This window comes from Miniopterus natalensis, chromosome 12 (genome assembly GCF_054644295.1).
Source record: "Miniopterus natalensis isolate mMinNat1 chromosome 12, mMinNat1.hap1, whole genome shotgun sequence".
Taxonomy (NCBI): domain Eukaryota; kingdom Metazoa; phylum Chordata; class Mammalia; order Chiroptera; family Miniopteridae; genus Miniopterus; species Miniopterus natalensis.
In genome coordinates, this window is record NC_142092.1 from 14,455,864 (window position 1) to 14,527,952 (window position 72,089).

General features: G+C 42.0%; 1 pseudogene; it reads right to left on the reverse strand.

Annotated features, from left to right (window-relative positions):
- Positions 1-30,805: 30,805 nt before the first annotated feature.
- Positions 30,806-33,987, reverse strand: LOC148091773 (glycine cleavage system H protein, mitochondrial pseudogene; annotated as a pseudogene).
- Positions 33,988-72,089: the final 38,102 nt, after the last annotated feature.

Genomic DNA, 72,089 nt, shown 5'->3' on the forward strand with positions numbered 1-72,089 from the left:
TTTTAAAAAAATTATCTTTATTGTTGAAAGTATTACAGATGTCCCCTTTCTCCCCCCATTGATCCCCTCCATTCCTCATCCACCCCACTCCCAGGCCTTCCCCATAACAATGTCTGTATCTATGGGTTATGCTTATAGACATATAAGTTCTTTGATTAATCTCTCCTCACCCACTCCCACTCCCCCACCTCCCCTCTGAGATCCCTCAGTCTGTTCCATGCTTCTATGTCTCTGGATTTACTTTGTTAATCAGTTTATTTTGTTTATTACATTCAACATATGAGTGAGATCACGTGGTACTTGTCTTTCTCTGACTGGCTTATTTCGCTAAGCATAATACTCTTCAGTTCCCTCCATGCTGCCCCAAAGGATAAGTGATCTTTTTTACAGCTGCATAGTATTCCTTGGTGTAAATGTACCATAACTTTTTTATCCTCTCATCTACTGATGTGCACTTGAGAAGAATGTGTATTCTTCAGCTTTGGGGTGCAATGTTCTGTAAATGTCAATTAAATCTACCTTATCTAGTGTGTCATTTAGGGTCACTGTTTCCTGTTGATTTTTTGTCTGGAAGACCTATCCAGTGAAATCAGTGGGGTGTTAAAGTCCCCTACTATGACTGTATTGCTGTCGATCTCTCCCTTAAAGTCCTCTAGAAGCTTTTTTTATAAATTTAGCTGCTCCTATATTGGGTGCATATATGTTTATCAGGGTTATATCCTCTTGTTGGATTGATCCCTTTAGTATTATGTAATGACCTTTCTTGTCTCTTGTTATGGTCTTCATTTTGAAGTCTATTTTGTCTGATGTGAGTATTGCTACCCCAGCTTTTTTTTCCCCATTTCCATTTGCATGGAAAAAATTTTTCCATCCCTTCACTCTCATCCTGTGTGAGTCTTCTGAGGTGGGTCTCTTGTAGACAGCATATATTTGGGTTATGTTTTCTTATCCATTCAGCCACCCTATGTCTCTTTATTGGAACATTTAATCCATCTACATTTAAGGTTAGTGATAGATACTTATCTATTGCCATTTTAATTCTTTATGTCCATGTTTTTCTCTCTATATATTTCTACTTCTAATTACAACGGTTCCTGCAATGCTGATTTGGTGGTGATAAACTCCTTTAGACCTTTTTGGTCTGGGAAGCTCTTTATTTCACCATCTATCTTGAATGATAGCCTTGCTGGATAGAGTAGTCTTGGTTCCAGATCCTTGTTTTGCGTTACCTTGAATACTTCATGCCATTCCATTCTGGCCTATAGAGTTTCTGATGAGAAGTCAATTGACAGCTTTATGGGAGGTTCTTTGTAGGTAACAGATAGCTTTTCTCCTACTACCTTTAAGATTCTCTCTTTTTTGTCTTGAATTCTTGGCATTTTAATTATGATGTGTCTGGGTGTGGGCCTCTCTGGATTCTTCTTGCTTGGGACTCTCTATGATTCCTGAACTTGTGTGACTTTTTCCTTGACCAGATTAGGGAAATTTTCTGCCATTATTTCTTCAAACAGGTTCTCTAACCCTTGCTTACTTTTGGCCTTCTCTGGCAGTCCTATAATGTGAATATTGTTTTGTTTCATGTTGTCCCACAGCTCCCTTAGACTGTCCTTCTGTTTTTTAATTGTTTTTTCTTTTTGGATCTCTAATTGAGTGATTTTTTTCTACCCTGTCTTCTAATTCGCTGGTCCGATCCTCAGCTTCCTCTAATCTGCTGTTTATTCCTTCCAATGTATTCTTTATTTCTGCTACGTAATTCTTCATTTTCTTCATATTTTCCGTATCTTTTTTCATTCTGTTGAGCATCCTTACAATCAGTATTCTGAACTCTATTTCTGATAGATTGTTTTTCTCCAGTTCATTTAGCTCTTTTTCTGGAGACTTCTCTTGTTCTTTCATTTGGGGCTTGTTTTTTGGTATCCCCATTTTGGCTGCCGGTTTGGGTTTGTTTCTAAGTGTTAGGTAGGCCTGCTAGTCTTTTTGGAAGGCCTCTGGTGCAGGCCAATATCAGAGGCAGTTTGTGACTGGTCCTGAGTCCCCTGTTTGGAGTTATCAACAACCCTAAGCTTGAGATCCCTTCTGTTGGGGCTGGGTGCATTTGGACAGGACCAAGATGCACACCTAAGTCTGCTTTTCCAAGGCTCAGTTCCAAAAGGAAATTAGCCAAGACTCAAAGCACTCTGAGGTCTGCTTCTGCTTGGAGGCTGATTAATCTGATTTTCTAAATGAACCTCAGGGTGTAGAAACTCCTGGGTAGGGTGAGAGGTTTTCCAGCAGGGTGGGGCAATTGCCCCTCCTCCCCCCAGGCAAAAACAGCACATTTTCTGCCTGAGAAAGATGTCCTCTGCAGCATGGGGGAATGACTCAGCACAGGAATTCAAGACTGGTGCCTTCTGATTTCAATCTCCAGAGCCCACAACCCTAGATTCTCCTCACACAGGTCCAGTCCTCTCTGCCCTCCCTCTTCCGGAGCCCAAGGTGAGTGGCTGCAGAGGAAACTGTGTGTTGGGCCTTTAAGAGGGTGCTTGCATTTTCAGCTGTCTCTCCCTGGCAGACAGAAACCCGGCTGCTTTTCACAGCCAGCTGTTGTGTGGGCACCTTTCTCAGTGCTGGTGCTCTGGGCTGGGAAGCCCAGCCTGGGGTTTAGGCCCAGAGTCCTCAGTGGGAACCCCCACAGCTGAGATCTCCCTCCTGACCTTCAGCTGCTGCCTGTGGGAGCCCAGCCAGCCCCCTTGCACCTCCATACTTCCTACCAGTCTCTGTGTGGTCTCCACTTTACGTCCTTGGTTATGAGGGTGCTCTCCAGCTCGTCTTCAGTTGCAGTTGATTATTCAGGATGGTTTTTCTATATTTTAGTTGTAGTTCCAGTTTGGTCCTGGAGAGTGTCAGTGCAGCTTCCACTCAGCCCACCACCATCTTTTTTTCTGAGAGATTCACTTTAGACAGGTGCATAGAGACTACTGTATGCTCGCAGGTGGAAAACCACACTATATGGGGGCAGATTTTGCTTGGTAGATAGGTGCAGTGGTAGGAATCATGAAGGTTCTCTTCTGGTTGCTTCAATTATTTTCTTTTAATGAGGAAGAAGCAAGGTCATCAGGATGGAAAAGAGGTGGTGGAGAGGTTTTACCAGAAGTGAGGTGTGAAAGCCATCTATGAGAGTGGGGAGTAAATGTACTTAGAGAAATGTTAAAATGACTGCCAGGAACAGTAGGGCGTATTGAGGTTGGTGGTCATGAATTTAAAGTGAGACAAGTCCGTGTGATTGTACGCACTTTGGTGCCTGGGAGCCTGCTGAGTTTGGACATTCTTTCTGATGACAGCCAGTATCCCAACTCTTTGCTTCTCCCTGCATATTAGCTGTTATGTTCTGTCCAATCTCTGGTCAGTTGTTCCCTTTGCACTATCTGAAATGGTTACTCCTTTTGTTTATTTTATCCAGCTTCATTGGGATATAATTGGCATGTAACATTGTGTAGATTTAAGCTATACAATCTGTTGATTTGATACACCTATATATTATAATATGATTACCACCATAGCCTTAGCCAATATCTCCATAAAATCACACAATTACATGGTATGTTGTTGTTGTTGTTTTGTTTTTTTGTGTGCTGAGAACATTTGAGACCTACGCTCTTAACAACTTTCAAGTATATAATACAGTATTGTTAACTATACTCACAGTGATGTGTATTAGATACTCAAAACATATTCTTCAACTGGATATTTGTACCCTTTGATCAAAATCTACCCATTCCCCCAACCCTCTGTCCCTTATAACCACCATTTTACTGTTTCTATGAGTTCAGCTTTTAAAAAGTGATAGCATACAGTATGTATCTTTATTTGTCTGGCTTATTTCACTTAGCATGATGCCCATAAGATCTACCCATGTTTTAGCAAATGGCAGGATTTCCTTCTTTCTAGTGGCTGAATAATGCTCCATTGTATTTGGATACCACACCTTTTTTTATCTAGTCATCTGTTGATGGGAGCTTAGGTTGTTTCCATATCTTGGCTATTGTGAATAATGTTGTAATAATCATGGAAATGCAAGTATCTTTTCAATATCCTTTTTTCATTTTCTTTGGCTATATAAGGCGGGATTGCTGGATCATATGGTAGTTATATTTTTAAGTTTTTCAGGAACTGCCATACTGTGTTCCATAGTGGCTGCTCCAATTGACATTCTTACCAACGGAGCATAAGGGATCTTTTTCCTCCACATTCACACCAACATTTGCTTTCTCTTGAGTTTTTGATAATAGCCATTCTAATAGGTGTGAGGTGATATCTCATTATGGTTTTGACTTGCATTTCCCTGGTGCATAGTGATATTGAGTATTATTTTTTATGTATTTGTTGACCATTTGTATGTCTCCTTTGGAAAAATATTTAAGTCCTCTGACCATTTTTTAACTAGTTTCTTTTTTGTTTTGTTTTTTTGCTATTGAGTTGAATGAGTTCTTTATATATTTTTGTTATTAACCCTTTATCAGATATGTGGTTTGAAAGTATTTTCTCCCACTCTGTAGGTTGCCTTTTCATTTTGTTGATTTTTCTTTGGCTGTGCTAAAATTTTTTAGTTTTTTATAGTCCCATTTGTTGATTTTTTATTTTTTTGCTTGTGCTTTTTGTGTTATAGTAAAGAAAAAAAATTACCAAGGCCAATGTCACGGAGCTTTTTCCTTTTTTTTTTTTTTCTTTTCTTCTAGGAGTTCTATCTTTTCAGGTCTATGTTTAATTCTTTGATCTATTTTGAGTTAATTTTTGTGAGCGATGTAGGATAGGGGTCCAATTACATTTTTCTGCATGTGGTTATACAGTTTCCCCAACACCATTTATTGAAGAGACTATCCTTTATTACTTGTGTATCCTTGGCTTCCCTGTCAAATATTAGTTGACCGGTCACTCCTTTTGAATAATGCTTCATCTGCCTTGAGCTGGCTGTTGCAGCTGGCTTGGATCCCTTCACCTCTCTTTGGCCCTAGGGAGTGAGTGGGCATTGACCTGGCTTTTGGCTTACCTGACTTTTGAGGACTCACTGTACTTACCTCTAGAGACAGGACTGAAGGTGGTGAGCTCCTCTGCCAGACAAATGAGAGAGTGATAAATGGGTGTTCAGTGAGAAAGAAACTTATGCAAGAGAAGCTGCTTAGGGACTTCTTTTCCTGATTGGAATACAACTGTCATGGGACAACACTGTGGACTTTCCACTTCTCTTATTTAGACATTCAAATTGCATGATGCACATGAACAGTAAAGTCAAGCACCCGTGACTAGTGAGATTAGGGCAAGTAGATTTTGATCATCAACAAGTCACCTTAAGTGATGACTGATAAACTAGGTCATCTAAAGCAGTCAACTTTCAGGCCAAGTGAAACAAGAGGCCAACTTCAGGAAAACTCAGGCTCTGCAATGGCATTTTTCTGAGAGAGCACAAACAGAATAAGTGGAAATTTTACCTTATTCATTTTAGCCTCCGTTCAAAGGGGTCTGAAAACTAAGAGCCAGCAGGTGATCAAGTGGGAGTATTCAGGGAGAATAAAGTGGACTTTGTGCTCTTCTTGTTGAATAGGTTCTGCATAATATCTTCAGATTTTGGCATTGCAGAGTAGAAGGAAGGAGGCTCCACCATCAGTCTGGCAGATTTATCAAGCCGAGCTATGTCAATTGCATTGTGCTGTTTTCCAGAAGACAGTAGAGCTTGTGAAATTTAACAGTGTCTGTCACCACTTGACATATTGGCTAAAACAAAAGCAGATTGAGGAAATGACTCACAATAATTGTTTCAATAGTCAGTCTTTCCCATCTGCACAGTGTGTTGAATGTGATGACATCTGATGGGAATTTGTAGAAAATTAATGCACCAAATTGTTTCCAAGAATCAAACCCACTCTTTGCTTTTTTTAGTAGCTTCGTGTCAGTACCTAAAAAAAAAAATCTCCATTGTATCCTCTTTATAGCTTAAGTAAGGCTACAGACTATCTTTACTTTGGGAATAGGAAAAGAGAATCCTGGGCACTTATTAAAAAAAAAAAATAATAATTCAGTGAATAACAACTCAATCTGTTTCTTTACCTAAATAATAGATTAGCTATTTTGGTTTTGATAAACTCAAATGCAAAGGGAAAAATTGTTCAATATTTCACAAAGAGCCAAATTTAGAAAGATGTATGCAGAAAACATTAATATTCTATTATCACAACACATCTGGCATCAGAATCTATGATGCCACTCAATAAAATTTATCATCTTTTTTTAGGGAAACCATGAATTTACCACAGTTGCATTGAGTGTATACTCTGTAAATTAAGTTCACCTTTGCTAGATCTACGCCTTCTCACTGCCCTGAATTCCACTTAGAAATGCAACTCATGATTGCTAACCGGCTGACTGAGGTGGCCTAATGAATGACGACTTTACGTTCTGGAGGTGTGGCTGTCAAGTAAGGACAGGAAGTTTCCTTCTTGTAGATCTTCCAATGGGGATAAAACTTAGCTCCATGACAGTTGATTCTTTTGGAAAGTATTTCTAGCATTTGTTTTCTTGTTGGACATCTACAAATACATCTACATTTTTGCTGCACTGGAAACCAATATTTATAGAGGAGAAAGGATTGGGGTTTGCTGTCCCCTACAGATAGATTTCCTTGGTGCTATTCAAGATACCAATGCCATATTTTTGTAGTTATGCAGGGTTGTGATATTGTTGAATGGATTTGGTATAAGGAATGAAAGTGTCCTCTTTAACAAAGAACAAAATAAACCTAAGAGGAGACTTCAAGACTTTGAAAGGCTCTGACAAGAAAGAAATACACTTCTCTACAACTCAACAGGGCAACACCCAAACTGGTAGCCCAAATCATAAGCAGACTATGGCGCACAATAACAAAGGACATTTCAACTGAACATTCTAAGGAAATAGCTGCTCAGGAAGGAATTAAGCTCCGCATCTTTTCACTGGGAATTCTACTGGGTGTTGACACCTGGGAAAGTGTATCCATAATTTGAGGCAGCCTTTCACAGTCTAATAATATGCATTCCAACTCAAGGAAGATTACCATAGAATTAGAAGTGTGTTAAATTTTCTTAATTTTTTTAAAAGGTAGAATTGTAAAAGAAGGTGGGTGGAGACGTAGAGGACAGGCGTGGTGAGGTTAATGTCTAGCAGTTCTGTTGCAGGCCTCACTGGGACACATTTGTATCCCCTGAACTGAGAACTCAAAGAGCTAAAGCAGAGCGCTGTAAGGCACTCATCACAAAGAATCTGCACACTCCTCGCTTTCTTTGGAGAAATCTCTGAATATATTGGTTCCACCCCAATCTAAGAGGGCCATTGTTCAGGGACAAACTTGCAAACCCAGCAGTATCCCCTCTTTGGAGACGCCAGTGGCTCAGTCGTCATCCCTCTGCCCATATGAAGAGCAAATCCTTGTTCTCTCCTGCTACAAAAGTTTTTTGTGATCTCCATCTAAAGCTGTCACAAAGGAGAAACTGTGATTCTGAAAATACATTAGTGAAGTGATTTTGCCCATGTAGATCGATGAGAGTGGAACTTTTTTTCTTGCTGTATCTATGGATTTCAGTTCATATTTCCTCATAGAAAGTGGCTTTTGTGTGTGTGTGTGGATTTATGTTAAGCTGAGCAAGCAGTTCTGGTGGAATTAAGCCCGTGTATAAACAATAGGTTTGGACAGCTCAATTTTGGTCCTGAACTCCATTAGAATTTCCCCCTCTTCTACTTTATTACAATTTCTGATTCTTTGCTTATCGCCTACATTGGTATTGTTACCTACTGATTGCCTTGCTGGGAAAAGTGCTGAATGCAAGTTGGAAATGTTTGTGCTTGACCAAACTTTTGGGGGGAAAAACAAAACAAGAGAGTATTTAAAACTCAAAAACCATGATTGTGTTTCCTTGCTGCTTTTTGTAGTTTTTCTAGTAGGAAGTGAGCAAGAGTGACTCTTACACAGCATTTAGAATAGGTTCATAATCTGCATGAGATGCATAAATGAGATGAAATTAGGGGCAACAATACTTTCCAAGGAATTTCCAAAGAGTTACAGGAAACAAGAGTGGCTCAACTCCTGAAGTCTGTAGTCAGAAGAAACAATGATGTTTCATTAAGAACTTAATGGGGGCAAAAGAAGGGGAACTTATGAGATGCCTGGAAGTGCTCTAAAGTCTTTACAGGGATAATCTTACTGAATCTGCACAGCAGCACTGTGAAGTACTTATTGGAGCCCCCGTTTTACAGATGAGGACACTGAGGTTCAGAAAGGCTATTACTGTAGAACTATGATCTGAATCCAGAACTTTCAGGTCCTCAAACCATTTGCACTACTTCATGATCTGTAAAGGAAGGAGTTTGTCTGGTTTCTGTATATACTTTCTTCACAAGGAACTGCGAAGGAAGATTGAACGAAAGTCAGTATTGCCAACAGGGGAACAGAGAGACTGTCAGGAAGATGCTTAGGCAGGAGGCAGTTTCCTCTGCAGTTTTGGAAAAGATCTTGAAATGAGGGAAAAGTTGTAATTGGGCAAAGAATAAAAAAACTGGGAAACTGTTTAAGAAACTGTTAAAGAAACTGTTTTTAAAAAGTCAGGGCTCAAAGATGGTATAAAAGTTTGAAGTAATATGTGACATGGTTATTTTCCTCAGGGACAAAAAATAACACCAGTCGTGGGATTTTAAGTCACCTGGCTAAGAGGAAAACTAGACAGAGGTGTTTAGAAGGTGTGAGCTGCAACTTAAAGATGCAAAAGCCAACTGGGCACAGTGGGGCACGGCACCAGGGACCCAGGGGGAAGACATGAGTAGTTTTGGAGAAGGCTTGTGTATATATGTAATTTCTCAAGTGCTGTTAATTATATAACACCTTCAATTCATATATCTCAGTATTTATTCCATCTATATAATACTTCTGTTTTAGAGCGTAAGTGAAACACAAGGGAAAAGATGGATTTTTCCAGGTGAAAATCAGAATGTAATTAGAGTTTATAGCTTTCAGGCAAGAACCTTTGCAAACTATTACTCTAAATAACCCCTTTCCCTTTGCCAACACATTTACCCTTACTTTATTTTATTTTTAGAAATCATAAACTTAGTTGTCTCAATATGACATGATTTCCTCTCAAAATGCTTCATGACTTTAGCTATTTTAAAGAGAGGCTGTGGGTAACAGATCTAGATACGAGGAGGACTGCTGGTGAGAGCCAGGGAACATTGTAGGCGGGTGGGCTGTGCTTATTCTGTGTGCCAGGGAAGAGCTGGCCCATGAGGAACAAAGGAGCACATTTAAAATAATGCCTTTAATATATTATGAGCAGGGAACTTTTCCTTAGTGTATCTCTTATTGTTCCATTTCGTTTTCTGGCTCAATAAATACAAGGCAAAGAAAGCATTGCTTTTAGGTTTTAATTTCCCAGCAGCGCTCTGTATTGGAGACAGTAATTAATGAAAACTGTAGGCTAATATTTTAAAGTTTGCATTAAGTGCCTTAGCCATGTTTTATAATCTAACTAAATAAAGATATGTGAGTGGGTGAGTATATGTGTTTTGGGAAGGCGCACGTACTGGCTCTCTCTCTTAAAGTTGTCCTCGACCGACCCTATGTGGTGATGTCAAAAATAAGGGGCCCTACATCACACAGATTACATCTCCCTAGTCCTGCAACACAACTTTAAATGTAATATTCGCCTTCTAAAATGCCGTAGCTACCAGATCTATCTACAGTTCAAAAAGAAATAATCTAGACAATATGTTCTACTAACATAAGTAAATATTGTCAAGCTATTTTTTTTTTTTTTAATCTTGAAAACATGATTAGAACAATATGATGAACAGTATTTTGTAACCAGGCTCATGGGACAATGTTATATAATAAAATTAGTTTTTTTTCCAACTTCTCCACTTTATAATTGAGCGTAGCAACAAAGAATATTGAGTTGGGCTAGTTGACCTAGGAAAGTGAAGTTCTTACCATTTAGAAGTCAATACATTTTTTAAAGAGTAGAGAATATTCTGTCTAGAAAAGTTAAATGGGAACCATGGAATAAATACATAGTGACTTTTCAAACTTTCCCCGACTAATTCAAATCTTGAAGTCTTAGGTTGAGACAATGTAGAGATTTCATGATGACTGCCCCATAAAATAAACTATAATGTTATTTGCTGAAAGCTATTAAAATGAATGAAAAGACTTGTGATGCAAGAAAAATGAGAAGAGGCAGGTGGGAGAAGAGTGGATCATAAAATATACAATTATAATTACATAGCCATACTTTCTAGTAGATACTCAAATCATTAATTTTAAAATATACTGATCAATTTAATGCAGCAAAACATTTTAGGCCCCTGCTGGCAATAAGGGTGGCATCACAAGATGAATAAGGCAGTGTCTCCTCTAAGGGAAATTGTAGTCCGAGCTGTTTATGTTTGTATGTGTACATATAGTCGAACGTGGGCAGAGGACAGGGCAGAGTGGAGAGGGGGGAGATTAATACAAATCTACAAATAGCAGTGTTCCAAGATAGTAAAGTAACTTCTGTTAGAGGTCACATTAACTATTTCAGTAAGGAACATAGCAGAATCAGAGCTGAGAGAAGGAATTAAGGGCTGGGAGAGCAGGAGCAGTGTCGGGAGACAAGATCAGGTGTGTCAAGCTCGCTAGAGTTCCTGTGAATGAGGTACCATCCTGCCCAGGGGGCTTTAATGGATTGAATGTCTACATGCTGGCTTGTCCTTGGCAGTGTCCTCTATGCTATCATCATCCAAAATGCTATTTATTAAAATGAATTCAAAATGAGGACACACAGCACACACATATGTCACTGAGAGGCTGTGTGGCAGTGCTTAAACGCATATAGATGAGAAAAGTGTCTTAAAACTCAGTATCAAGACAAAATTATGGTATTATTAGGGTTATTGAACACTGAACACTGAATCACAAGTTAGAAAACTGAAGTTTTCATCTGAGAACCACCCCTTCCTAGCAGAAATACCTGGGTTAGTAACTTAGTTTCTCAACCTGTCATATGAGTTCTTACAAAGATCACATCAGGCTTTGGTGTGCAAGGCTTTGGTGAATCTTCACTTGCTATGCAATGAAAGGTGTGAAGGAGAGAGGTAAGTGTGCCTTTCAAAAGAGGGTGCTTTGGAGAGTACTTCCATCACCATGTCTAAGTTGTACTGCAAAGAAGAGAGGCACGTGGTGGTTCACAGTTCTGTTAAACAAGGAACAGCAAGATTTGGCTGACAAGTGGTCTTGCTGCAAAAATAGATTCCTACAAAGAACACTTGTTGGAAAGGCTACTCCCTTTCCTCATCTCTTACTGACAAAATTGGCTAACATTAGTCAAAAACTTTGGGGGATTCATTACAAGTAGTATTAATGAGACCTATTTAAGTGGTTGGATCAGCTACAGTTTTCTGCATGTGATGCATTATTACACACACATCACACATACACACACACACATATTACCCTTTCAGATTATTGTTGAGGCTATGTCAGATCACAAAAGCAAAGTTAATTTAAGCCAATGGGAAGAGATTTATTTCTAGTCTATTACCATCTAATCCCTAATTAATCCAAAGAATAAAATACTAAGCAATTCAGTCAGATCGTTTGTCTTTTGGTAAAAGTTAATTCAGTGAACATAAAGGAGAGAAATTATTGTGTCCAAATACTTAGTGGATTTCTGTGCTCATCACTGCCTGGGCCTGGAAGAATATAGGTTTTATCAAGAGAAGCTCTGAGCCTGAAAGAAAAGCTGAAAAGCTCTCAGGCATCTTGTGGTAAGAGGTAGAGACATTGATTATCTCAGGTTTTAAGCAAGAAAAAATATCCCATTAAGTGCTGAAGAAATAAACCCTTGATGGCATACATGCCATCCCTGCAAGTTTTCTCCCTCCGAGACATGGCCTAGTTCGTGGCACATTTCCCTTTGAGAATTTTTTTTCTGTTTACAAAATATTCCAAAGGTAGCTGGAGAATACAGAAAAGCACAAAGAAGAAAATAAAAATGATCTATAATTCCTCCACCTGGAGATAATAATTATAACCTCCCAGATTATTTTTTGTTGGTTATTTGTGTGTATGTATTTGATTATGTACAATGCATACATGTATGTATATATGTATGTGTATGGACATTACAAAGTAAATACATGCTTAATTTTTTTTTAATCTATATAAATTAGGGACTATTTAAGGCATCACTTTCTTAATCTGTAGTGAGCATGCTCAGTGTTGGGGAGGGGGCAGGGCCGGGCTTTCAGAGACGGCAGTTCCTGCTGGGCCTGGGTGGCAGTTACTGGCTCAGAATGTGGAAGCCCCAGCCTCCGACGGCAAGGGGCCCGGCTGCCTTGCTCTGCCTGGGCAGCCTCAGAGGACAGTTAGATATTTTTAGTCTTGGAGGAATGGTCAAGAGAAAATTGGGCTACCCTATGCTAAAGCTACTGTCTAGCAAACCTTGTCGATTGTTCAATTCGCCACTGAGCTTTCTAGAGATAAATCAGGAGGGACAAGGGTGGGGAGAGGAAGGGGCCAGGTGGGGCTGTGGAAGACGAAGCTGTTGGACTCTGAGACCCGCATTAGTCACCTGTGTGAGACACACACCTGTAGTCTGTACAGGGGACTCCCTCCCACACCCAAACCAACTCTTTCTGTTACCCCATTCCTAGCAGTGTTGCACCTGTCTCCTCGGCTAGACATTTGAGGCAAGATTCTTCATTTTCCGCTTACCTTCTTAAGTCTGAAATGAACCAAGGCCTATCATTTTACTCCACCTGGGCTCTCTCTCCAATCGCCACCTCCGTTCCTACCGCTGTCACTCTTTTCCAGCCTGTAGCACGTGTGTGCAATTCTGGATTTGCGCCAGACTCCGGTTTCTCCCCCAGTGTTTCCAGCTTACTGTTCTCCAAATGCCCTCTAACCATTGCTATAGCCTGAAGCTACGGGAAATAACTTATCTACAGCCTGAGCTCTTTCAAGATTGGGGCTTTGTGTTTCTCATCTTTGTAGCTCCTGCAGTTTAGAAAAGCAGCTGGCACAGGTCTGTGAAGTTTTTGAATGCGAAACTGGGTGGAAAAGTAATCTGCCTAAGGCGACATAGCTAGTAAGTGTCAGAGCAGGATTCAGTCCGAACAGGTCTGTTTTTCCCTAAACCACGTGAACTCAGCTGTACTGTGCCACCCCTGTTATCCTGCGATGTGAGACCTTCTTACTGAAGCTATCTTGTGTGCTTGTACCACTTTTCTGCATTGAGTGCTATGTCATAAGATACCAGCTCTATTGCAAAAGAGAGAGTTGAGCATATTTGAAGGTGGAGGGCAGAGGGGGCAGATTTATGAAGACCAAGAGAATTTGGGGGGAGAAGGTAAATCGTAAGGTTGAAAAAAATTTGATCAGCAAGAAACCAGGGCAGAGGGCATTCCATATCATAGGAGCAAATAGCAAAGGCCCTGAAACAGAAATGAATCAATAGTGCTATAAAGAAGAAGGACTTGATCTCTGGAAAGATTTCATGTGGTTTTTCTCATGGAAACAACCTCCCCTTAAAGTTGTGGTTTCGTTAGTGCCCTGGAAGTAAACCCCATGCTTTTGTGAATGGAGGTGCTAAGCATTGCAAAGAAACAGCCTTCCTTCTGCATGGGGAGAGCAGAGAGGAGAAAGCTCCTTTGGGTGTGGCACTCCTTCACTTCAGATTTTGAATTGAACCGGATCATGAGAACATTCTTGTGGCAAATCATTGAGCACAGGAGTCAGATTTGTGTCTTATCATGACTTTGGTTTTTATAACTTTGACTTTCAGAAAATGTTCATGCCTAAGTTTAGGAAACCAGAAACATAAAATAGATTGGGAGTAGGGTTTGAATGTATTTACAAAGAGAATATTTTTTACTGGCTAATAAATTCCTTTGTGGCCAGAAGCATGCTGTTGAAAGGGACCTGGCTGATGGCAAACAATAAAACAAGACACTTAGAATCATTACCCAGAAATGCTTCTCAATCATAAATCAGTGTCATAAAAATAAATGGTATCATTTCAAAAGGTATTAGACAAGTAAAAAAAACCTGCAAAGAACAGAAAATTACATTTTAGTAAATAATCATTAAAAATGTTTTGGTTCACTATTGCCTTTTTAAACTTATGAGTAAAGAACCAAAGAAAGGCTAGCAAATTAGCCTTTTATACTACACATATAGGTGCATACAAAGAAAACAAGTAGTTTTAGTTGACTGGAACATTATTTTGAATTTCTGCTTTTGTGAGGATGAGGGAGAATGTGGTATGTTCCTCTTCACCCCTATATCACCCTCAGTGCTCCCTTTCTTAGTATCACTGCTTTGGGATTCCAGGGATATGCTATAGAATTTACTACAGATGTTCAGCTCTGTTTTTCTCTGAATTTTCAACAGCCAAGTTGGGAGCATAATATGTGGGAAGTGTGTTTTTTCAGCCCTAAGCCTGCAGGAGGCCCAGTTGATCAGCTACCACATCACACAAGTCCCTAACACTCCCAGAGAACATAGATTCCCAACTCAGATATTGACAGTGAAGGCAGGTCTTTGCTGAGAAGGGCTCTTTCCTAAGGCTCCTTTACTACAGTCGGTTTAGAATTTTTAGGGCTAAAGAGGTTCCACGTGGGGAGGGAGGCCAACTGCCAAGACCTTGGTGGACCCTCCACACGGCTTTGCCTTTCTAAAGAAGCGGGTCTTGCTTTTTGCTCTGAACTCTCCTTGCCCTCCAGCCACCCTCCTTGAAGCCGTCCTTCTCAGGATGGTGATCACGTGGCTTACTCTGCCCCCTGGTCCTGGTCCGTCTTTTGTGCCTACTGTATCTTCATGTAGCAACCAGTTACTTTATACCCAACTGACTCCTGACAGCCTAGGCCCACCTTCCACCTGGGAGAACAGTTGGGTTGTGCCTCATCCTGATAAAGCATGAGATTGCCCCGAACAATAATGATGGAGACCAGGTGATGGTCGCCTTGCCTTTGGGGTTAGTTGTCACTCCCTTTTTTCTCAAAGGCACTATGCTAGAAAAGGAACTGAGATTAGGGCCTGGGATAAAGACTACTTTCCTCCTTCCAAAGGTACCATCAGGCCTAAAATGTCCCACCTCTCAAGTAGTGGGTACAGTAATGGGGGCTGGTGTTATGAAGGTCACACCAGAGACATAACAGGAACAAAGGAGTCAATACCTTGAGAGTCAGATTTGTGTCTTGTTCAGGATTGAATTTCTAGCACCAGCACAGTTTCTAGTACCTAGCAGGCCCTCAATATTTGTTGCATATAAAGATTATAGGGTGGATGGAGGTGAATGGAAGGATTAGCCTAGTTATTCTTATACTCTGGGCATTTTTCAGTGGACAGTGCTGTTAATTGTGCAGTTATTATTTTAGCACTCCTGCCATTGCCTTTCAGCCTTAGGGATTAAGCCTGGAGTTCAAGGTTAACAGCTCAGCCTCAGGTCAGCTGCTGCTCATAGTAGGTGGCTTGTTGTCTTCCTCCTGTTAACCCATGCCTCGTGTCCAGGATCTTCTCACACTCTTGGGGTATGGGAGCCTCGACCCTGGGCCTCAGTCCCCATCACTGAGTGCTTACCCGTGCTCGCCCTGGCTGCCAGCCTCTCATGATGCAGTGCTCTGCCCCTTACTGGCTTTTCCTGCACCTGACCACTGGGCCTTTGCTGTGGTTATGTCTCTGCCTATTTCCTACCACTGGGAGATTCCTCTATTGTGTTTTCCACCCCTGGCTGGTCTGACCCCCACATCCTAACTTTCCTGACATACCTGACTGACTTTCATGTCCGAGAGAGAACAGGTTTCCTATTCCCTTTTGCACACCTCGTTTTTGCAAGTTAGTTTTCCTCCTGGCTCTGGATCAGTAAGACATATTGCAAAGACTGATCCTAAATTTGGACAGGAATTCCAGTTTTGGGAGAAGTTTAAGGTTGTGTATGGGGCCCTGTGGTGCCTGTTTGTGGAGGTCACAAGTCCTTGTGTTTGAGCTCATATTGCGTGCACTGGGTGTGTGTGTGGTGTGTGAGAAAGAGAAGAATCTCCCTTTTATTTTATTTTTCAGAAAAGTCCGGAACTAAATAGAGCAAGGAGAAACAGGGTGGGTAGGGATAAGAGCAGCCTTTTACCCTCTAGTTACGTGATAAAACAATCACATAGCATGTTGTTTAGATGGTCCACCTTTCCCACGTGATATTTTTCTGGCCTTCATTCTTGGCCTCCTAATGAGCTTGAGGTCAGAATAAAAGTGATGGCCACAATGAATGTGTAACACTTCATAGCAACAGACAGACACGAATTTAGAAAGATAATGTACTATAGTATCTGCTGAAGAGACCTACAGAGTGATTCCATTGAGGTATTACATGCTGCATGTCTACAAAAAAAAAAAAAAAAAAAAATGGCACAGGCTTTTAAAAACTTGCCATCCTATAAAAGGGAGAACATTTTTCATATTACTGCACTTCATTCGCAGGTGGAAAAGAAGTGATTTAGTTTAATACAACATTTGGATACTCTCCCTAACCTTAAATTTGTGTTAAGTAATAGTTATATGAATATTACCTTGAAGCTGACCTTTTGGAATTGCTTTTCCTTAGTGAATATTTTTTTCTGACTCTCTTTATGTGCATTTTAAACAGAGTTGCAGAAGGGATGAAATTTAATTGCTCTATTTGTATTTTATCCACTCACTATTATATCTAGGGCAGAGGGCTGTATTTTGCATATATCTAAAAGGTAATTTATAACTACTGCTGATATTGACAAAACGTGTGTGGAGCATGTGCACGTTTGTGTAAATGTGCCCCCGGGAAGGATCAACGCATCGATGTGGGAGGATTGGTATGAACGTGCCTATCTTCTTATGTTCCTTTGCTATATTCAAAATCTTGAATTAGGATTTCCTACCCTTTTTTTCATTGAAAGAATAGCTGATTAAGGTGTCTGTAACTGCACATAACAGTTTGTGCTTCCTTTCCTGTCATTTGCATCGTGGTGTAACTGCAAATGTGGAGTGCATCTTTGTTTTAAAGGGGACACCTTGGTGTGGAGGGAAGGGCTGCTTCTTAGGCCCTCTGAAAGCAGATCTCCTGTGTTAGGCTTTCAGGGTAACCACTGAGATGCCAAACCACTGCCGCTGTGTTGGAAGTAATGGTGATCATGCTGCAGAGGAAGGTTGCTTGGTCCTGTTGACTTACCTTCCAGGGGACCTATGCAGCTTTACTGCTCTGGAGACTATTGCAAGTGGGAATCACCATGTTAAATCTAGATACATGCATGGTTATTTTTGTGATGCGTGCGTTTGAGAGCACTTAAATAATTTATTTTTAAAAATTCACACAAAACAATGACTTAAGGTTAGATGAAAAATGGCCACATCTGTTTTCTGGGGGTAGGGGGCGTGGGCAGTAAAATTACAGAGCTTCACAGTTGTGGAACTCAAGACAGACTTTCACCCTATGGGATATAAGGCAAATAACAAAGTAGTAGCAACATGGTTGGCAATATAGCAAAGGTAGAGTGTGGATCTGTTTGGGGACTTTTAAAGGTTGGAGAGAGAGGGATAGTGGCATTGTTTTAAAGACTTTCACTGTAAAAATAACCTCACAGAGGCTGGAGAGCAACTGCCTTTGGTTGACATTCTGGGTTAGAAACTTTAATAGACTTTTCCCTGTGAAGTACATTTTGGTTGTTTGCAGGAGACCAATAATGCAATACAGTTAAATGTGGACCAATTTGCTGTAGCTCCTCCCAGCACAGTTTTGGAAACCAATGGTCTAAGAAATGGGTGCTGTATAATAAAGCATGTGCTAAACTCTCCCCACCCCTAACATCCATTGAATAACTTATTAAATGAAAAGTTACAGACATAAGATTGTGTTAATAAGAAAGAGCAGTTCCTAAGAATGTGTTGTGACAAAAGCCAACCTTCGTTTTGAGCATGCTTTTTTCCATGACCAGGTGAAATATACCTAGTGACTTTATTCACTAGTTTGAATTTCACATGTCTATTTTGGGGTGATGATATTCTGGGAGAGCCACTATGATTTAGCCATGTTTAAAGTGGAAAATGTCCAGACAATGGACATTTTTGTTCTGACTACAGACAATGGACATGTCTGCTCTGGACAGTGGATACCAGTTGTCTCGATGCATCTAGGGTGGGTAATCTTTTCCGTATCTCATACTGGAGTGCAACAGTGGGTTCAGTACCTGCCAGAGCATTTGAACAGATTCAGAGCACAACATAAGTGGGATAAGAAAAGACTGGACCCATCCATTCTCATCTTAAGCCCAGCTCGTTGCTGTGGGTAGGCCTCCCTGACCTCAGGAAAGGGAAAGAGTCTGGTTCCTCAAGCTGAGTGCTGAATTTGGTGCTATCTATGTAGTGCTTGAGGAAATCAGAGGACTGATGATTGAATGTGGACTTGGAATTAGTCCAAGTTGATCTGGGGAGAGGAAAGGGCCTCAACCGGACTTAATGCAATAAAGAGTTTGGCTAGCAAGGAAAAGGGAAGGAGGAAATTTATTTTGCTTCAACAGCAAGATAAAGATATGTAGGTAAAAAGTCAGGGTGGAGGTCCAAGGAGAGCAAGGGACAGTGACAAGTGGGATTGGAGTCAAAGGAGATTAGACCTGATGTCTTAGGTAATAGGAACTCATTGTAGGTGTCTGAATAGGGTCCTCTTGCACTGACCATGACATTTTATAAACAAAATATTACCTTATTGAAAAGATACTTTGATTAGATATATCTCTTTTAGGGTAATAATTATTTTTTGCCATTTGGTGATTTTTGTTTCAGTACATATGTTAAAAACATAAGCAAGAAAAAAAAAAAATCTATGTGGCATTTTGTTTGTTGTCCGAGGGAAACTGAGAAAGATGTCTTGCCAGCTCCCAGATTTCCCTTTCCTCGGTTTCCCTTCTCTGCTCTTTTCCTTTTCAGGTGGGTCAAATTCTTATGCCCCCACTCTTCTCTTTCCCATCACATCCTGCTCTCTGGGAAAGGGACTCCTACCTGCCACTCAAACATTGTTTTAACCAGGGACCAGTTACTCAGAAGCGGGATCCCTCATAGAAGAATAACAAGCCTTGTCATGTGTCAAGGAATGTCATTCATTGGGAACTGGGGAAGACAGAGATATTGATGGGTCAGGGCTCTTTTCCAGAGATTAAGAATCATCCAAGTGAATGGCCTCTTCACCTATACTTTCTGCTCCCACTCTTTCCACTGTTCGTGTGCTATTATAATGGATTTATTCTTTTTTTTTCTTCTTCCAAGTTTGAGACTTCGGATTTGTGGGTGAAATCCATTTGCTGCCAAAGTTGCAAGAATCAGAAACTTCTTTGGAGCCCTTTCCCTGAAAACTGCTTCTGTCCATAAGGCAGGGCTCAGGCATGACATGGCTGGGCCCGTTTAGGCACAATAGTCCTGTGACGAGCACCGTTCAATGCTTGTCCACTAGACACGCAATTATGAACAGATTTATGGAAACATTTAAAGAACTCCACAAGAAGCTGATGAATAAGACATGGTCCATGCCCAGAAGGAATTGGTAAATAAAAATTTTGGAGATAGAAGCCAGAAACCTAATGCAGAAATCCTTTCTTGGTGATCCTGATGCTGGTTACCAATCTCTCTTGAGTCCATTCCCATGACCCTCTCTTCCTTGGTGGTTTAATCTTTTGTAGAACAGCTCCAGCCCTGACAAATTATCACCTCAAATATTAAACTAAAATCTGCTACCTTGAAACTTCTTTCCATGGTGGAAGTAAATTCCTTTCTACCATTAGAGTCTTAGACGAGAATCTGGAGGCCCCATTATAGATGGGCATCCAAGGGATACTCAGTCATGGGCTTAGCTCCTACAGTAGCCTGAATCTCCAGGTTAGGGTTGGGCAAGATTCCAGAGCAGGTGCTGTAAGAGCCCCATGTATTAACTGGTCCCTCTGTACCTGTCCTAGTTATGGTATAGCCCATGGTTCTTAGAGGGATTGAGTCACCTAAGAAGGAAGATGGAAGAGGAGAAGGTCTTGGCTATGATATTTCTTAGTATGTCTATAACTGTAACCTGGCCTGGGCTGGGAGGATGGGGTGCAGCAACCCCCAAAGAAGACACACTAGTAGTTTTGAGGGCCAAGGATGGAAGAAAAATGTCTAAAGTGGGTGAGAGCTCAATCTTATAGACCAATCTGGGGCCTATGTCAGGATTCTAATTATCACCTTGTATTCAATATTGAATTTCTGAACCTTCCCTGCTCTCTGTGTCAGGTCACAGCTATTCAGAAAAGATGGGGTTTGATAAAAGAAGAATTGTATGATTTTTTTATTTACTCCCTTGTGCTTTTGACTTTTCAGATACCAAATGTATTGCAAATGAAAAAACTATCCCAAGTCAGGTGCCATCTTCAGGAAAAAACCAGGATTCATGTCCTAGTTTCACGCCCATGCCAAGGGGCTGGCTCTTAACTCTTGTCTCTTCAGTTATTTTATTTGTCATCATGGGCCAAACTCTCATGTGGTCCTAAGTTAGGTATTGATTTCCAGTTTCTCCTCTCATGGGTGCTGCAATTGGTACTCCCGGTTTTGATACCAAGGGGAAAAAAAGAACTTGAAAAATTTGTATGTTTTTTAGACCAACCCTGCTGAGTCAAAGGTCCCTATTGATGGTCCATCTTACCTCTAACATAGCTGGAGGAATGTCTCTATTGTTGAGTTCAAGTCTATTTCCTGGTCAGTGCCCACAGAAATAGTGATGTCTATTAAATAGATGGGCTTTTGGAGACCACACCCAAGAGTATTATCTGAAAAGGGGCTGGGGCTAACCCAATATTATTCCTTTCCCCATATGATCCTTATTGCTGGGAGAACTTTGCCAGATCCAGGGTGAGCCTCCTGGAATAACCTCATCCTGCGAGCTAGCTGAGAAGGGATCTTCCATGAGGGGCTCTGTCTTCTTTTGGGAATGGTTCTCTCTCCCCTCTGTTCTGCTAACTTGTGTGCAGCAGCCTACTTCTCTCCTCCTCTTCTGTCATGCTAGGTCTTGAGTTTGGGAAAGAAGAGTCATCCATTCATACATTCATTCACGACCATTTGGTTTCCTATGTCAGAGGAAATTCCCCATTATATAAAGAGAAGCCCAGAACCTCACTTCCTTCACCTAGAAGAGGTCATTTGATATCCTTCCTTTTTTCTTAGTGTGGCAATTTCATCATGCAACCTTGGAAAGGTCAAGAGGTTCCAGTATAGTCTGAGCTGAACTCCAGCTGGAGACTCACTCTCCCCTTCTGTTTGTTTTCTCCTTTATCTTCATTGCTGCTCTTCTCCTTCCCCTTCAGATGGAAGCCTATGATTTGAACAAATCTGGCTATTTTAATAGTCTGCAACACATTTACCATAGTTAATTATATTGCAGATAATTGTCTGCAGTACATTTGCCACAATTAGTACGTCCCTAGAAGATCACCAAAGTCATGTTGAATACTCTTGGTTCTACATAGGTACTCCATAGAGATCCCTGGGTTGAATCCAATTGGCCAAGCCTTCTCTCTGGTTGTCCTGCAGCTCCATCAGGGAGCGAAGTCTAAGCAGAAGAGGGGTACCTCTCCTCCTTTTTACTCAGGAATTGTTTCCATGCCAGGTGATGAGTCATACAGTGTTGTATAAATATTCATTCCCTGTCCTTCTCCCTGTAGCCCCTGTGAACTTCAACATTTCCCCTTGGTGGCTGCCATAGGCCAGCTGAGACCTTTCCCTAGAAATTCTGAAGTTGACTTTTCCACTGCTGCTCTCTCTCTTTCCTCTTGATGTAATCCTTGTGATTCTGCTCTCTCCTTTTACTTCCTTTGCTTAGTTTCTTTTCTTTCAGTTGCTCTTAATGTGCTTGTATCCTCTATTCTCCGTGGTTGGGGATGGGTATCTTCTGTTTTCTGCAGCTGTTAATAGACATAGTATGAATCCCTTAGGACTTGAATGAGGGACATATCTCTACTCATTCTGCAGTCACTGTCTCTGAGACAAAATGACCTGTTTATCTTTTTGGGCTCTATCAGTTGCATCACTAGGCCTGTACTCATAGATTCCTTTTGCAATTGCAAGCTATAAGTCACTAGCCAGAGGTTCAAGAAAGAAGCTGGCTGGGAAGAAGGAGCTAGTTACCACTAGCTGGAGTTGTAATAAAGCAGTGAGGTTACATAGATAAAGAAAGCCCCAAATCCTTAGCATCCTCCAAGGAAAGTGTATAGGGCAGTTGCTCAGCAAGGCTCAGATCTTCTTGAGCTGCTGATTGCTTAAAAAAGGTTTTTTTTTCCCATTTAAGATTGGCCTTAATAGTATCAGCAAGTTACTTTACCTTAAATATTAGTATTTGGCATTGATTCTGTAAGAGAGGAAGCAGGCAGATACGAAGAAACCCTTACTTGTGCTATGAGTTGTGCTGACATTTCAGGTGTCAGAAGGATCTCAGTCCTGATTCTGAACATATAGGGACCTATTTTTCATCTGTTGGAATGCCTAGATGTATTGTGCATCACTTCTTTGTTAGTCAGAGGCCAACCTTGTGATCTAGTCTTGATCCCTTTGTATAAAATAGAAAGATTATATCTGAGATTGGCTTTTAACTCAAGATAACATCTGTTGCTGGACCTCATGCCTGAGACCACAGGATGTCATTCCAGATGCCAAATTTCAGGGCTTCTTCCCATTTCTGGGCCACATTTCCCCTTCTGCTGATTAACCTCATCTTCTTCATTCTCTCGATGGAGGCGAGAAGAATGATCCAGACCCATTTCTAAAATGTTTCCTTTTTTGACCTACATGCATGTATCATATGAATCATAAAGGAAGGATTCCCAAAATAACTTGGAGAGAGAATCCCTTGGAACCAGATCCAGAATGAGTGGCTCTCAACAATGAGTGGATTCCTGGAGTCTTTGAACATGGGGGAAATTTCTAGTGCAGTCTCATGCCACTGGAATCTTCTTCTTTTGGTCTCAAAAATAGCAGCCTTCTCATCTCTCTGCACTGGGGATGGAGGTAGTACCTTTGGTCCTGGAAAAGGGGGGGCTCACTCCAGGATCTGGACTCCAGATTTTTTTTTTTTCATTTTTTTGTTTTTTGACTTGGAAATATTTTGCCCTGGATATGGAGGCATTTCAGTCTCACTATGTTTGGTGTAACCATTTGATGAAGGGAGGCTATTGTTCTGTGACAACTGGAGTGGGAGGCTAGGAAGTCAGGTCTTCATCCTCTGACGATCACCTCTACCTTTGAGCTGTCCTGGGAAGGCTCACACAAAGAGAATCAACACTTGCAGCCTTCACTCTGCAGCACTGGATTTCCTCCTTCCCAGTTGTGATATCTTGATCTTGATTGCTCCTGCTTTCAGGTCCATCTGACCTGTCACTTAATGGAATGGATTAGAAGAGCAGGCAAAAGCCCCACTGAGAGGGCACCAGTAGTTAGTGCCTTCATCATGGGAGACCATTATGGTATCCAGGCATGCAGGAGTGGGTCACTGGGGCCACTGTCCAGGGTGAGCTGCCAAGGTCAGAGCAGTGATTTCAAAGGCATTCTCACTTGGATGTCTTCTTCTTCCCTGTGAGGCTCACTGGCTTTAAGGAAGTTTGTGGTGGAACGTTCCTCTTTCCAGAGAGGAAAATCCGTGGCAGTCCCCTCACAAAATGAGTTGAGATGTTCTAGGCCACGGCACCCTTCATAACCTGGCCTCAACAGATGCATAATATATCACTGGGTCTTTTCCTCTTGGAATATAATTAGAAAGGATTTGCATAGGGCATAATCTGAGAAACAGTAAATAGTCAGGAAAGCAAATTCCCCTTCCCTCTGGCTTTGAGTTCTGCTTACATTCTGCACTCCCTAGAGAGTCAAGACTGGGACAATCTTCTAGTCTCTGGGTTTCCAAAGAATGAAAGTATGAATGTGAGTTTTTAGATATAACCCCTCAAATTTAGTGAGTGCTTCCTGTTTACAAACCACGATGCTAAAGAGTTATGACATGGAGAACTCAACATTGGCCTCTTTACTCTTCTGATGGAGTGTGTGGAATTTAGAATATTTCTTCCAGTCCTTATCAGGGGAACATATTCTTCTAAGTAAACTCAGAAGATTCATCTGGTAACTGTTTCCTCAATCTTGATCTTCACCAAAGCTTTGGATTTCTCATAATTGTCTTTTAAGTGTCCCAACTGTGGGATCCCCCAATTAGGGACATGAGAATGTCAGTAAGGAGAGAAGTTAAATTTATCCTTTCATTTGACAAATTTTATGGGCATTTCCTAAGAGTAAAATTTATCAAAGAAGGAGGGTCAAAACGCTTGAGGGGGCACTGTCCACTTAGCCATAGCCCATCTTATTTCTGCTGATAATCTTACCCCATTTCTCTTGTGTTAATAAAAGTAAGAAACATCAAAAGTCTCTATAGAGAGAGACATTGCTGATCTATTTGTGAAATGTTCCCTATTAGACTGATCTTAGTGCATTGTCTAGAGTCATAAATGAGCCCCAGGTACTTGGGATCCATGACATGGGAAGAGACTCAGCTTGATCTTAAGGCAGGTGAATCATCCCTACTGAGAGCTGGCCTCAACATGAAGGAAACTCCACTGGAGCTTCCCACTGCTAGGTTTTCAAAGCCCGTGAACCACTGGCCCAGAGACCACTGTGGAGTCCCCTGCTGTTCCTGCCATCTTCCCCTCTTGTTCTCAAAATGGCAGCCTTCTTATCTCTTGGCACTTGGTGCGGAGCTGGTGCCTGCGGTCTTGAAGAAAAGATATGCTTCTCCGCATAACGATCTAACCACATATATTTCATCTCCTTTTATGATAGATGCACTGTGGCCTGGATATGAAGGCATTTCGATCTTAGTATTGTTGGTCTGCCTGTTTGATGACGTAGAAGAGGCTATTGTTCCGTGACAACTGGAGCGGGAGGCTAGGAAGTCAGGTCTCCATCCTTTGACAATCACCTCTACCTTTGAGCTGTCCTGGGAAGGCTCACACAAAGAGAATCAACACTTGCAGCCTTCACTCTGCGGGGCTGGCTTTCTGCCTTCCTAGTTGTGATATCTTGATCTTGATTGTTCCGCCTTTGGGGTCCATCTGACCTGTCGCTTGATGGAATGGATTAGAAGAGCAGGCAAAAGCCTCACTGAGTAGGAGCTGAGAGGGCACCAGTAGTTAGTGCCTTCATCATGGGAGACCATTATGGTATCCAGGCATGCAGGAGTGGGTCACTGAGGCCACTGCCCAAAGTTAGCTGCCAGCATCAGAGCAGTGATTTCACAGGGGCTCTCACCTGGATCTCTTCCTCTTCCCTGTGGGGCTCACTGGCTTTAAGGAAGTTTGTGGTGGAATGTTCCTCTTTCTGGGGAGGAAAATCCGTGGCAGTCCCCTCACAGAATGAGTTGAGATGTTCTAGGCCACAGCACCCTTCATCATCTACCTCAACTGACGCATAATACATCACTGGAATATAGTTTTCTTTTTGGAATATAACCAGAAAGTATTTGCAGAGGCCATAACTTGAGAAGCAAGTCAGAAAGATGAATTGCTCTTCTTTTTTGGATTTGGATTTTGGATATAGACTGAATTCCCTAGTGAGTCCAGGAACCTTCTCCCTGTCTCAAAGTACCTCAGGAAGAGAATAGCTAGTCTTTGAGATCAATATGACCTATAAACTGTTCATGTTTTTGAGTGCCTATTATGTATGAGGTACTATGTTTAGGTGTTTCATTTGTGGATTTAACCTCTGGTGATCCTTGTCATGCCTTAATTGCAGAGATTATTGGGGAGATGGAACATTCTCTTCCATTCTCTGTGTTCGATCTCCCATCATGGTGGTCTCTGCCCTAGGGCCTGGAACACTGTCCTTGGCACTACAGATATAATGAGGCACGTTTCAATAGACCCTTCAGTCTGCTTTATTGCGGCTGAAAGACAACCTTTTCCCCCTAACTCTTTCTCCAGCCATCAATTGTAGATCACTTGTTGTCATTCAGATATTTTTAATGCTCTTTGGGAGTGCTTCAACCCTTCTTACAATTTGTTTTTAAATAACTACTGCCCTTGGGTAGTTGTGTTCCTCATCAGCTATCACAGTCTTAATCTTTTTCTTGCCCATTCTCACTTATTACCTTTACCCTGAGGCATCTACTCACAAACCAGTCTTCAGTGAAGTACTTTCTCTCAAGAGAATATTCACCCCCTGAACTCTTAAGGCCAGTGCTCATATCCATCTGTCTTCTGTAATGGTCTCTTATAAAAACTTAAGTTTTGATCAGGAAACATGAAGCTGCCAGAGCCTGTCAGTGAGATTCACATGGCACCTCTCACCACTGGATAGAAACCACTTCTTGGGCTCTACACTATGCTGTTTCAATCTTCAGGACTTCCTAGCAATGGGTCTTGATTTTATCACCTGAAAAATGAAGGACTGGACTTAGATTATTATGTATTTCCCTATTTGCTTCCTGCGTGGTCCTTGGTAGTGACTGAATTAAGGAAGCAGCCTAGCAGCACCTTAGTTTCTGCTAGGGCAATACCATTGCATTGGCCATGAATGTCAGGCACAAGCCCCTGATGTGTTCATTGTTGGAAAAGAGCCCTCGAGGAGTAGGTGCCAGAGGTTTTGTAAGGCTCTATGAATCCTCAGGCACAGTTAGTCTCTGAAGAACAATAATGGTCACCCACATGGTCTTCTACACCACACTCTGAAGGCCAAGATCTTCCCACTTCACCCTTTTCTTGGAAAACTTGGTCCAGCCCTCTGGCCCAAAGGTGTCTTAACTACCTCTTTTTGGCTTGTGGCTCAGCATCATTTTTCTGTGTCACTTCCTCTTGGCGGAGCTCTGTGAGCAGTGACATGAATGGCTTCTGGGAAGTCTCCTCATATGAGGGTCTGCTTGTCCTGGCAGCTGGTGTGTTTTGGACTTTCAGACAGTTAGCTGGTAATGATCTACCTCCAACTGGGATGATTTTTGCTTGCCACACAAGTTTATCAGTTTCCACAGGGTCAAAATGAAGGTGAAATTCTCAAAGTTTATTCCATTGTGAAGGTCACCAGGACTCATAAAAGATTCTGTCTGCCCTCATTGGTGGATCCTGAGAATTCTGTGGCTCCAAATGAAGAAAACAAATTTTCCATATTCTGGGGGTCAGTTCCCTTTTACCAGTGGTGTATCTTCCACGGAGAATACTTCCCTGTTCTAAGACATTGCTGGATATATACTTGAATAACCCGTTGGCATTAGGAAAGAAAGATCTTTGACTTGCTCTCTCTACCTCCCTCTGGTCCTTTGAGCCACATTCTGCGTGTCACAGTTTGGATGCTCTTCCGTTCACTCTTGCCTCCCAGGAGCTTAGAGTCACCAAGCTATGGTTACTCCCCATTTCTGCCACCACCCCTTCAACTGTTGTGTTTTCATTTTTTAAACCTTTATAGCGTTGACATTATAACAATACAAATTTTATAAGTGAAAAGATGTAAATCCAACACACCCAGAATTGTTTCTTTTTCATTTTTTTTCATGTTCTCTTCCTGCCTCATTCATAAGTGAATGACATATTTATGTCATTTTTGTATCTGAATAAAATGTTTGTGTCTTGTATAATCTGCTATGCCTAGGATCAATTCAAGGGGGTAATGAGGGATTGTCAATATTAATGACCAGTCATATGGCCCTTTTCATAGCCACCTGTGTGAGGGATATTTTTAATAGGCTGAAAGTGATACTTACCTCTTAAACTCTGTCTTTGGAACTTGGAATTGCTGCTCTGGTGTCTGACCTCCACAGTTGCAAATCGATGAGATGAATTTTGTCTTAGTTTTATTAAATGGTCTCTCTCAGGAAGAATGAGTCTCCTAAGGGGTGAGGAGTTTTCCTTTTTATGAGCTCTGCCAAACCTTTCTAATTATATTCCAAGAGAAAATGTCCCAGAGAGTATATTCCACAGGAGCCTAGATGATGGAGAATAAGAGGGAATTAGAATCACATTTATTTATAAGCATTTATTCAGCCACTCCTCTGGCTAGAAGATAAAGTGTGCCAATGGGGTGGAGATAAAATATGCATAAGAAATTGTCCCATATTCAAGAACTTCGAAGCTCCAACATTACTATTTTCAGGCTTCTGAAACACTCTTTCCTTCCAGACTTTCTCGTAGGTCCTCTTTTCTGCTTGATTCCTTTGGTTGCACACAGACCTACTCAACGTTCTCATCACACTTTCCAGGTGTTCTATTGGTTGCCTTAAGCACAACCATGATGCTTCTACACACTTTGTGCTCAGTATCCTCAGGTCTGTTTTTTTCAGATTGGGGTATAACCTTTTTTTAATTTTTAAAGTTTAAAGCCATGTTTTTTTTAATATAAGACTAAAATATTACCATTATGGAGAGATCAGAACATACAGATGAGTAAAAAAGATGCTGACATCTATGTGTGTTGTGTGTCTTTCTAAACCCTTGCCTCTCTCTTTGATGGTATTTCTCCAGAATGTTAGTGCACACAACCATTGTTTTGTAGAAATGTCATCAAGACCATTTATCCAACCACTATCATTCTCCAAAGAAGGTCGTCGAGCATCTCACATATACTATCTGTATTCAGTGTCTTGCTCCGTTCACCGTCGGCTCAGCATTACCAATGTCTTATCAGTGAGATTTCCACCTAATCAGTTCTTTAAGTTTGAGCAACCTGAGTCCAGCCTGCGAATCAGATCGATAGCCTCTGCTTGAATGTGGCTATCAAGTTTTGCCAATGCTATGTCACAAGCATCTCTAGAGTTTACTCGGCACCCCATTGTCATTGCCTTATTTTAAGCCTTCACTAAATCTTGCCTGGATGACCTTGATTCCAGCCCTTAGTCCAAACTGCCAACCTTTCACACCCTTTCAGAGTCATTTTTCTAAAGTGCAAATATGATCCAGATATTCATTTGCTTAAAACCTTTCACAGGCTCCCCATTGTTTACAGGATAAAAATCCAGACTCCTTAGCAAAGCCTTTAACGATGTGACTCCTGCAGCGCTCTCCCTTCTCATCTCTTGTTCCATCATTTCCTCTTCCCATGAACTTTGGATCCACACTTACCACACAATGTCTCCAAATTTCTGTGCCTCCTGTTCCCTTTCACTGGGATACTCTTTACCTTTCTCTATCCTAGGCTAACTTCCATGTGCCCTTCTGCAGTCACTGTCCCTCAGCTACCCAGAACCATTCTTGGTCCATCACATATGTGACTATCTTCTTGGGCACCTGGCTTGTAGCTCATTCTGCTGGAGGTGGGAAAGTGACCTAGTGATTCATCCAGGAAGGGAAGCAGAGCAGGTTATTTTAGCCATTGCTAGCAAAAGCAGGAGGCTCTCATACAAAGAGAACACATGGCCCTGCATAACCAGAACAAAGAGGGTGAATGGCCATCACCCTTTTCCAGGTGCCCTCAGACTGTGTATTGGGCTTTATGACCTTAAAAAAAAAAAGTCATTGCCATGTTCTAAAAAGGATTTAAAGTGTCACACAGAGATGAGATGCTATAATAGAATGAGGTATAAGTGGAATTAAAAACAGAATACTTAAAGAACTTGTGCCAAAGGGAGAACAAGGGTCATAGTAACCTGAAGGCAAGAGATACCGCTAAGTAGAATGAATACTGCTAACTCATTATAGATTTGCTAGAGGGGAGCCACACACAGGGGTGGGCAAAAGTAGGTTTATAGTTGTGCATATGGAAAAATACATGCAGGTTATGATTATTCTAATAGCTTTATTAACTCAAAAGAATGTCACATGGCACAGTACACTTAGCTACAATCATGTAAGTGCTTAAATTGCCGGCCTTCATTATTTATACATGTTTGATTGAGGTCTACTTGCTATACTCAAGCACACATGGCACAGAGTTCTTTATTGACATCAGTTTATTTTCCTTTTTTTTTAAATGAAGAGGTCGAATGTTTTATTATTAAAGTTTTTTGTTTCCTACAAGGCTACTGCTTCACTGTATAAGAATAGCACCAGCAAACTCAATATATTGCAAAATAAAGGTAGTATCGTTCGTCATCTGACACTGTAATAACTAACAAAAACTTCTCCACTGCCAGTTCTTTTCAATGGAATGGTCATTAAGTATTGTGACCCAAATCTAGAGACTGATATAAGCAAGATACGGTATTACATAAGGCTTAAGATAACAATGTTATCCTTGAAATACCTAATTTTTATAACTATATTTTGCCACAGATAATTTCAGTAATTCTGAATATTATAACTGTAGTCTAGCCTCAAAATCATAGGGTGTTGTGAAAAAGATGCGTATTGTGTTTATCTGCAATCATTAAAAGTTAAGGGGTATTTCCTTCCATTGTTGCAGTTTCTTTTTCCATTGGTATTACTAAAAGTTGCTATTCTAAATCTTCTATCTAGCCCTGATGGTGTGGCTCAGTGTTAGAGTGTCGGCCCACACACCAAAGGGTCTTGGGTTCAGTTCCTGGTCAAGGGCACTTACTTGGGTTGCAGGTTCGTTCCCTTGCGCAGGAGGCAACCAGTTGATGTGTTTCTCTCATATCGATGTTTCTTTCTGTCTCTCTTTCTCTCCCCTCCCTCTTTCCCTTCCACACACTCTAAAAAAATCAATGGAAAAAATATCCTCGGGTAAGGATTACCAAGCAAAATAACCTTCTATCCACCGCTAATTTAAGACAATTATGCTAGATCAAGTTTTTTCATACTTTATTTAGGGTGTTTCCATTTTTCACTCCTCAATAGATTTTATGTATTTCTCATACGCTTCTTGACCCATTGGTTCATCTAGTTCTGAGGGGTTACTCAGTGTCATCTTGATCAGCCAACCATCTTCATAACAAGATTTGTTGACAAGTCCTGGATTTTCTACAAGAGCTTCATTAATTTCAGTTACTTCTCCTGACAGAGGAGAACAGAGTTCACTAGCAGCTTTCACACTTTCCAAAGCACCAAACTCGTCTTATTTGTTCAATTTTGTCCCAACTTCAGGCAGACTACAATAAATAACATCTCCCAGAGTTTCCTGTGCAAAATTGCTGATTCCCACTATCCCAATACCATTTTGTGTGAGTTTACACACTGAGATCAGACTGGGGCGGGCATGCAATGTTCAGATAACACCTGCCCTCAGGTGTCAGGGCCTCGGTGGGCAAGGTGAGGCCGGCGCCCACATGGTGTGCAGGATGCAGGCCCCAGCCAGCATGCTCAGTGCCCCCCGGAGCACTGTGTTCACAGGAGTGCTATTCTCATCAATTTCCTGCCTTGTCCTCCAATGCAGTGAGTCATATTGTGGTAGGCATTGTTATCCCACTTAAAAGAGGGCAATGGGATCATTACCACAGGCCTGTGATTAAAGAGCAGCAAGTCATTGCTGGGACTGAGACCCAAGAGGCATTTCTATTGGACCTATCTTCATAGAATCTTTGTTTTATGGTTTTTTTTTTTTTTTCTTTATGACTGTCTGAGATTAATATTAACCCAATTTCATATATGTCAGTTGGATGGAGCTGGGCTTGGTAGAAAGAGAAATTGGATTTGTCTTGGGTCTTCGAAACCTTCCAAGTGCTTGGGTGGTTCCTATTGATTGGGGGGTTTTCTCGGGCCTTGCAATCTCCTATGCCTAGATTTGAGTTATCCTTGGACCTATATTCTGTCCTGGTTTCATATGCTCCATCATGTGTGTTCTGAGTCTGAGCCCTCTTTCCTAGGATCTGGTTTCTGTCATCTTGCAGGGGACATAGAAATTCGAGCCAAACTTGGAGTGGATTTCATTTATTCAACAGTCTGCTCAGTGCCAGTGACTGTCATATGTACCAAAGATGGTATAAAAAGGGTGCGTGTGGGAAGAAAATCCTTCTGAGTAGGCATTTTGCCTGAGTAGCTGTGTATACACATATCTTTCTCTGTGGTAACTTCATTCCAATCTTCTCATGGTGCAAAGATAAAAGCCACCCCCAAAGGCAGTTCTGATCCATAGTGGGATGTTTCTTCTTGGGCTCATGTGCATCCTTTGATTATAAAGGAAATTTCAGGTCTCTGGGAGTCCAGACCCAGTATGTGAACCAGCTGGCCCTGAAGGCAGGACAACTTACTCTCACTGGTAGGTGATGTAGATACTGGGGGAACCCCACTGGAGCCTCCAGCTGATGGACCTCCCCTACTTGCTCTGTCTGGGGGCCTGGGCGCCTATGGGGAGGGTTTCTTCTTGCCCCTGGTGCCTTTGTTTCTTGTCCACAAAGTAGGCGGCTCCCTCATTAATGGAATGAAGGTGGAGGCAGTGAAAGTGGTTTTTATAAAAGATGACCTCATTGAGGGTTTGCTTCTCTCAGGGTGATCTGGTATTTGCACTCTTTGTGAGGACAGTGGGTAGTCTGAACGGAGATGTTTCAATCCTGGCATGACTGGTATGGCTTTTGGATATTGGTGGGGGTGTGGTGACTGGAGTCGCTGGGTTCTAAGAGCCACCCTCCATTTCAGAGCACCCCCTGCTCTGTTTTGGCTCAAGTACTTAGCAGTGACATTTTGTGAAGACTCTCCCAGTTGTAATAGCAGTTAGACAGATATGAGCAGAGCAAGGACGATGGGCCAGGAACAGAAGGTCATCAGGGCAGAAAACCCACATGCCTAGCAACAGGCAAAACTGGGAAAACAAGGACCTCATCCCCAGGGTGATCTTTCTCCCCCTAGCATATGGCTGGTCATGCAGTTTAAACCCCCTGACCTTTCATATCGCTGGTCATGTGGTTCTGATGTTCCCCTGACCTTTCCTCCCTTGGCATATTGCTAGTCATGTGGTTTTAGACCCCCTTAGAGGAGGAATAAGGGGTCAGAGAATAGATTCATATGACACCCTTACAATCCCTTGCACGACCACCCCCCTAAGCTTTGGGCCCTCAGGACAATGAAGTTCTGACCTGCATCAAATAATCTTGGGAACAAAGCCTCAGGTCTGTTGACCACAGAAACAGAGTTTTGGTCAAATTAGAGATGACATTTAGACCTCAGTTGTGTTTTAGCTCCAGACCCAGAAAAGTAGCAACACCAGATGGAGTGACACCGTGGCTGACGTCAGGATCAGATGCAATGACAAATGACTCCTACCCTAGCACCAACCAATGAGTGGAAACCACAGCCCTGAAAGGACACACCTGGAAAGCTGATAAATATACTATTGAGATCCTCCCCTGAGACCTCCCCTTAAATTCCTGCCTTTAGAAAACAGATAAAACCCCTCAGGATAAAGGAAGCCAGCATGGGCTCCCACTGGAGCACACCCACATCTTTCTTCCTCCTTTGTTAGTCATTGTATCTCTGCTCACTCTCTCTTCTAAGTGCTAAGGGTCCCAGTGATGCTTGCAAATGGGAGCAGTGGGCAGCAGTAGCTTGTCCTGGGCTAACCCTCCGAACCTGTCTCTAAGGTCCCCTTTTCTCTGACATTCAAGTGAGCTAGCAGCAGCCCTGTCTTGGTTACTTCTGTTCCTGTTCACTTCTTTCCTATAATATTTCTAGAGGGCCAAAGCAGAGCGCCGCCTAGGCTCTGTTCTGTTGCTTGTTCTATCCTAAGCCCTTCCTTGTTTCACTGTCCCCAGCTTTCATAAACATATTCTCAAAATCACTTGGATGTATGTTACTAAATCTTTCCTGCACGAAGTCACGAACCCACACACTATGGGCTGGTCCAAAGCAGTGGGCCTGGGCCTTTTCTGGTGACACCAGGAATTGGTCTCTTGAATGGAGCTATTCTACTTGTCTTCATCATGCTCTTGAAATTGATGGTGCCCTTTGTCCTGACACATCCCAAACTGGTATCCCATATAGTTAAGCCTTGACTTACCTTGTGTTTTGTGCTCCAAAAGGGCTGTACCTATAGGTTGGAGGACAGAGATCTGCAGGTCTTGCTAAGAGGACCATTCTCACTAGAGATTGTAGAGTTGGAGGTCTTAGCCCTAGATCTCTTTGGCACAATACTAGGTCATTAAAGGGGCTCCTCTTGTTGCTTCTTATTTAATAACTTTCAGTCTTCATTATTGGTGCAAAAATCTATGGTGGGCACGCTGATACTGGGAAATCAGATGGTAATTACCATAGCCTCTTCAACATAAGTCAGTTACCACAGCCCCCCCTACACCCGTTTTAAGTTTTCCCTCCTCTTCATTTGCAAATACATGTATCCACACATGCAGGCCCTATTCTCCAGAGACAGCCTGAAGGTCAACCACGAGACTTCTGTGAAGTAAAGGAAAGCTTTCTGAAGCCAAGGACTCTTCTATTTTGGGCTCTGAATTTTAGTTACCTCTGAGAGTCTTGGCTGGGTGGAATCCTTTTTCACTCTCAGGATTCCTTAGAACTAAATTTAAAAAACAAAAAAAAACACCACATTTTGGAGTGCTTTTTAATAACAGGCTTTGTGATTTTGGATTTCCCAAGCTGATCTCACCTCTGAAGATTTCACTTCTGCAGTTGCACATCCAAGGGTTGCTGAATGAGAGACATTATCCAGCTACAATTCGGATGCTGTCCCCTGATTTTTCAAAAAGGATCCTCTGGTTGGGTCCCTGATTCTCTTGCTTCATCTTTCCATGTCCCTGAGGGAAGGGTTTTGGTTTGTCGCTGGGCTGGAGTCCACCTGGAATTGGAATTATTATCTTCACTCCTGGTCGATGGGTGGAGTGCTTTACTTGGTCTCCAGTATCATTGCCTAGCCCTTCTCAGCTCCCTTTTTTTTGTTCCCTGCCTCCTTGGTCTCCTTAGCTCTAGTCTTGGCTTTTCTCCCATTTCCTTCCAGAATCATGGACTAGGAAGCTCCTAGGCACTGTGGAGCTACAACAAACAGTTTCCCCATGAAAGGCCAGAGATCTCCTTAATTCCATTTTTTTGGGAACTCTGGATAAGGACATTAACCCTTCTTCTGTTTCCTCTCTAAATTTACCTAATTAATGCTGATTTTTTAAAAAAAATCAGCTTAATCAGAGACTGCTAAGCAGCATTTGTCAGATTGCCCTCAGTCCCCTGCCAGAGACAGACAATTGTTGGGCAATGGTCCTCTAGTGAGAAGTGGTTTCTTTTCTCATAGAGCAATTTCCCATTCTGTGTCTCATTTTCTTCTTTAAACACAAGAAACTGATATTAACAGGTATATAATTAGCCACCTTTGCTCTCCTGGTTGTCACTTAACTAGGCTGTGCTCTTGTTTCTGTGTATACACCGGCATGGATCTCAGATGCAGGCCACATTAGGGAGATGTGCTTGGAGGGAGGAGTGGAGTCAGTTGTGAGTTCTCTGTTTCCTCAATTTGATCCCTTCCTGAAGATCAATGACAGCAAAGCTCCGGTGGCTCTTTTGTTTTCTGATATGTTCTTAGAAGTTTGCAACTGTGGGTTTCCCTCGCTGTTTTCTTCAGAGGGAAAAATTCAACCTCTAGTCATCTGTGTCTTTCTCTGCCTTGCCCTACCCTACTGGACAGCTTCTTTGATCTCATGATCCAGACATTTCAAGTGACATAATGTTTGGGACCAAGCGCATACCGGAATGGTCCCTCAAGGCCAGGTGCTCTTGTCTCTTTGGCTGGTATGTTGTCAGTGTTCAGATACTTGGTTGACATTGAGATGAACTCCAGCCTTCAAAGTGGGGAATGCCCTCTCATTGAACCAAGCAGCAGCAGCCCCCAGGAGGACCAGTTTGTCCCAGCAACACCTGGCTGGCCCTTTCTCAAGAGTGTTATCTTTCTCTGGAACTCCAGAGTAAACTCAGAAGTATAAGGTCCTCATTTCATACTTCCTAAAATACTCCCCCTCCTCCCAGCCCAAAGGATCACTCTCCCATTGGCCCATTTTTAATGCCTTTCATTATATAACTGCATTTAGGAATAAGTAGCTTCCTTTTTTTTGGGGAAGAGCAATCTGTCATTTTTCCACCTTCAATGTTGTTCCAACTTTTTTTGTCAAAAGAGGTGCAGTGATTGACTAGGGCAGATATTATTCCCATTTAGTACCCTTTTTAGGTAACTAGATGTATAAATGAGCATTGATTTCATATCCTCTCAATATTAAATTTTTTTCTGTTCTAATATAATAAAAAGAACAAAAAGACAAAAATAACTCATGGAAAAGTTTCCAATTTCATTTTTCATAGTCTTTTCAGATATTTAATCATATGTAGATATGATCCTTATGTAGTTATATTTAGAGTCTGGATACAACTTTGTTGTTCTAAAATATTGCATTGCCTTTTAATAAGTGTTCCCAATGACTATATAATTTTATAGATTACATAAAGCATATTTTGGTTTACTCCATTGTTTGTTTACTATTTTTCTTTTGCTATTCCAAATATTTAAAAATAAACATTTTTGTATATAGTGCTTCTTTCATTTTATTACATTCCCTAGGGTTGGGTTATTGGGTTAGGGGATATGAATGTTTTTATGGCTTTGGAACATTTTACCAAGTTATTTTCAAAAGTGATGAATCTGTCATTTATTTCAACTGCCAGGAGTGCTAAGTGTATCTCTGGCCATTTAGGGGAATTGAGTGCAGGATAGAATATGTGGGGTGTCCTGGAGCAGAATTCGCCTCAGCTGGGTTTAGAGCCTGTCAATATCTCCCTGTGGATATATTGCTTCTGAAGCTTATTGGATCCTGCACTATTGTTGTCTGAAGCTGACCACTGGGTTTATTTGTTTGGCCTCTTCAGAGGGTCTCTGGTATAGGCCAATGTCAGACATTGTGACTGGCCCTGTGTACCCTGTTTGTAGCAAACAGTGATCAACAGATTGTGGCTCCCTCTACTGGGCCTGGGTGTGTGAGGAAAGGGCCAATCTGAGCACCAAGATCTGCTTTTACTTTTCCTGGGCCCAGGAGCAGGTCAGGCAAAGACTCAAAGCATCCAGGGATCCACCTCTGCCTACAGGCTGATTGTTAGTTTCAGTCACTTAATGAGCCTCAGACTTTAGTCCTCAGCAGGGCATAAACGCCACAGGGTGGGGTGAGAGGGTTTCTAATGGGTGGGGCTATTGCTTCCTCCCCAGACTAAAGCTGCACTGATGGTAAAACTGCCTGAGAAAGATGGCCTTTGCAGTATAAGGGAACAACTCAGCACAGGGATCCTGGTGGCTGTCCTCTCAGCTCTCACCCCACAACCCCCAACTCCAGATTCTCCTCATACAGCTCTAGTGCACTTTGCACCACCGTCTGCTGGAGGCCCAAGGTGAGTGGCTGCAAACTAAATTTAGTGCTTTGGCCCGTTAAGAGGGTGCCTGTGTTTCTAGCTGTCTCTCCCTGCTGGATAGAACCTCTGGTGCTTTTCACAGCCAGATGTTTTGTGGGCACCTTTCACGGTTCTGTTATTCTGAGCTGGGGGGCCCAGCTTGGGGTTTAGATCCCAGACTTCTCAGAGGGAAACCTCCACAGATGAGATATTCTTCCAGCACTTCAGCTGCTGCCTGTGGGAGCCCAGCCAGCTCTCTCACCCCTCCGCACTTCCTACCAGTCTAGATGTTGGCTCCTCTTTACCTCCTTGGTTATAAGGGTGCTTTCCAGCTAGTCTTCAGTTGGTTATTCAGGATGATATTTCTATATTTTGTAATTCTGCTACCAGAGGATTAAATTTCTCCTTTGCTAGTGGGAGTGGGATGACTCTTGGGGTATGGCTGAAATAAGAATTCTCAGAACCCCCCTCCCCCCAGAGAAGGAAATGTGGAAAAAGACTTTATTTGCATGGAGTTATATTCCTTGGGGTGCAATGTCCCATGCCCTTTAACCCAGTCCTGAAAGTGCAGCTGGGGTTCCAATAGAGCCAAAAGCAAGGCCAGTGATCAGAGCTTTCGTTCCATGTTGCAGCCAAGTCTAGTTCAGCAGCAGTTAATTAAAACCCATTAGTCCATTGTGTAGATCTCACATAGCCATGAGTTACATGGGTGGAGGGGAGCACATCCCTTGCAGCAGGAGTCCCAAGAGAGCCAGAGGGCCAAAGGCCAAGATAGTAAAAACCAAGAGAGCGCTCTTTTTTGTTCAGAAATTTAAATATTCAGGTTTTGTATGCTTGCAGTGGCCACGCCTATTCTGGCCACTGACTCACTCCCAGGTGTGACCGACAGACAGGTAGGCACCTTCCCACATCATTCAGACCTTAACTGCCTTTGTCCAGCCCCTTCCCTCATCGATCTGTGGGGAACAGACTTGGAGAGTGCTAACTTACAGCTTTCTGGCAAAGCTGTATAAATGGCATGCCTATATTACCAGTCTTTCCTTTACTCCTTGCCTGTTAATAACCAAATCATTACAATGGCATCAATTCCAGTTTTGTCTTGGGAGAAGGTCAGTGCAGCTTCCACTTAGCCCAGCACCATCTTAGAATCTTCAAAGTCTAATTGTAAACTGGTCAGATAGTGCCTGTACTTACTCAGTTCCTTCAAGGTATATACAACTTTATTACTGCTGGTGATGCAGCCTCCTTTCTTTAATTTCCTCAGGATATTTTTTTGCTTATAGTATGCTTTTAAGTGTGGATCATGCAGGTTTCTATAGCTGGTTTCCACCAGTTGACAATAGATCAGTCAGGCTAAAATCATAAGAATGTTGATAAAGCTTTTAACTTATATTTGTGGTGCTTATATTTGTGGTGCTTCCTGGGAGAACAGGCAGCTTGACCCCAAGAGGCTGATCTAATAGATGAGATATTCCTACCTCTGTAATGGTTTTTTATTCAAGAGCTCTGTCAGATACGATTAGAAAGTCTATCTTTTTTTCTTGAACTAGTCTTTTAGTTTAGACCATTCTACTTATACTTCAGTGAGCTAATACCTCCAAATAAATCAAAGAATCATACACTCAGGGTTGAAAGAACCCACCCTGCTGAACCCCGGAAGGCCTCCTAATTTATTTGAATACCAGTTTAACTGCAGATAGAATTCTTGGGAAACAGTTATTTTCTCTCAGTGCATTGCAGATGTTACTCCATTGTCCTTTGCTATCTATTGTTACTGATTAGAAGTCCACATTCAGTTCACCTGTCATTAGATTGTAGGCAATTTTTTCCCCCAATGATGTTTACAGTTTTCTTAACTTATACTTAATGTTTTATATTGTCACTAGATGTGTTAATGTGGATTTATCTCCTCAGCTCTCAGACTCTTATTTATTTAGATTTTTTTTTTTAATTCTCACCTGAGGATGTCTTTTCCATTGCTTTTCAGAGAGAGTGAAAGGGAGAGAGAGAGTGGGAAATATCGATGTGAGAGAGACACATGGATTGGTTGCCGGTTGCCAGACATTGTAAGCTCTCAGACTGTTAACGCTTCAGCTTCAGTGCATTCTCTGCATTCCTTCTCTGCTTTTCCCCTGGAGCTTTCATTCAATACAGGGTGTGGCAAAAATAGGTTTACAGTTGTATGTAACACACAGGGTTTATTCTTGTATTATTATTTATTAATTATTGTATTATTTTGCACACCAACAATTGTAAGCCTACTTTTGTCGCACCCTGAATATGTACATTCATGTTGGATGCCTTCAGCCTACCCCCACGTGTCTTGTCTTCTCATTCATATTTTGAATATCTTTATTTTACTATGCAGCATTTGAGTTGATTTTTTTTGGTGTACTGTCTTCCAATTCACTATTATTCTCTTTAACTGTGTCTGGCAATTATTTTATCTGAATTTTTAAGTTTTAGTAATTGTATATTTTATATAACATTTCCGATTGGTTCTATTTAAAAAATACACATGTGTTTCATTTTTTGCCTGTTTTTGTTTTATTATGCCTTTTTCTTAATGGATTTATTCTTTCCTTTGTATCTTTAACAATGTAAAATCTTATTTTAAAACTATTTTGTAATTGCTCCATCACTATCATTTGGTAGGGGAAGGGAGGGAGTTAGTATCCTATTGCTGATTTTCTAGGTACTCTTAGCATTAGTTTTCTCATGTGTTTTAGACCTTTATTTGCAGGCTTTGCTGCCTTTGGGGAGTTAGTGTTTTCTATTTCTCTCTGTACTAATCTTACCCTGAGTAGGAATTTTCATGGTTTCCCCTGCTGGGTAGCTTGGGGTCTCCTGCTCAAAATTAGGTCTTATACTAATGACCTAGATCTTGTGTTCTATTGAGACATTGAAGATGCTACATAACCAGGCTATTTGGGGTTCCTCACTACCCACAAATACGGGGGTTTGCTAGAAGGCCTGATGAAACGCAGCATATAGTTGTACTCGGGGCTAAGGTTTATTGTGGCCGAAGGATACAGGACAGGATAAGCAAGGGACAAAGACAAGCAAGGAGTCTGGAGAAATGCAGGCAGACTGTCCTATACCCTCTCTCTTCCATGAAGAGACATGCCTAGTGTATTTCTTTCCCCAGCAGTAAAAAGTGCAGAAAGATTTGTTTAATATTCCTGTCCAGGGAAGCCCATTCATTAGAGGCTCGGTGCCTGTATTTATTTGCTAAGGCTGCTGTAGCAACTTGATGGCTTAAAACAACAGAAATGCATTCTCTCCCGGTTTTGAACGCCAGAGATCTGAAATCAAGGTGTTGGCAGGGGAGGCTCTGAGGGAAAGGCCGTTTCATGCCTCTCTCCTAGCTTCTGGCCAACCTTAGTGTTCCTTGCCTTGTAGACACATCACTCTAATCTCTGTCTCCATCTCCACAAAGTCTTCTTCTCTCTGTCTCTTCGTTTCAGATTTCCTCTCTGCCTTTCTCTTATAACACCTACCATTGGATTAAGGACCCACCTTAGATCTAGAATGATCTCATCTCAAGATGGTTAATTTAATTTTATCTTCAAAGAAATTTGTATCCAAATAAATCACACTCACAGGTCCTGAGGTTCAGGACTTGGACATGAATGGGGTAGGGGCACTATTCAACTCACTGCAGTGCCCAAAGTTTTATTGGGGTGTTCACCTGGCAGCCTCTGCTTAGCATGTGTCCAAATTCCAGACTCCGCCATGAAAATCAGGTATTCACTATAAATTCCACTGTTTGTATGAAAAGCCTTGGCACAGTGAGATTCCCTTATCAGTAAGGGAACTATCTGAGTGCCAAGTTCCCAGATGCCAGCTCAGGGCCGACCCTGCAAACAAGGCCCTTTCGAAAGATGACAACCTGAGGCTTGCTGTACTAGCTCTTTTCTGTACAGTCTACTCCATTCACCTTTTCCCAAGGCATCTTTACAGCAAAATTAAGACTCTATGTGCAGGGACCAGCCTGCAGTACTGGCTTCAGACATGCTCTCTAGGAGTCTAGACTTAGCTAATTAAAACAAATCCCATTAATTGCGAAGATCTGTGTTGGAAAGCTTGGTAGCTTCCTCGAGTAATGTGCTATTTTCACTTTGTAGCTTTTGGCAGGAACCACAAGTTATGAATGCAATTAGTCTCTGTATCAGCGTTATAGAGCCAGTCAGCTCAATTTCAGATGGTCCCACGAGAGAACAAATCCCTTTCCATGGGCATCTCTATGTGACTCAGGCCCTCCAGCATCCACAATGATTTTACAGTTTATGGCCCCACTGAGGACTGTTCTAAATCTCTAACAGTCCCAGAGTCTGAGTCCTATTCATTGTGTGGTGAGATCCCAGCCGATTTCAATTCAATATACCCGGTACTAGGGCTAAAACAACCCATAGCAGATAATATAAGATTTCAGCTTAGAGTCAGGTCCAGGCAACTAGGATCTGGAATTCAGGATTCCAGAAATGCCAGTAACCAATTTTCTTCTGCAGTAGCGAACTCAAATCACTGCAGGGCCAGACAGCTGTGTTTCAAGTCCAAGAAACAAGGCTTCCTTAAGGCCTTTTTACCCGGCCTGAGAGTCAAAATTGACCCACTCTAAAATATGCACATTAGACAGGAAAAATCATCAGTCTCTAAAGGTCATGCATTTGATTTCAATGGGAGGTCATTAACGAACTAAGAACTACTTTTTAAAACTAAAAGGTGAATTTTCATCTGGAGTTTGCCTCTCTTTTCATGTTGTTTCTTTTTGAAAGAGGCTCTAACAAATAAAAATCATAGCAAAAATGATCAGTGATGAAGATTTGTTCTGTTTTCAATGCTCAGGGTTTAAATGTCAATTCACTTACCCATGGCAAAAAGCCAGGGAGTTGTGTACCACTGACTTTTTTCTTTTCTTTGCAACTTTCTCTGGTTGTGATCTTTCCTTGCTAGCATTTATGAAATTATAAATTGAATGCAAAGGGGGTGACCTGGCAGACCTGACGAGCTCAGGGAACTACCTGGAATCACATGAAATGTTCTGATCATAAAAATTCTCAACTGAGCATTTTTAATGGGAAGTAACATCCTAAGGCCTAAGTGACAGATTAATCTTTACCTTGAGCAAGGCTCGTCCATTGTTTTTGTGTATCTAGGACAATATACTCAACATGTCAGACCGATCTCTTCACCAGGCCTCTAAACATAAACACCCTGGTATGGTGACGATGCCAACATTCCTCACAGTTACCCTTTACCTGCATATTTCTGTAAATTGTATGTGTTAAATGTTAACTGCCCTGCACCCACCAATGTAAAAGATCTCTGGATCTCTCCCTTTGCTTTTATCCAATCCTAGAGATTTCCCCTCTTTACTATCCCCTACCCCCTTAATCTGCCACCAATGGGTCTCATGTAAATATCGTTGTAATTAACCTTGTTTATTAATAACTGGAAAGGAGCAAAGGGAAAGCCAAATTTTATAGGTATGCAACTTATGCAGCTTTGCCAGGAGGCTGCAGTTTAGACACATGCCCAGTAAGGTCTGGGTGACATGGGAAGGTATTTGCCTCTCAGTTACACCTGGGAACAGGTCATTGGCCAGCGTAGGCATGGCCACTGCAAACCTGGAAAGATTTGAGATACTTAAACTCCTAAACAAAGGAATTTGCTCTCTTGGTTCATGGGGGACTTTTGGGACTCTTACTGCAGGGGGTGCACTCTTGACTCCCCTGCATTTGCCCACATGGCCCATGGCCACGTGGACCCCACACACAATGGACTAATAGATTGTGACTAGCCTAACGCTAAACCAGGCCCAGCTCCACCATGGAATGGAAGCTGGGGACTGCCTCTGCTTCTAGCTCTGCTGGATCCCCAGCTGTATATCTTCCAGGACTGGATTAAGGGAAATGGGACTTTGGAAACCCAAGGATGTAATTCCATGCAAATAAAGCTTTCTACCACACCTTATCCTTCCGTGGGGGCCTCTGGAAATTCTCTTTTCATCTGTACCCCAAGAACCCCACTCCCACTAGCAATGGAGAAAAATCATCTATGTATTTCTCTGATAACATAACCTTCCTTAAGTGTTCTCCTTTGAGTCTAATGATAAAACAGAAACTACAAAACTGCTACACCTCAGAGCATTTTCTGAATCTTTTGAGATTTTGCTTTTGGGTTTGGCCCTCAGCTCTGACTCAGATAAACTCTTTAAAACTTCCTTTTGGTTTGGAATTTATGTTGACAAAGCATATGCTAATTTAAAAATAAATGCTAAACTAAACTACCAAGCGAAATAGAGACAGACAGCTCTGGTGGGGTGGGGGGTGTTTGGGGAGGTAGAGGAGGGATTGAGCAAAAACAAAATGGAAAAAAAACACTTACAAATATGGACAACGATGTGACTTGTGTGGGGTGGTGGGGGGAGATAGAAGAAGGAAGGCATAGAGGGGATAAATGGGAGAAATTAATAAAAATAAATGATAATCATACATAGATGAAATAGGCACAAAATACAGTCATTTTTAATTTTTTTTTTTTTATTGCAAGTTTTGTTCCATGCCCTAGCAGTAAATTCTGTATTTACAGGGTGAAAATGATAGCTACTGGGAGCTCCCAGCTGGGATGCAAGGAGGGCAGGGCTGCAGCAGGGCTACAGGGGTGGCTCACGCGCTCCACCCTTGTTTCTTCTGCCTGCAGGAGAGAGCAACTCAGCAGCTCATTGTTATTGTCCTTGGCCCATTCAAAGCCCACCTTTGGATATATTTGATCCCTTTACCCTACCACCAGGTGGAGAGCACAAACAGCAAAAGCATCACCCGGGTTCCCCGTTTTCTTCGTGTTAGCTCTCACGGCCAAACGAAACCAGGGTGAAGATTCGATGAGCCCAGTCTCCTGGGCTTGGGCCTGTTTTCAAATTCCATAGGTAACTTTTGCCTCTCACAAGAGATAGCAGTTCAGCCTGGCCGGGCGTGGCTCAGCGGTTGAGCATGCACCTAGGATCCAGGAGATCGCAGTTCGATTCCCGGTCAGGGCACATGCCCTGGTTGCAGGCTCGATCCCCAGTCGGGGGTGTGCAGGAGGCAGCTGATCAATGACTCTCATGATTGATGTTTCTGTCTCTCTCTCTCTCCCTCCCCCTTCCTCTCGATGAAATCAATAAAGATATATTTAAAAAAAAAAAAAAAGATAGCAGTTCAGCTGCTTTTTTGTATTCTGGAGTAACTCGATAATCACCCAGTCACAAGGGATTTCATTATCCTCTGCCCCCCCCTGCCCCCCACAAATAACACTGTAGGCATAAGTTAGGTGAGTTGGGCTTGTTCTAGTGAATCCATGCCAGCACTGCTTTGCCGATCTTCAAGGCCATACTCATTTGGAGAATCTTTAGAAGCACTCACTCATGGAACTCAGCACGCAGTTGGACTCATGACTAAGGCCTCTTACAGTGAAAGGATATATGACAGAACCATCAAGGGACAAATATACTAGTGGATTCTGGAGAAATCTCTGCATAGGTGTCCTTATACCCTTTCCCTCCCATAAGGGGAAAGAACATACCAATTTTTTTTTCAGCAAAATATGTAGAAATATGTGCAATATTCCTGCTCAGGAGAGCATATTAGAGAACCAGAGTTGAAGACTTGTTTGGGAGCTAATCACTTAGGCATTGTCTGCTTAGCATGTACCAAAGTTCCAGACTCCAAGAAGGAAAGATGTTTACCATAAATGACATCATGCAAAAAGTCTAGGGACAGTGGCCCTTCCTTACCAGTTAGGGAATAATTTGGGTGCCAGATTCCTAGATGCCAGCCAAGGCCCCATCTTCTAAATTTGGGCACCTCAGACCTGCTATGGTAACTCTCTTCTTCACGGTTGCTTACCCAGGAGGTGGGTTGTCCCAGATCATGCCTGAGAGGCTGTGTTTGCCTCAACATCCCCTCCCCTTCTTAACGCAGCTGCGTTATATAGCACATGGCCCGATTCTGTACAGTCGCTCAGCTAAACTTTTTTGGCGTCTTTTCATGACAGGAGTCTCGCCCATAGCTGTTGATTTCATGCAGAGAGACCAGCTTATGTCCCTTGTGTGTGGAGAAGAGGGGGCTTTATTCTAACTTCCATCAGCCTCTGAGATACTTCAGGCCCCGGCCCAGGGGGTCTACACCTTCAGCCTCACTTACTGCTTTGTGTTCTAATTTACTTTTCCTCTACAAAGATATGGCTATGTGTTTTAGATTTTCTTTAAAAAAATGCCATCATTGCCATCTGTTTGGAGCAAAGCATGGTGGGTAGCGGGAGGCTTAGAATGTAAACTTATAATACTGTCTTAGCCAGAAGGTGCTCCTGTTCTTTTTTATACCTTATTTCAGCTTTCCCTCCTAAGATTCAGGACTGAGCCCGGAGGTCTTAGCTGGCTTGGAGGACAACCTCAGTGAAAGATGTTGTGCTTTGCTCAGAATTGCCTTTCACCTAGATGTCTGGCCCATTGTCCTTGTGTCTCTTTCTTTAGGATGACTTATACTCCAGGAGGCTCAGTGGTGGGCCTGCCTGCCTGGCACTGCCTCTTTCCGAGAGGAAACCCAGCTTAGGTTGCTCAAGCCAAGACTTCCTTCCACTAATAGATTTTGGTCAAACATATGACTCAAAATGAAACAACAAGATCAGAGTTTGGGCAGTCTCACCACTTCCAAAAGTCCTTGTGTTCACTGTAGGGAAAGACAAAGAGCTAACCTGTAAGTCAACTATGAATTCATGTTCCCTGTATTGACCTAAGTGGTTCACTTTACATTTAGTAACAACATACAGGGGTGGGCAAAAGTAAGTTAATAATTATAATAAATGATACCATAATAAATAAACAAATAGATAAATAAAACAAGAATAAAGTTTGTGTTTCATATACTCACAATTGTAAACCTGCTTTTGTCCACCGCTGATATTTTGATTACTCAGCATCTGTTCCCCCAATTCCTTTTTGAGGAGTTATCTCATTTCTGTGATGTGAGCAGCCTTGGAAGCACAATAAATCTATATGTGTGTACTTTTACTACAGAAGCCCAAGGGGATTTGGGAGCCTTTTCTTTTCCAGATCCTTTCTGTCACCACTCTGACCCATCAAAGGATTTGGGGGATCTCAGCTCAGTCAATGAGTTGCTCTCTCCTAGGATGTGTGACCCTTGGATGGGTTGAGGCAAGGACTGAAGAACAGGGTGGTTTATTTCTGCAGCAGCGCTGGGTCAACAGCTAAGCCCTTCTTCCCACGGTGACCTTCTACTTTGGTCACTCTTAAAATCTGATATTGAGAACTGAACGTGGCACTTCAGGTAAGATGTAACTGGTGTCCGCTTAGTGATTTCTACTATCGCTTGCATGATCCATACACTACATTTCTTACCTTTTATCTATAGCCATTTAAACTAACCATATTGCTTCATACTATTGTTATGAATTAAAATCTCTCTCCTTCTCCCTCCCTCCCTCCCTCCCTCCTTCCCTCCCTTCCTCCCTCTTTATCTTTTTTAAGAAAGACTGCAAAGTACAATGTACTGAAGCAGCTGATTTTTTAAATCCCAACTCAGGTTTAAGTTATTTAAAAATTATTATATATTTTTACTTTAAAAAATTTATTTCATACTGACAAGATTTTTTTCTTTTTAATCCTCACTAGAGGATATGTTTTTATTGATTTTAGAGAGAAGGAGGGAGGGAGGGAGAGAGAGAGAAACATCGAAGTGAGAGAGAAACATCGATCAGTTGCTTCCTGTATGTATCCCAACAGGAGATCGAATCCGCAGCCTTTTGGTGCACAGATTATGCTCCAACCAACTGAGCCACCTGGTCAGGGCATGAGATGGTTTTGACCGTTGGTCCTGTCACCTGTCATCTTGGCCAGCTTTGTGTCATCTGAAATTTTGCCAAAGTTTGCTAGTCTTAGGTTTTGTTGTTGTTTGAATCTTCATCAGAGCATATGTTTTCCTGATTTTAGAGAGGGAAAGGGAGAGAGACAGAGAGACGTTGATGTATTCAAGAAACATCAATCAGTTGCCTCCCAAATGCACCCCCACTGGGGATCGAACCCACAACCTAGGTATGTGCCCTGACTGGGAATTGAACTCGCAACCATTTGGTGTGCAGGATGACGCTCCAACCAACTGACCACACTGGCCAGGGCCTGTTGTTGTTTTTAAAAAAATATTTTAAAGGTTTAATTTTTTAAAAAGTATGTTTTTATTGATTTCAGAGAGAGGAAGGGAGAGGGAGAGAGAGAGAGAAACATCAATGAGGAGAGAGTCATTGATCGGCTGCCTCCTGCATGCCCCCTACTGGGGATCAAGCCTGCAACCTGGGCATGTGCCCTGACTGGGAATCGAACCGTGACCTCCTGATTCATAGGTCCACGCTCAACTACTGAACCATGCCAGCCAGACTAAAGGTTTAATTTTTTAAAACATTGTTTCTTCTAGTTTATGTGTATGTGTTTTCACCATAACTATAGTCACCTGCACGAACACATTTTGGACTTTCTCGATGCACAATAGTATAAAGTTTAAAAAAGCATAAAGTTAAAAACTATGAAGATACATTCTCAATGGCATTGCTTTACAAAGGATAGGACCATAAAACAGTTTATACAAATATTCAAAAGTGAGTATAATTTATTTCTACTTTAGACATTTGCTGGGAGTTGGCTCCAAGAATTAGGTTTACCAAAGACACAAGATGATAATAGAAATTACTGCTCCTTCCCTTGTTCAGCTGGTCTGATGTGCTTTTATACTCTGTAACCCATACTTAGATAAACTGTAGACCAAAACACTACATTTTCTCAGATCAGGTGAAATATATTAATATCAGTAGTTTCATCTGAGTAGGTCCCCTCAGGGGTGGCAGCTCTAAGGAGTCCTCAGGATTATGGGTGTTGTGCAGGGTAGGGTGAGGTGACTAGGCTGGTATAGCCCTGGGCACCAGGGAGACCAGCCTTCCTGCTGATTCCTGGGAACTGTGCATGGCACAGAAACAGATGTGTCTGGACCTCAAGGAAAGACCTGGGCAATGTGAGTGCCACCTATCACTAGAGATTAGATGTTCCCTTTTCCTTTGGGAAGGGGAGAAATCTCAATACTGATGGAGAATTTGCTTTCAGTCTGGTGGGATGTGTGACTGGAGTCTGAATCAAGGTGCTATAAACGAAATAAAGTGATGTTCATTACACACCTGAGTTTGTAGACTACAACACATACCCAATGAACTCGACATAAGCATCTCTTGGAATATTGATTTACTAAAGAGAGAACCTGCAAGCAAAGTGTATTGCAGGAAACTAAGGGGTTAGGGAGAAAGCCAATATGTGTTTTGTGCCTACAATGTACCAGGCCTGATGTACTGCATTTCATTAACTTCATTTGCAGAGAGCTTTCCCCTGATGTTACAGCTGAGGAAGCATGTTGTATTAGGGTTCTCCAGAGAAATAGAATCTATCATCTATATATCTATCAATCACCTATCATTTATCATTATCTAGGGTGTGTCCCCAAAAATGTATACACACTTTAACAGCTGATAACTTGCTTAATTTTCACTTCTTTTCAGTTTTAACTGATTTGAAATAATGGGTGAAGGCAGACTAAGCTTTGAACAAAGAAAATTTACCCTAAAGTGCCACTAGGCTTTTTTAAAATGGGGATACATAAAAGATAAAGTTTATGGTACAAAACCAACAACTGATGAGTTGAGGGCACACAAGTACCTAATGAAATGATTCTTGATGTTTGCGATTCCATTGCTTTGCATTATCAGCAGCGCCTGGACCAGAAGGGTCATCAGTTTGAAAACAGGCATTGACAAAAAAAATTCATTTCTGTAGATTCTTTTAAGTTTTGAAAACGAACTGTATGTTAATAAACACTGACTTTATAATCATGCAAAGTGTGTATACATTTTTTTGGGACACCCTGTAGATATCTAGATGTATTAAGATGGGGAAGCTGAGAAATCCCAACCTCCACAGTCAGCAAGGTAATCTGGGGAGCCAGGAAAACAGATGGTGCAGGTTCAGGCTACATCTGAATGCCTGAGAACCAGGAGAGCTGAAGGTCTAAGCTTAGGTCTGAAGGCAGGAAAAGACCAAGGTCTCGGCTCCTGCAGTCAGGCCTGAGGAGTCCCTTCTTACAAAGCCCTTTTTGTTCTATTCAGGTCTTCAATTGATTGGGTGGGGCCCACCAAAATTAGGGAGGGCAATCTGCTTTACTCAGTCAACTGACTGGTAAGTTAATCTTGTTCAGAAACACCCTCACAGACACACCCAGAAAAGTGTTTGACCAAATGTCTAGGCACCCAGTGGCCCAGTCAAGTTGACACTGAACATCAACCATCACATGGGGTAGGAGTGAAGTACATACACATCAGTAAGGGGTAGGGTAAGAATAAAAACCTAAGGCTGGAACATTCCTAAGCTTCCTTGTAAAATGTGTATATCTCCCAGCTTATACTCGGTAATTACATAAGCTACTTTGAAGACAATATGCAATGCACAAGTGTTATTCTCTGCTCTTCTCTCCTACCTTGTCCCTCTAAATTAGAGACCCTGGACTCCTTCATGTGGTTGGGAAAACCTGGGTTAGCTTCTTTTAGCATTTCATTGTGATAATCATCCAGGCAGGTAAACTACTTCAGGTAATGCCTTTTATCTATCTCCCTATTATTTCCTGGTCACCCATAGCAGGTACATAGGACCAACTTTATGTACAGACCTGGAGTTCATAGCCTCTAAAGCTGTGTGGGCCTGGACACCAGATTAGATGGTTTCAGCTAAGCTGCGGCCCATGTGGGAACAGGAAAATGAAACTTGGCTGTGTTCTACAGCAAGTAACTTCAATAAAAGCTGCCTTTTGGAGGAAGAAGAAGAGGTGGGATAGAGGCCAGTAGAGCAGCAGCCTTTTCCTTTTATTCCAAAGTGAGTGAACTTGCCACCTATGATAGCCATTTAAATTATGGAGTTGAAGTCCTGTTCACGAAGAGCATGAGTTTCAAGTTCAGGTGACAGGACCGGTGATAGGACACCCTCCTGCCACCACCTTCGCCCCCTACACACAAGTTCAAAGCCCAGAGGTGTGATGTCCTGATGCATTAATAAGACGAGCCCTTAGTGTAGCCGGGGGAAGGCATGTCAGACAGTTTTAAATTACTATCTGAAGACAGAAAAAAAGGAAACAGGGCTTTTAAATGCAGAGTATATGTTATTAAGTGGGAAGGTCTCCCTCTGAGAGCCAGTTTTAAATGTTTTAGATTGGGTTGGCAAAGTTGTCTTGTTTTGGGGACCAATTTCTTTTTCTCTTTGCCCATCATCTGGGGTTTCATCCAGAGTTGCCCATTTAGATCCAAGGAATTAACTTTTCCTTCCCCATGAAAGAATTTCATGAATCACTCTCCTCGTAGTGACTGAGATTTTCAAAAATCACACTAGATGTGCTGCCAGAGGAACTAAAAGGCCAGACTCCCCAGAAACGAGTGGGAGTAGAGCTCTTGCGATATCTTCAGAAAATGAATTTTCGAAGACTCTCACGGGAGGATGGGATGTGGAAGAAGGCGTTATTGGTATGGAGTTACATTTCTCGGGTTCCAAAGTCTCTTGCCCCTTAAGCCAGTCCTGGAAAAGGTGCAGCTGGGAGTTCAGCAGAGTCAGAAGTAAGGCCAGTGCCCAGCGTTTCCGTTCATGTTGCAGCCGGGCATAGATCAGCACCCAAGCAAATTAAAGTCCATTAATCCACGTGTGGAGTCCCACATGGCTCTGAGCCACATGCACACAGGGGAGAGCAGCCCCTGCAGCAAGCGTCACAGGAGCCAGGCACCCTGGAGCCAAGAGAGAGCCAAGAGAGAGAGAAATTTCCTTTGTTTGGAAGTTTACATCTTTCGATTTTCAAAGCCTCCGGTGGCCATGCCCATTCTGGTCAATTGTTTCCAGATATGATCGGCGGGCAAGCATTTTTCCTTGTCACTCAGACCTTATTGGGCATACGTCTAAACTGCCTTTGTCTAGACTTGGACAGTATTAAACGTAGCTTTTTGGCAAAACTGCATAAATGGTATGACTCTATTTTTTTGGTCTCCCCTTTCACTCTTTTCCTGTTAAATAACAACCAGGTTATTACAATGGCATCAGACGCATTATTGCTGCAGCCCCAGCTCCTAATCCCTGCTACACAGAGAAGTTTGTTTGTTTGCATTGTGCCCCTGGCCTCTAGTTGGCTACTCTGGTGAGGAAAGGGAGTTTAAGCTAAATCAGTAACCAAGAGAGAACCAGGAGCCTCCCTAAATTCTTCGCTAAGACATAAACCCCGGGGGCTAGTCAAGTACACCTGCAGAATTACAAAACTAAAGGTCACTGATGACATTAAACAGTGCTTGTTCTTTCTACTCCAGATGAAATGCATCTCAAACAGTCTTCAGGCAATTTAGTTGTTTCCAGATCCCGTTCACAAACTCCCTGAAGCCAGAGGGCAGGATGACCCAATCTCATGTATGCATTCTTTCCATTTGATGTAAAAAATGTTGATCATTGAGATACATGTATTCTAACTGAAACTTCGGATGCACCAAATGTACTTTTTCCTTACTTTTCTGCCTAGAAAAGCATCACTCACTTTTCAATAGCAGCATTCTTTCAAGGTTTCTTGAATTCATGTTCCAGGGCTGTTGTTCTCAGTAAGGCCCAATTAAAACTGTTTCCTCAGTTTTCAGAGATTCATTTTTCATTGACACTAGAAAGAACACTTGTATTCTCCTGAATCAAATAGAGGAAACAAGAAGTCGGGAATGGGAAAGGAATCCTCTTACTGAGGAGGAATAGTAAGAAGTCAGGAAACTTCTTTGGCAAGTGGAATGGGGAAACTGAGACAGATGGCTGATTCAAACTGGTCTCATCCAGCACCCTGACTCACTGCCTCTTCCCTTGCATGACCACTCCCTTAAGCATTAAACCCCTAGGACAATGGGGTTCTAAACAGCATCTAATAATATTAGGAACAAAGCCTCAGATCTGTTGACCACAGAGACAGAGTTTTGGTCAAACTAGAGATAATATCTAGGCCTCAGTTGTGTTTCAGCTCCAGGCCCAGAAAAGCAGCAAACCAGATAAAGGGATGCCATGGCTGACATCAGGACCAGATGCAATGACAAATAACCCTCTACCCTAGCATCAACCAATCAGTGGAGAACATGACTCTGACCCTATATGCTCATTTTGATGCATCAGCATATTAAAAGACACACTTGGAAACTGATGAATATTCTATTGAGATCCTCCCCTGAGACCTCCCCTAAAATTCCCACCTTTAGAAAACAGATAAAAACCCTTCAGACAAGGGGCCCAGTGTGTGCTTTTTTTCTGGAGCACTCCCACTCCTGCCCTCATCCCCTTTCTTTCCTTAGGAGTATAACTTTGCTTTCTTTCTCCTAAGCCTCAAGAGCCCTTCTTTTGCCTCCATAACTTGTTTCCTGAGGCCACACAGCCCAGCTGGCTCACTGCTTCTTCAGTGACATTCTAAATAAACTTCTTGTGCTAGAGTTCTTGGCTCTGAATTCTTTCTTTGCCGAACTCAAGAACTGAGGTCCATTACCACCACTAAGGTTATGACACAACATACCATGGTATGTGTTTGAATATGCTGCAGATCAGTTCATTTTTTGGAAACACAATTACTACCAGAGATGGCCTGACATGATCCTTTCTCTTACACTAAAATTTTAAAGAGAATCTTCTGATTTATTTTTCTTAAAGGCTTTAAAAATTATTTCAGCACTATAGATTCAGTGGAAAAAAGTTAGAAAATTCAGATGAGCAAGAAAAAAATAATAAAAATCACTCCTTACCCCCTCATACAGAGATAACCTTTATACATATTTTGGAGTATACATCTGAAAAATTTTCCCAAATATATACATACATATCCACATACAAACACATAACAAAAATTGAATCATTGTGTGCATACTATTTTAAAAACCTATTTTGGTCAATTATTGAAAAATTTCTATCTCAATGTACTTAAATGTCATCCTTCCAAACAATGGCTCAGTATCGCACAATTGCACAAATGTGCCACATATTATTTAAACAATACCAAATTATTGAGCTTTTAGGGTTTTAATTCTATTCTTTAATGTAAACAGTCTTATAATAAACACCATTGAAAAATATTTTCCTTGGCACTACCTAAGAGTTTTATCTAGAGAAATTCCTAGAATTCATTATGTTTAAAACATACTTGTTATTTCTTGGAGTAATAAAGTTGATATCAGTTATCTATTGCTGCATATAGAACTAACAAAAATTTTAGTTGTTTTAAGCAATAGTTCTTTATTTTACTTACAAATCTGCAACTTGGGTAGAGTTTAAATTACCACTTCTTAGGCTTGTCTCTACTGTAATGGTGTCAGTTTAATAGGCTCACTTGGGGAATGGAGGATTAGTTTCGAAGATGGCTCAATCATGTTTCTGGTAAGCGGTTGGTATTGTCATCTGGGAGCTCAGATAGTTCTGTGGCCCAAGGTCCTTAGTTCTCACATGCCCCTCTCCATGGACTGTTTGGGCTTCTTTATAGCATGGTGGCTGGGTTCCAAGAAGAAGTATCCTGAAAGAACAAGACAGGAATGCACGGCATTTTTGTGACCTAACCTTGAAAGTCACAAAGTATCTCATTACATTCTATTGGTTGAGGCAGTCGCAAGGCCTGCCCACAAGAGGAGAGTGTGTAGACTCCATCTCTTGATTGGGGAAGTGGTGAAGTTTTAGAAGAGTATATGGGATGGGAGACACTGTATCCAACTCCAGAAAATACAATTTGCCCTAAAGTATAATAAAGATAAGATGAATTAGGATTTAGAATTTTGAATCAATTTAGACCCCATACCTCTGTATATTTTACTACTGATGACAGGTTCCTTTGTTTTTGTTCTACATAAAGGAAGAATAAATATTTGTAGGTTCACTCAGTGGTCAGTAAAAAGGTTGGATTTTACAACAGAAACATGACCTAGATTCTCCATCAGGGTCTTATGAAGCAAGGAGAATATGTGGGGTATCACAAGTCAAAAGGCATCTGGGAGCCCTGGCTGGTGTGGTTAAGTGTTTAGAACGTTAGTTCATGAGCCAAAGGGTCACGGGTGGTTCAACTCCTGGTGAAGGGCACTTACCTGAAATGCAGGTTTGATCCCTCGCCTTGGTTGGGATGTGTGCAGGAGGCAACCAATTGATGTGGCTCTCTCGCACTGATGTTTCTCTCTCCCCCTCCTTCCCTCCCTCCCTCCCTCCCTCCCTCCCTCCCTCCCTCCCTCCCTCCCTCCCTCCCTCCCTCCCTCCCTCCCTCTCTAAAAAATCAATGTAAAAAATATCCTCGGGTGAAGATTGACAAACAAAAAAAGCATGTGGGAAAGAAGGCAGCCAAGATGACCAATTGCAAATGCCATTTCCAGTGACTGAAGTGCACCATCAACCTCAGATTGCAGAATAAAGAATTCAGATTTTATTAGTTGACCAGTGTGTGATGTGTGGATATATATCAGAGGTCAGGTGGACAGGGACATTTAAATTAAAGGGGGACCTTGAAGGTTCCAGGCTCCAACATCATAAAACATTGTTACTTGTTCATGTCATTCAAGGCACAAAGAGCCTCTCAGGTGAGTATGTCTCAGTCAGAATAGGGATAGTGAAATAACTTTGCGGATCATTTAGACTCAGATGTCCTTCAAAAACCCCTAGACAAGAGGCAGTGTCACAGAAACCCTGGAGGGAGTGTGAATGGCTGCTTCCTCCGCAGACTCTGCCATTCGAGAAACCATAGTCACTTTTTTTTTTTCTTTTTCTGAATGTCAAAAGATAACTATTGGTATTCTGCCTTCTTGCAGGAATTCCTCTTTACAAGGCATTTTTTATCAAAAACATATGACTGGTAGTTGATCACTGAAACTGACTCTGCCATTAGGACAGTAAGCTTGGTATTTTTCTTTTTTCCCTCCCTGCTGAAACTGCTCAGGAAAGCAATGGAGAAAATCTGGATGAATCAATAAATGATTAAGCCCAACTTTACATAGATTCCAAGTGCTTTTAAGAATGCAGGCCCATCTCTTTCTTTGTTAGTTTGAATTATTACCAACAATGAGTGAAATATATGTTAGAGTGTCCAGGGTAGATGGCAGTGTACCCTACAAGATGAACAGAAATGTGCTTTTACCCCAGAAGTAAAAACAACAAAAAAACAAACAAAAGGTCAAGCATGTCTTTTCTTTCTTGTACCCACACATGCTTTCATTTAACAGGAAGAAAATTTGGGAGCTTTAGTTCAGCATTGACAGTTTAAATTTGACTTCAATCAACTGCTGCATATAAATAGGTAATGATATTTGCAAAATCATAGACCCCTTTGGAAATTTGATCTGAAGAGATTAATAAGCCCAAGAATTTGAACCCGAAATGCTCCAGGATCATTATGTGAAGTAGCAATTATCACCATTATTTGCTGGGCGGTGTTCAATATAGATTTAGATTTAGCCTCAGTATTTCTCAATCAGGGACAATTTTGCCACCTGTCCACTTCCCCACTCCCCTCCCCCTTCCCCAAGACATTTTTTGCTTGATGCAAACTGTGTGTATGTGTGTGTGTGTGCGCACACACACTATTGGCCAAAGATGCTGCTAAGTATTATACAGTGCACAGAGCAGCTCTCTACCACAAAAATCATCCAGTCCAAAAAGTCGAAAGTACTGAGGTGCAAGAAATGTAATAGTGGAACTGTTATGAAAGATCTTGTCTCCTTTATTGCTGTCAGGGCACCAAAATCAGACTCATATATAGCTGGTTGGCTTATTTTACTTTTTTTTCAATGTTTCTACTCTCACAGCTGAATAGGATCTTTTAACTTGAACTTGAGACCGTAGACACAAAGGGATTAATTGAACAAAGCTACACTGGCACAAAGGATGAACTATAAACAGGTGTTTAAGTCGTTTACTTAGGCTTATCCAGAGTCATGACTCTTAAACTACTGGTTTTCCTTATTAGAATCTGGTAAAATCTTGGTTCACAGATCTCTAGTAATGTATAAAGGCTCATTGGAGCCCTGGCTGGTGTGGCCCAGTTGATGGAGTGTCATCCTGTGCACTGAAAGGTCATCAGCTAGATTCTCATTCAGAGCATATACACCCATGTTGCAGGTTCAATCCCCGGTTGGGGCCCATACAACTAGTCAATGTTTCTCTTTCTCTCTCTCTTTTTGTCTCTCTCTAAAATAAATTTTTTTAAAAAGGCTACCTTCACAGGTCTCTCAAAAAAAAAAAAAAAAAAGAGAAAAAAGGCTTATTAGATTCACTTTATATTTACACTTAATTTTAAATGTGAAGTTTCTCTACTTTTATTGATGTTCTTTTTTCTTTTTCATCTCCTCGTGATTTTAGATTTCTGCATTGCCTCACATGTCAGTGCAGATATATTTCTTAGAGGGCCATGAACCTAAGCCCTCCAGTTGCCTAGGATGGGCTTTCTGATTTTCGTGTTCCATTGCTGTGCTGCTGCTTGTTCTCTTTCAATAAGGCTGCAGCATCTCATTGACCATTTGCTCCGAACTCTCAGTAGTCTATGGAAGCCTGTGTTTGGCTATATGGATATTGGGTTAATGACCTCACTGACAAATATTGCTAGTGGCCAAATAATTTGCATATTATAATCTCTACTGTTCCAGAAAGGATTTGGTGCCATTTGCAGATACTTTTTCAGGCTTTCTAATGACTTCGGCTACACTGCCTGGTGGCCACGCTGATCAAGGATAGATCTGTGGGCCAGTTGTTTTTGATCTTTGGACATTGACAATCCCTCTGTCTCAGGATCAGGAATTATTTGTCTAGTCCTTGAGAAATGAGACAGAAAGAAACTGTCTAGCAAAGTGCCACTAGGAAGCTTATTTCTCTAAAGATACCTTTCTATCATGTTTTCTTGTTTCGTATTTGGAGAACTTCCCTTTATTCCAGATGCTAGAAGAAGGGCTATAGTTAACTTGTCAAACCTATGGCTCACCCTCAAACTACTATTATCCCAGGGGGAAAATTATTTTTATTTCTTCTGAATCTTTTTTTAAAATATTTTTTTAATTGATTTTAGAGAGAAGAAGGGAGAAGCAGAGAGAGATAGAAACATCAATGATGAGAGTCATTGATCGGCTGCCTCCTGCACGCCCCTTATTGGGGATCGAGCCGGCAACCCAGGCATGTGCCCTGACCAGGAATTGAACCTGGATCTCCTGGTTCATGGGTCAACGCTCAACCACTAAGCAACACCGGCCGGGCTCTTCTGAATCTTTTAACTCTTCCCCAATCCATTACAAGTGAGTTGACTACAAAAGTATAGAAGTACTAGTTAAGTTTCTGGGTCACAGAGAATCCACGATCAGTTTTTACTGTGTAATAATAATTTGAATGGTTAAAATGGTAGAAAATCACTTACTCTTTTTACTTATTCTGGACTTTAGAGATGGGGCATTTGGCAAGACTCCCGGAACATTCCCCCCATCATCCTGAGAAGAACGAGTCTGGGCTGTGGGTCCTTTATTGAATTTAAAGGTCAGTGACATACTGTTCTGTTGCAGTTGAGGACACAGCTCTGAAGTCATTCCGGCAAGAACTTTCTCATTTTTAAAACCTCCTTTACGTAAAATCGTCCACTGGCTCGAATCTGAAATTTAATTTATTCAGAGATAAGGCAAAGGAAGATCTTAACTTCTCTGATGTGAGGGATCTGAAGAAATTAGGAGTGCGCAAGATAAATATCAGAGAGTCAGCACTACACACATTTCCTAATGGATACGATCTTTGCTTTTATTTTAATTTTCTCTGCATGGAGTCAGATAGCTTATGTGCCTTCAGTAATAATAATGTAACACTGCTAGCATTCCAGGTCTCATAAAAAAGTCCTAAAGTTAATTTTATGATTTCATTTGGGTCCAAAGGGAAGACAGATTCATATTCACTTATTTATCCATTCAGCCACATTTAGTGAAAGCCTGTGATATAAGTAGGTGCTGCTGTAAGTTCGGGGTATAAAAAAACAAGACAAATTAACATTGGGAAAACGTAACATAGTAAGAGAAAAATTTTCAATGTAATGATAAAAGAGCAAGAGACTACACACAGAAAGAACTGATGGTGAATACTTTTTGGGTGGTTTTGTGAAGCCTTCACAGAGGAGGCCCTTGAGCTGGCTCTTAAGGAAAGAGTAGGACCTCACCAGGCAGACGAGATGGGAAAAGGCATTCAAGGCAGGTCAAGTGCATGTGTGACGAAAGACCTAGAGATGAGAAATGACAAGGTGCCTCTTGAGGAACATGAGTAATTTCAGATGGATTTTACCCAGAGGATCAGCATTGGCTAAGGCTGCAGAAGTAAGCAAGAGCCGGAATTGTGCTCTGCTCAGGAATGTGGACTCTGTCTTGCAGATGACACATTCTTCCTACGTCACACTGAAAGTTTAGGCTTATTTCTTCTCTTTGTCAAAATGCACTTTTCAGACGTATAATGGTTCTCTGGCAAGTGCAGAGATGTATGAGGCGGTGAAGGGCAGAGAAAGAAAGAGAAAAATAATTTCTTTCCTTATAGAAACAAAGAAAAGACAACAGAAGAAAGATGATGGTGGGGCATCGTTAATGGTTGAGTGTGAGGCCCATGCTTGCAGAGTGCATCAGTTCCCTTGGACAGCTGTTCCTAATGCTGGTAGTGAGGACACTGAGGTACACCCAAAGACATCGGAACAGGCAAGCCAGTGATTATGGGAGAGGAGGGATAGTTTCACCCCCATCTCAGGCTGTATTGTGCTTGTTTGACTGTGAGGCTGAAGAGACCCAGATATCCAGCAATTCCAATCAGGCTCCTGACACCTGAAATTTCCTTGGGTTGTTTCCAGGACAATTCAAAAGAAGAGAGATGAAGGATTCCCAGGGCAGTACATAAGGGAGATTATTTTCCACTTATTGAGGCAAAAATAAGTAGCAAAGGGAGTGTGTGTTATGTGAGTGAATACATGTGTTTGTATCTCACACACCCACAGTTGTACATCATCATAACCCAGCTTCATATAACACCCACTCATTCAGAGTGTATATTGACCCATCCCCCAACATGGTAGATTTTCATCAAATTTGCTAAAAAAAAAAAGGCTGCTGCTGATTGGCAATAGAGAAAAGAAATAGGGCCCAGCCAGAGTGGCTCAGGGGTTGAGCGTTAACCTATGAACCAGGAGGTCACCGTTCTGATGATTTCTGGTCAGGGCATATGCCCAGGTGTAGGCCTGATCCACAGCAGGGGGCGTGCAGGAGGCAGGCGATCAATGACTCTCTCATCATTGATGTTTGGACCATTGCTATTTTGAACCAAAAATAATCTGCCTTCAGTTTCATTGTGTTCAAACAAGGCCAGGTTGTTTACTTGTAGTCTCTGTCTCCCTTTTCCAATGCTCTCAATCTTGTTTATGCCTAATGGTTTCTGAGCTGTTACCTCCAAACCCTCTCGCTTCGAATTCCTATCCTTCCTGAAGCTCAACTCAAGGGCTTCTTGCCTCCTGAATCCCATCTGCAGCCTTAAGTCCACTGTGGTGGTCGAGGCAGTAGCAGCAGTGGTGGTGGTGGTGGAAGAGGGATAGTCTTGCACCCATTTGCATCTTTTTGGACCATCTATTCCTTTTTTTTTTGTTTCTCTAAATATCTTTCAATTACAAAAAAATTCCCTAGCTTATCTTTGGCTCCTTCCATTTCTCAAATAATGTTATGCATTATCCTGACTAGCAAAATCAGAGGCCATGAGGACCAGCAGGCATGGACTACTTCCCCCAGGGGAGGTGTGTTGGAGAGAAGAGCCTGTGAAGGAGAAAGGCCAGAGAATGCTCCCAAACAGTGCCTTACCTGGGGTGGAGGTAGGCAGGTTCTGCTCCAGTGCAGCAATGAAGGGGCTGCATTGTCTCTGTAAAATTGAAAAACAATAATAAAATGGACTCAAAGTTGGTTTTATTGTCACACATCAGCAGTTGTAAACAATGTCAGTGATAAAAGACCCCCACCGTTTGTACAGCGCTGCTCACGAATTCTTGTTCCTGCCCCACGCTGACACTGCTTGTCCTGCTTATATTAAGTGACCTCTAGTCTTAGATCATGGGTTTTTCTTCTGGCATTTGATTCTGAGCCAATTTTGTCTGCCTGGTTCCCTCTCTGAAAGAGGAAGCTGCGTAGTGGGAGGGACACGTTTCAGGTAACATGACGTTTCTACCCCTAAAGACACTAACAATAACAGTACCTTCACTGGTTTGAGACGAGAAAGGAAAGGAAGTAGAAATAGTCAGCCTCGTTATCATTTGCGCTGTCTAGGATCAATGACACTTTGCAATTGCATTCAGTAGTTAACTCACTTTTACAAATGGGTTCTCTCTGTTGGCGGCTGCTGAGTTCAATGGCAATAATTGTATGCCTTAACTACAATTATACTCCCTTCTCAGAAAATAATGACTTCTTACAAGCTCTTTAGGCCATTTTGCCCTTAGAGTGTTCTTTGCAAAAAGAACATCCCCAATAGTCAATTTTTATGTAGCCAGACACCAATCTAACTTTCATTGCTTAAGTGATTATGTATATGGAGAAGATAGCCAGAGCATTTAATTCTTGTTTTTGTTCAAGTTCCAGCCAGATTAACCTGAAAGATAAATATTGACTAAAGCAAGGACTTATGGCCTTGATGTTTTGATTTATAGAACTGGTGTCTCCTTGAAATCTACCTCACTAGCCTCTGAGAAGGCTTGTTCTGAGCTCCCCCTGTTCCTATCTGTAATCCACCGGCATTAATGCTGTACCTGCATTCAGCACGTATCCGCAGCTGGGCCGAAAGAGTCCAGCATCGGGAGGCCACTCAGAGACCATGTGTTCCAGTCCTTACCTAGGTGCCTGAACCCCTTTTAACAAAATCTTGGTCAACTGTCTTTTCAGTCCTGCTTGAATACTTCAAGTGATGGAGATAGCATCACTTTCAGGTACATCTTATTTCACTTTTAAAAAAAATTTATTACTATTATTTTTAAATCCTCACCAGAGGATATGCTTTTATTGATTTTAGAGAAAGAAGGAGGGGAGAGAGAGAAAGAAACATAAAAGTGGGAGAGAAATGTCGATCAGTTGCCTCCCAGGGATCAAACCCCAAACCCAGGTATGTGCCCTGACTGGGAATTGGACCCACAACCTTTTGGTGTACAGGATGACACTCCAACCAACTGAGCAACACCGGCCAGGGCTTATTTCACATTTTATGGTAGAAATAGTCTAGGCATCCTTTTTTTATTTTGAATTGGAATCTATTCCTTGTCTGTCTTCTTGGGTGACTAAAGAAAGGGAAAATGAATACTTTCCTGTTTGGGGAAAGTAGAAACTTGTTTATCGGAATCTCTGCTGTTTCATTATAGTCCTTATGCTAGGATAGCAGGTAAAGACGACAATGACTCTGGAAAGAGTGGGAAAATTCAAATCTGGGCTTCAGAGAGGTTATCAAATACAGGGTGTTCAATGGGAGTAAGGTACTTGGAGGAAATTATACTGTACCTTGGCTTTCCTGCCCCACCCTCAGGTTAAATGTGGAAATATATAGCAAAATCACAAAATGGTATCTGGCTGGGACAGGTAGTGGCCATTGTTGTTATTGTGTGTATGTATGTGTGTAGGGGGACTGCAAGAAGGGAGGGGGAAACCCCAACCAGTTTATTTTTGTGATTGAGGAAGAGAAAATTCTGCTGCCATTGCCTGCCCATTCCCCCACCCTCCTACCTACATGGAGCAGTTAGAGTCATTTTTTGTCTTTCATTTCAGATACTCGGCTGCCTCTCTGAGCCAGTGGCTTTGGCAACATCTACACCAGGCTGTTCTTTTTTTTCTTTCTTCTTTTTTTTTTTTTAATTTATCTTTATTGTTGAAAGTATTACAGGTGTCCCATTTTCCCCCCCAAAGGACCCCCTCCACTTTGCTCCCCCCCAGGCCTTCACCCCGTTATTGACTGTGTCCATGGGTTATGCATATATGCATATAACTTTGGTTAATCTCTTCCCACCCTCCACTCCCTCTTCCCTCTTTCCTCTGAAATATGATTGTCTGTTGCCTGCATCAGTGTCTCTGGATCTATTTAGTTCAGCAGATTCTTTTGTTCATTAGCTTCTTGTTAAAGAAGACCCATCAACTTTTCCTGTAGTGCTGGTCTGGGGGTGATGAACTCCTTTAGTTTTTCTTATCTGCAAAGCTCTTTATCTGACCTTCCATTCTAAATGATAGTCCTGCTGGGTAGAGCAATCTTGGTTGTAGTTCCATGTTTTTCACCACTTTGAATATTTCTTGCCACTCCCTTCTGGCCTGCAAAGTTTCTGTTGAGAAATCAGCTGACAGTCGTATGGGTGCTCCCTTGTAGGTAACTAATTGCTTTTCTCTTGCTGCTTTTAAGATTCTCTCTTTGCCTTTAACTGTTGGCATTTTAATGATGATGTGTCTTGCTGTGGGCCTCTTTGGGTTCCTCTTGTTTGGGACCCTCTGTGCTTCCTGGACTTATAAGTCGATTTCTTTCTCCAGGTAGGGGAAGTTTTCTATAATTATTTTTTCAAATAGGTTTTCAATTTCTTGGTCTCGTTCTTCCCCTTCTGGTACTCCAATAATACAAATGTTGGGCCTCTTGAAGTTTTCCCAGAGGCTCTTTACACTGTCTTCATATTTCTGGATTCTTTTTTCTTTTGCTCTTCTGGTTGGGTGTTTTTTGTTTCCTCATGTTCCAAATTGCTGATTTGATTCTCAGTGTCCTCTACTCTACTGTTGACTCCCTGTAAATTATTCTTCATTTCAGTTTGCGTAGCCTTCATTTCAGATTGGTACTTTATTATGTCATCGATTTTCTCAGTTATTTCCCTAATAGTATGCTTAAACATCCTTATAAACAAAATTCTGAACTCTGTATCTGTTAGCTTGCTTGGATCTATTTCATTTAGTTCCTCTTCTAGAGATTTCTTTTGTTCTTTCCTTTGTGATATATTTCTTTGCCTCCACATTTTGGCTGCTTCCTGGTGTTTGTTTCTATGTATTAGGTAGAGCTGCTATGTCTCCAAGAATTTGTAGAGTGGCTTTGTGTAGTAGGTGTCCTGTAGGGTCCAGTGGCTCAGCCTCCACAGTCACCTGAGCTGGGCCTTCTAGGTGCTCCCCTGTGTGGGCTGTGTGCACTGTCCTTTTGTAGTTGAGCCTTGGTTGCTGTTGGCTTCCCTGGGAGGAACTGACCCCCTGGCCAATCAGCTGTGAGGACCAGCTGCAACTATAGCCAGAGAGCTGCTGTGCTGGAGACACCCCTATGGAGCAGGATTTACTTCAGTGGATCTTTGGTGTTCACCAAGTGCACCCCTTGAGTGTGTCACTTGTGGATGTGGTAGGGTTGTAATCCAGAGTGGTAGAGTCTGACCTCCAGGTGCACTGTCTCTGGGGCCTCCCGGGAGGTGCAGAGTCATCCTGTGCCAGTGCCTTGCCCAGGGCCACCCAGCATGAGCTACTCAGCAAACCGTAGTTGGCTGCTACTTGTGCTGGGCTTGGAGGTTCCCAGGAGAGGCCAAGCTATGAGCCAGTGCAGCTGCCGCTAGTGCCAGGCCTGGGGCCCCTTATCAAGCCGTATGGGGCCTGCTGCTGCTTGTTTGAGAGATTTTAGGAAAGTCCTAAGCATGGGGCTCGAGAGGCCACTTGCACAGAAAAGCCCCTGGAAATGGCCTGGATGAGCTGCAGGTGGGAGGGGCGGGGCCTCCGGGAATCACGGGGCGGGGCCAACGGTGAGAGTCAGGTGCTGGCGACTCAAACATGGCGCCTGCCTGCCGGCTGTGCGGGGAGGACTCGCCAAAGGAGCCATGGCCTCCGCCAGCCCTTCTGCCCGGGAGGAAGCTGCCCCTCCACCTGTCGCCCGGATCTCAGGCAGGTTAGTTCCCCCCCAAGTGTCCCAGGTCCTTTCAGGCTGCTCCCGGCGCTGGGCTCAGAGGGAGCGTCCGAGTGAGTCCGTGCCGGGCCCTTTAGAGGAGCTGCTGGGGCTCCCGCAGCCTCCGCGACCCTCAGCGACAGTCCCCACTAGTTTCACAGCCTGAAGCTGTGGGGACATCTCTTCCCGGCCCTGGAGCCCTGGGCTGGGGGCCCGATGTGGGGCTGGGACCCCCTCGCTCCTCTGGAAACCCCACCGCCGAGATGCCCTCCTAGGTTTAAACCTTGGCACTGGGTGTGGGCCTGCCGCCGTGTCTCTGCGATTCAGCCTCAATCTGCCCGCATCTCGTCCCCTCCTACGGGTCTCAGTGCCTCTTCAGTTTCCTCCTTGTAGGGCTTTTGTGCAGCCAGATTTCAGGAGGCTCTGAGTGATGGTGGTTCTGTGTTTTAGTTGTAATTTTGATGTGGTTTCAGGAGGAGGCAAAAGGCTCTGAGTGATGGTGGTTCTGTGTTTTAGTTGTAATTTTGATGTGGTTGCGGGAGGCGGCAGGGACAGCTGTTACCTATGCCACCGTCTTAATATCGCAACTGTTCTTTCTGAGAAGTATAAGCCACTAGAAGCGGCGGCCGATTGCTCATCCTTTGCTGAAATTCCCCATCTCTACCCCATGGCTCCTCCCTCCCTCTGAGAGAGGCTTGGAGAAAGCTCGTTAGGTTTAAGGAAAAAAAAGTGGCCAACGTGGATATTTTACGGGGGATCATGAGTGGCACATAGGCCAGGGAAGCAGGCAAGACAGGTGCCACAGTTTGAGGGTTACTGCAATCACTGCTGTTAAAAATCCTGAGACTTTTAGGGAAATAAATCTGAATCATGTCCAACATGTCAAGGCCTTGAACAAATGCTTTCCTCTCTCCAGGTCTCTGTCTCCTTGACTGTAAAATGAGTAGGTGGGGATGAGACAGAAACCAAGATTCTTTTCAGCTCTCACAGTCTAAGAATCTAAGCTTGGCGTTGAATTTAGAGTTCAAAACCAAGTTTAAGCTGGGGGGGGGGCGAGAAAAACTGTGTTGTGATTAAAACCCTTTGTAAAATCCTTTTGAAAATAGTCACCCTGAACTTGAAAGTGATTTACTTTCTCAAACACTAGCAAAGCTTTCAAACCAAAGGACTTCCCTCCAGTATATAAGGTGGAGGAAACTGTGTGACAGACTAAAGCGAATGCTTTATGTTTAGGTGGGTTTGAACACATCTAAGGTATCTGTTACTTTGATAGAAAAGTGTTTCAGGGGGAGTTACAGAGATGAAAGCACAATTTTGTATAGCATAAGCTCATGGGGTGGGTTTCACTAACTTGGATATTGTTTCAGAAGGAGTACCGCTCAAAGGAACCATGTTCACTTAAAACAAAACCCACGGAAGCTATACAACTGAGCTCTGAGGATATTAAAATATTATTAGCAACCAGGGGGGAGAAATCAAAGAATCATTGATCCTCTCTTTGGATGGATTTAATTTGATTATGAAATCCTTTTTATTGCTCTCTAACTCCCTGACCCTCAACAATCCTGTGATTTTTCTGTTCACTAACATTATTAAGCAGTAGAAAATTTGGGGGTATTCAGCTATTTCAGTCCATGGGGCCCTGCCCTATACATCACACAGAGATCACCAACTGAAAATAATTTTTTTAAAAAGAAAATACACATTGGCACATTATATGTATTCAGCAAAATTAAGGCGCTGCTAACAAAAGAAGAGGTAATTGATGTTAGATAGAAAAAAAATAACTCCAAACAAAAGATGTCCACTATAAGGGAGTTGACATTGAGTATAGCAGTTGAGGAACTATTGAGGGTTCCAACCAAGGCAAGAGCGGTAGAGACGGAGGTGAAGAAACTGATTTGAAAGATATTTAGGAAATAAGTTCACTGGACCTAGTAATGTGGTAGAGAGAGCAGAGAGGGAGAGGTGAGAGAGGAGGAAGGGTGTTTCTTAAGATTTTGGCTTGAAAGACTGGTGAATGTTAGTGCCACTCGCAAAGGCAGAGAAAACAGAGGAGACCGCTTGCTTTGGGGAAAAGGTGCCGAATCTGTTTTGACATTTTGCATTTGAGATGTATATGGGCAACGTTGAGGTGAAATGCCTGGTAGGCAGATAAATACCTACTTATATGGATCTACAGCACGTGAGTGACTGTGAAAGTTACAGGAGTGGATGGGATTTCCAAGGGACACGTTAGACTGGGAAAACAGTCAGGGTAGCACCCCCACCATTATCTCATTAAGGAGATAAAATAGGGCAGATCACAGTATTAAGAGGAAAACCTGGAGAAGGGGATTTCTTGGAAGTTAAGGGAAAAAAGCTTTCTAGAGGAATGGAAGTGTAAATATCTCAGAAGGAACAGTAGTGAAAATATCCCAGATTACTCAAGCAAATTAAAGAGCAATAAAGTAACTGTTGGAGGGGCTCAGCCACGTACTTTACACCTATTTCCACGTATCTTCATTGGGTCCTAGGTAATTGCTATTGGTCCATTTTTTTTTTTTTTTTTTTATTGCAGCTTATCTATTAACAAAACTGGTCACTAGGGTAGAATGGGATCTGTAATTTCTCTTTCCTTTCCCACCGAGAATAGTGAAGCAGAAACCTGGGTTGAGTGTTTCGGCCCTGAAGACAAAATTATCCTCAGATTGACTGGTCCTGAGGGCATAGGAAGTTTGTAGGTGCATTTGGCTGTCACATCAAAGCCATATTTCTTTAGTATTAGCTTCATCCCTTTTTCTTTTATCTCTTTTCTTGTGGAACTCAAGCAGGGATGAGGAGTGCTATTTACTGTGCCTCACCAAACCCTGCAACAATAAACAGTAAACTTGGCAAATATGCTTTCTGTGTTCTTTGTGGGAGCGGTTTTGGCCAGATTTCAGAGTGCTGCAGAGTGATAGAGGAGATGTGATGCCATGGGACAGCTTTTATTTTTAACATCACAGGCCAAATGCTTGATTGCATGTTGGTAAAGGAACCAGGGTGGAGATTTAGGAGGCAAGAGGAGGAGATAGGGATCAATCAAAGTCTCTGAGCCTTTGGGGTTGAAATTTAGAACAGAGTTTGGGAATGGGTCTTGGTTAGAGAGAGGGGTAATTCTTCCTTTGAGATAACAAGGGCCAAGAAAAGGACAGTCTTGGCTGAGCTTAGTGGTCTGTGGTCTCTTGGGGAATTGATGGAGGTAAGAAAGTGAGTAACTGAAGAGTTGAGGGAGTTCGCACATACTCATGAATCTCCATAGTAAAATTGCAGAATGCAGAACTGCAGCAGTGAAAAAGACTGGCCGTTGTCATAGACTGGGTTGTTGGTTCCAATTCTCCATTTCCCTGTGAAGTACACCCGTGTCCTTTGCTACGTAATATTGCCGTGCCTTTCCATTGTGGGTGGAGTTGTACATTCCACTGATATTAGACTTGGCCATGTAACTTGCTTTTGACAATGGGATGTTGGTAGATGTGATGTGAGTGCAGGCCTTGTATGTACTTGTATAGTTTGGCTTGCTCATCATGAGGTGATCATGCCTGGCTAGCGACTGTTTCTTCAACCTGGGCCCCAGAATGAACATACACCAAGCAGAATGATCTCAACCCAAACATGTGGGTTCTAGTGAGCGCCCCTTTAAGGAGATGAACCCGGGCAGATCAAGAGTGCTAGCATGTTCTCAGGCACTACTCACAATAATTCCAATTATTCTTCTGCAAAGGTCCTGTTTATGTTTGAAGGCCTATTCCTACAAGACATCTCCTTTTCAGGTTAGATATAATCAATTACTATTGGATCGGCTTTTCCACACTCTTCCATAAGTCTTTTTACCCTTTAGGGGCTAAACAGTAAATGACTACATTTGCCAGGCTTCAGTGAAGCTAGGATTTTGGTTGCAAGATAGATTGTTTAAATGAGGTGTACTAGAATGACATTTGGAAGGCAGAAGAGGGATGGAGGCCATTTTCAGAGGGCGAACAAATTCAAGGGGGTTAGAGGCTATTGCATTGACCAGACTCAGCATTCCTCCGCCTAGTTACCAGCCCCATGAATATTAAGCAGTGGTGGCAATGACAGTAATAACTTCCTGATCTCTGGATTGTGTTGCGGTGGAAGGTCTTCAACTTGGCTAATTGGTGCCTTCTTGACTTGACGCCCATGCTCTGGCCTTTCAGTATCTCCACGTGCAGTGAATTCCCTGCATTAATTCCTTTTCTCCTTGAAATGTCTAGAGGGATTTCCACTGCTGACAGTGAACCCTGACTGAGTCGCAAGCTGCCTCTTTCTCCTTCCAATACTCTTGGAGTGTGTAGTCTTTAGTGCTAATAAAATTGTGGTCTCTGGTTGCTCACCTGTTTGTGACCAATTTGCATAAGAGTGTCAGTCAATCTAGTCATTAAGCACACTTTTTATCTGATCTATTTAGGACACTTTCTCATAGAAGGGAGCAGCATGTTAATTTATATTCTGGAACCAGCTTCTTGATGTTGTTGAGATGGGTGCTTTGCGTACCACTGGTTTCCTCAAAGCCCACAGGCTGCCTGCTGTATTTTCTTCCTCTAGGCATTAAAACTGCTTTTTGTTTTGTTTTTATTGCAGTTTTACCCCAGGAGGCGTCATGTGTCTCCTGGGGTTGCCTTTTTCATCTGTAATGGAAAATTTCTTCAGAAATTCAGTGATTTTCCTGTCATTTTTGTTTCTTCTTTTGCAGTATCCTTTTAAAAGTAATTACTTATTTTATTAACAAAGCAATGCATGCCCATGAGGAAATAAATTTCAGCACTTTCATTAAAGTTTAAGCACAGGGTAATATATGAAAAACAAAAATTCCTTTATCTCTCAAACCTCTTAGCCAACTTCTCTGAGGTAACCAATGACAGTATATTTATTTAAAAAGTTATTTATTTTCGAGTGGCAATAGCCATAGTAAAATCTCGCAACTATAGTTGTGCCATTACGTTCTCACCCCAGGTGGACAACGTGAATGTTTGTATTGTATAACATTGAGGCTCCGTCATAATGATCTTTTCAAGCTCATTTAAAAACCATGCTGGGCCAGCGTGGTTCAGCGGTTGAGCATCAACCTAGGATCCAGGAGATCGAGGCTCGATTCCTGGTCAGGGCACATGCCAGGTTTTCTGGCTCGACCCCCAGTGGGGGGGGGGGGGGGACAGGAGGCAGCCGATCAATGACTCTCTCATCGTTGATGTTTTCTCTCTTTCTCCCTCTCCCTTCCTCTCTCTGAAATCAATAAAGACATATTTAAAACAAAAGAAAAAAAACCCAAAGCACCAAGCAGATTTGGCCTTCATGCTATTGCCACAGGCTGATAATTTAATTTTAACATCAGTTTTTGATCAGACTGTAGGATATCTATATTAACAAGACGAATGTAATTTTTTTTGTGGTAAAATGTTAAAACCGTTCACATTATTGTAAAGTATTGGTATTGAGGACGTGTATTCAAATTTCTGTTTAAAATTTTGTCATGGCTGGACTTGAAATATTCATTACTTTAGCAGATTTTTGTCTCTTTTAAAAGGTGATAAAGTTCATTTCAAGCAAAAAAGAAAAAAGATAAAACAAGCTCTGATGATTTCCCTTAATAATTTTAAAAAAATTGTGTGTGTGTGTGCCCTGGTCGGTGCCTCAATGGTGAGAGCGATGGCCTGTGCACTGAAGGGTCACACGTTCAGTTCCTGGTGTAGGGCACGTATCTGGGCTGCAGGTTTATCCCTGCCATGGTTGGGGCTTGCAGGTGGCAACCAATCAATGTCCCTCTCTCTCCCTCTCCCCGCCCCCTCCCTCCCTTCCACTTTCTGTAAAAAGCAATGGAGAAAATATCCTCAGGTGAAGATTAACAATAAATAAATAAATAAAAATTGTGTGTGCGTGTGTGTTTCTAAATACACTATTTCTGCTTTCTGTAGGTGTTCTCAATTGAAAAGAAGCATTTTTATCTTCAGATATATTTTTTTAAGTCGATGGTGTTGCTTGGGCGACTCCAGGGGAACACCAGATGCTAATGTGTAGTCATAACCATAGGAACTACCCAAGAGAAAATGCACACTCCTGCTTTCACAGGCTTGGAATAAAAGGAATGTGTTTTCTCAGAGGTTACCATTTTTTAGCAGAGAACATCATAAGACAACAGAATATAAAGTGTTGCCAATCATTTGAATAAAAACAAACCTAAAGAAATCAGGGGGAAATATGTACCTTCTACACCTGTGTAAAATACAATGTGGGTCCCCTACCCTTTGAGAGCTCCTTAAGGATTCCTACCGTCATGATTCATACCATCTTAAACAGCAATGTGCTAGTTAAGTTGATTAACTGATAACCCTTGTTCATGCAAAGGCATAACCCTGTAGGATTCTCTCTTGACCCTCCGACATGCCTCACTAAAAGAGGCACCATGATTTTAATGGAAATACCATTTTATGTGAGAAAAGCTGGATTTTAAGTATAACTTATCCTATATAGTAAGTATATCATCTTAAGCAAGTTATTTCACTTGTAAGTGCTTCACTTCTCTTCACTGTCAAATGGTTGGGTTGGAATGCCTTCCACATTTACTGTAAAAAATGAGCTCGATTATGGTGGAAAGCAAAGAATAGGGCGCCTATTCTACAGTAGATGCTTAATATGTGTTAATGCCCCTCCTATGTTTTTGGACTTGGAACATCTTAGAAATGAGCTCAGACACCAAAGAGCGAAGTCCTAGTCCATTAATAGATGTCTACTGGACATTGAAGACAAATACCTCCAATGCGGAGAGGTTGAGGGCTACAAAAACTGTGGTTATATTGTAACAGTTAATGTTGGTGATGAACATGTTCTTTCAGTTTTCTCAGTGTATCTCTATGACTATATGTAATATCTCATTTGAAAATAACACTGAAGGCCTAAATTTGAGGTCTGTTATGAGGGAAAATCCTGGCCTAAGTGATCTTCTCACTTGCCCCATGATAGGCCCTGATCACAAGGATCCTTTGTTAGTTTTCAGAGGTTGACTTAAAAAAACCCAAACAGCTTTATTGAAGTATAATTTATATCATAAAGTTCACCTAGTTTAGGTGTACAATGCAGTGATTTTTGGTAAATTTACAGACCGTCATTACAGTCCAGTGTTGGAATGCACCCATTACTCCCAAACATCCCTGTACCTGTTTGCATTCAGTCCTTGCTTCCACTCCCAACCCCAGGACAAAACTAGTTACTTTATGTCTTTTTGATTTGCCTCTTTCAGAGGATAGTTTTTCTGGAGAGTTGAGTCACTCGGATTCACACAATGGTTGGGAGAATGCATGAGATCAGATTTCTTAGTATACTGACACAGTGGTTGCTACTGGTCCGCAGTGGTGGCGACCAGCTTCTCGGCAGCTCCTCTGAGAACTCCCAGTTCTCTTGGAGAGAAACTGGACCAGAAGGCAAACAGCTGGGGAACTGTGTCAGTCAGGGTCCAGTAGGAGACAGAAGCCACTCCAGTTAATATTAACAGAGAGAATTGAATGTAAACAATTATTAGAGGGTATTAAAGAACTGAAAGGCAAACAGAGCACTAAGATACACAGAAACAAGCAACAGAGGGAATTGGCTACCTGCTTTTGTTTTGGGAAATAAAGGAAAACAGTGGCTTTATTTAAATCTACAAGTTTGGAGAATGGTCTCTCTGGGGCTCCAACACAAGCCTCTGAGGAGAAAGAAGGTGACAGACAGCTGATCCTTGTGTCTCTGAGAGAATTTGATAGGACTGGTCTGCAACTGTCCATAAAACCTGCCA